Genomic DNA, 71,467 nt, shown 5'->3' with positions numbered 1-71,467 from the left:
AATAATACAGATCAATTGCTAAATTTGATTACTCCTAGACAGTAAGAATGAGATCAGAGAGAACAATGAAACCGTGCTTGATGGTTAATTGCTTGCTGTTTGGTTTGAGATAGGAGAAATAATTCTTGTGATACAGGAAAGAAAGGAGCTATGTGCCAGAGAGGTTTTTGTTGGTTCCAAGATGAATGCCCAATGCTTAGAGGTTTTTGTGTGGAATGATCAAAGAGATATCCCTCTTCTTGAGAGTTGCGAGATCTTTGAGCTATTCATTTCCGTTAGGCATATTATCTTTTGCTTAGTAGCAAAGTTGGAGACAGAGACAGACAGTTTTTGGAGTTTGGAGCATGGGAGTAGTTTAGCAGAAACTTAGTCTTATAGGAATGAAATTTGCCGATTGAGCAGTCATGTGTATTCGCCTGAGCTATTGATTACCACCTAAGATTCACTTCGTACCTGAGGTTTTGAATGGCAACCTTAGCTTTACTTCTTAGAAGCCTGGGTTATTAAATAGCCACCTTAGATTTCACTTCTTAGTAATTTGAAGATTTTACATGGAGATTATCATCTTTATTGCCTACCATACCATACCATACCATATCCTAGGTATTAAATAGCCACCTATGGATTACCATGACATTCCAATGTTTTTAAGGAGGTTTCTTTCCTTAACCATGCAGCTGCAAAGAGGCTCTTTTAGCCTTAACCTTGCAATCAAAAAAAGGTTTCTCCATCAGACCCTTTATTTTAGAGGCAATTGACTGACTTACTACTTTACAATAATAAGAGAAGTCAAGGATATTTTAGGGGAACATTTGCTGTAAAGAAAGGAGAGGCATTACCTTTCTTTATAAAGCTCCTTTGTTATTGTTTTGCCTACTTAAATTAATATTGAATTGTTTTTATCCTGCCCTCAATCACTAGCAATTCCAAATTCATGTTAGCTAGTTGCAGGAACTATCCAAACTAACTTAATCTTTCCAGATTCACAAACTGACCACATTAGTAATTCTAATTCTAACTTTTATTTTATTATGGAGGAACTGAAACCTTCCATCAGGATTTCTGACTAATGCGTAGCAACTTCCTACTCCAGCTGGAAAATGGGAATTGTTTATTAAGAGCTGATCTTTATTGCTATATTGAAAACTTAGTTAATATTTGTCACTAGTGCTTGACTACAAAGTTGTCCTCAAGCAGGTATTCTTATACACCAGATTATGGTATTAAGAAGAGGGGGATATATATGTAAGTAGATATGTTTGCAGCAATTTTGAAATGTTAGCTTTTGTTGTGGACATTTGTTCTCTAGATCTTTGTTTCTATGGTGTATTAGCAAAGTGATTTTTTTTTAAAAAAGTTCTTTTCTAAATCTGATTTTAAATTAACTTAGACGATCATTGGAGTTGTTTCCATTATACTACAGCTGAAAAATATATTTATGCTCAAGGTTTTGGTTTGTTATTGATGTTACTTTAAGCTGAGGGTTCTCAGTTTTCTTTTCTGAAAATTGAAGTTACTCTTAGGAGTTAGATGTGAAAATATAATGCTCTGATCCTATGGAAAATATTCAACTTAGAGGCCAATCAACTATTGGATCTGTTTAAGCTTATCATAATTGTACTTCATATAGTTAGAGACTTAGAGTGACTTTAGGTGAAGCCATGATGGTGTGCCTTTGTCATACAATACTTAATCTCTGTTGTCCAGACTAGAAGGTTGTTAGATTATTGTTTGAGTTCTTGTAAGTAGCTGCATTAAAGTAGTATTTGGGTTCTGTTAGGATAATGAATGGACAAATGTTGCCCTCAATTTTGTCTCACTTGTCTTTTATTTGGATTTTCAGCACACTACTATGGCTGGTGAGTTTGATTATGCTTTCAGGGCTTTGGAGGGGTTTTTTGCCTTTCAAGTCAACAGCATGGTGGCCGTATGCAATTCTTGTCTTTACATCTGTTTGCTTTCAGGAAGGACTTCGTATTCTTCTATGGAAAGCTTACCTGTATGTAACTATGTTTCCTTGTATATTGTGTCTCATATACATTTACTGATTCTAATGTATTTTTGAGTTATTTATCTCTTTTGTAACGGGAGAGTACTCTCATAGAGCCATAGTACATCTTACCTTTTTCTTTGCTATATCTTTCAAATTTCATCCATTATAATTTTTTTTCGTTTCTATTTTCTATAAGAAAATAAATATCAGATGAAATCCACTAAGAAGTGGTGGGCGTAATCGAGTAAATGTTTTGCGTTATATGTTAAGAAAAGGATAAAAAGAGCAATAATTTAGTGTATTAGTTGCCTCTGGAGTGAGGAACCTATAAGTATACTTTTGAAGCTTTTGTAGGTTGTTTCAGTTGAATGTTCTTTAGTGTTATTTTTGAAAATTTTGGTCTGATCATTTAAGAACAGCTGGTTCAGTATAGCTTAGCCTCTAAAAAGACACTTTCCTTTCATGCTGGGGTCCATGTGGAAGATGAAATTTAATAAAATGATAACTGATACTTCTTTCTTTCTTTCTTTTTTTTTTTTTTTGGGTCATCACTCATCTTCTTACATGTAAACCTTGCGCAGGAGGTTGGAGGACATGTTGGATGCATTTGCTGATAGGCTTTCGAAACCTCGCCTGTTTCTGACTGATAAGATGCAAATTGCTTTAGGTAATCAGGAAATATTTTGTTATATGGATAAGTGCCAATGAAGCCGTTGCTATGTTAATCTGACATACTCTTTGGACTTTGGAATTTTTTTTCCCTTGTGAATTATTATTGTTTCCAATTTTGTTGGTTTCTGTGATGTACATTGTTTTTTTTTTTTTTTTTTTTTCTTGACCTCAATATATTGTTTAAGCTATGAGCTAAGTTGCTAAATTGTTCGCCTATATATCTCTGTGGGGAAAGGGGGGAAGCTGCGAAGTAGGTAGTAGATTTGTCCTTGAATTTAACTTTTGCAGATGCTGCTTTAGGAATAATGGCCAGTGAAGAAAATCTGACTTTTGGTTGTCAGAACTAGCAAGGAGGGTGTCTTGGGGATTTTAAACTATAGAACCTAGATTCTATCCACTGAGTTTTGGGCAGCAGCCAGTCTGTTTCTGATTGTCTGGATTCATATCTTCTTCATGGAGTCTTAAATGCATGTTATTATCCTGCTAAATTATGCTAAAATATGGCCAGTAGTGACAATACTTAATCTCCAGCAGCTGATTTTAAATTTTGTGCCCTTGGTGGCTTTGTATTTCTGAGACAATAACAGTAGTGCATTAAGGAAACAAGTGTGTTGCTATTTCTATGTATAGATATTAATTATTCCTATTTTGGGGTTCTTTTTCATGATGTAAATATGATGTAGTATATCTTGTGCTTTTGTTGAACAGACTAATAGTTCTAATCCAGTTCATGTGCTTTTTCTTCAAATCAATTGCAAGCAGCTGGTGGCTTAGGTCATGGTGTGGCTCATGCTGTTTTTTTCTGCCTTAGCCTCTTGACACCTTCATTTGGACCTGCAACTTACTATGCTGACAGATGCACATGGATGCCTTTCTTTCTTATTTCGGGTTAGTCAGCTTTCAATAGATTTTCCTTTCAGTTTGTACATACGTATGAATGGGTAAAGTTGCCGCAGGCCCTTTAATCTCTCTTTTGGTGCTTTTCGGAAGCACTGAGGGCTGTATGGGAGGGAGGGGAAGGAGTTTCTTGTAGGTGACCTAAAATACAGTGGCTCTCCCAACATTTAGAAAAAGTACACAGTTTTTTCACATCCTAAAGAAATGATAGATTCAACTGATAGATTCCATCAAAAAGAACTATATTGTTTAAAATTATATCTATACATAGTATTGGTGGTAGGGGAGTGTAAAACTATGAATATGTTGCTACAGAAACTCAACCTCTGTAAGATCTTTTTTCTGTTGCATTTAAACAAAATTTTATTAAAAATTCATGAGACTCATGACTGTTCTTTCCTCTATAATCATATTTCAAATGCTTCTAAATTGTCAAAATAAATTCTTATTGACCATATCTTATTAACTTGAAAACATGGATAAATTTTGTATGATAACCTTCAAGGTGAAATATACCTTTTTATCTAGTCAAACATCAAGGTACACCCTGTAATTTCTTTAGTTTTTAAGGTTGTTTATGTGAGTGTCTGTATTGATGGGGTAGGGATAAACAGCTATGAGGTTTATTTTACTTCTGTTTATTTACTTTGGTTATCATCTGAAACACTCATATTGTTGATTTGTACATGGCAGCTATTATTGCTCTTGCATTTGTTACCATTCATACATTCTCAATGGTGATTGCCTTCAACGGATATGCTGAATCGAAGAGAGTTGATCAGTATTTTGTTCCTATAGTTCATCTGATTGCCGGAATGCTGGTATACTTGCACACCCTGCTATTTAGTTCAGCGTATATACTTACATTTATTGTGGTATAACGAATAATGTGCGCATTATTCTGCATGAAATGTGTGACTATTCCTATTAGCATAACATGATCATTTTGTTGTTATGTGGTCTCTGTTATGGCTGTTCATAATAACTTAAGCATTATGTAGTATTGCTGAGAAAGTGAAATTGTGCTAGTTGTGAAAGGGATTACTTGTACTGGGATCCAAATCATTTGGTCATGGATTTATCTAACCAGAACAATAAATAGGTGGGAAGTGTGTTGTTTGTTGGCCAGGGTTTAGGATAGAGTTGTCGGAGATGAGAGAGAAGGTCAGAAGAGGATTTTTGTACCTTCATAAACTTCATTATGAGGGAGGGAAGAGGGATGATGGACATTTTTCAAAGAGCGGACATATATCCACTCGAATAAATACTTCTGTAAAATCATTCCTCATATGCTAAAAGTTGTATAAAATTACTCAGTTCTAATACGAGTATATGAGATGTCTATACTTTTGTTGGTATAGATTTTAACAATTTTTTTTTAAAAAATTGTGGTCTTTGGAGCAATAATCATTAGCTTGTCAACGTAGACACAGATAGGGGCAACTTTCTATTTAGTAATGTGATTATTGTTGAGAACTGGGTGATTTTATATTGGAGTGTTTTGCAATTTTATAAATTTAATTCAGTATTTTGTCTGCCTTGACATTAGATCTTGTTGTGTTTCAAGCTATTGTAATATATTGCGGTTTATCTGCTGACATAAATAAAAAACTCTGCTCTCTGTATTTTTTTTTTCCAGACACTCATTAATTTTGCTCCTGGTGGGTGCATCATTTCCATTCCTTTGCTGTATTTTATGGCTGCGTTGACACTGATTCATTGTGGGAAGATGGCGTGGAGAAGATTAGTTGATGAACAGCGTAGAGGGATTACTTTGCAGTAGTCGGTCATCTTTCTTACAAACTCAGTTACTTTGCCAGTCCCACAATACTTCCTTAATTAACCCATACTCTTCAAGTACGCTATAGAATCTTCCTCCAACAAATTTGCGAATCTATATCGTTTAGATTTTTCTCTTTTGAGCAATCCAATATCCAATTATAGTCGAGATAAATGGTCAGATTCATTGAGGTTCAGACAAAAGGCTGAACGAGTGCAGTCTTTTAAAAAAATTTACTGTAGGATATATGCTTTAACAATTACTGTTGACTTGTAAATTTCATATTTAGCCTAATTCATATGCTGCTTACTATTACCTTGTAAAATACGTAGTATATCATTGTAACCTCAATCATTCAACATGCTCTTTTATTTCCCCCTTTTGGTGTGATTGTATGAGTTTCCTTCTGTAGTAAGGAGCTAAAAGATTGAGGGAATGAGCAAATGCACCAAGGGAATCGTCAAACACACAACAAAAAATAACTATTGAAGAACCTTCACCTTATCTAGACGGGATTTCTTCGGGGAAACAATAGGGAGGGTTATTGGGTTCGAGGAATGGGTCGTGCCAATTTTATGCCTTCTACCTTTCCTGTATACATCAGCTGTGAGATTTTGTGCAAAGGTTAAGGTTACAATTCACAAACAATGTGTCTCAAGTCTCATGAAGTACACAACTCGTAACATTTTCTCTACCAACTTGTACTTTTTTGCAATCTTTTGGAGCAAAAGCGCATAAAACTTTTTCTGGAACCATTGGAAATTTAGAATTGTAAGTTTCATATGTATAAACATACTTGGACAGATGACTTTATTATCACTTTATTTACAGCACTGAAGACTAGAAGAGCATGGTATAAAGGCGAAAGAAAACTAATACTTCGTACATCAGTTATGGAGTTTGTGGAAAACTGCTAGAATTTTTCTTGCGCAGCCAAAACCTATTTACACCTGTTACCGATATCTAAATGGAGGGAATTACAACGAAGATCAGCTCAGCTAACCTTGAAATTCATACTTGTATTTCTTTATCACTATCACTAAGCAAAATAATGAAGGAACGATATCTGCAGCACATATTATACGGATACAAACGCCTAAAGGGAAGGGGGGAAATTTTTGTATCTCAAATCTCTAATCAATAATATACTCGTTCATGTTAGCATGAGTATTTATTTGTGAAAGACCTTCCAAATCTCTCTATCAGTCATCTCTTTAACTAAATGAACTCCAAAAATGTTCTCATCGACTATATTTCTCAAATGCCGAGCTCCACTGTTGAAGCCAACGTAATTCCTCTTTGTTGCTAGATATAGAACTCCATAAGGAGGCCTAAGACACTGGTAAAACAAAACACAGTAAAAGCGTTTCAGTAAACAACATAATTTAAGAGAGTTGCATAATGAACCAGGCAAACTAATAAGAAACATTAATAGTGAACGAATGGACCTAACCTTTTTAATCAGTGCATAGAGTTTCTTCAGAGAGGTTACTGAGCAAGGAATCTCAGTCATCAAAACAACATCGTAGCCACAATCCCCATGGTCTGATTCACTAGCCCTTTCCCAAGCCCGACTTCCAGAAAGTTTCCGAGAACGCCTAGGTTTTGTTGAGGACTCTTGCCCAGTAACGCTGCCATCTTGGCTACTACATCCATCATTAAAATCATCCTCTGAAAAGCACATACTCATTCCAGGAGTAGCTTCAAAAGCATCATTTCTCACAACAGATAAGACAGAGGGTAGCTCTTCCCAGTCCCCAGCATAAAAATGCACAGCGGGAGCCAAAGGTTGCCTAGATGGAGTCACAGGCCCCTCAGGTTGGCGACTTTGTCGGTCTCTAGCATGCTCCAAATTAGCCAGGACATTGGGAATGGTTGCACATCTAATAGTTTCTGCATTTATGTCTTGAAAATGCACAGTACATGCACCCTGCATTTGGTGACAAGACAGTTGATAAGTTATAGACACTACTGCGATCGTTCTGTCCATATATTTGATCTCAGGGAAGGAAAAAAAAAAAAACAAACATGAGGTTATTATCTCTCAATCATATTTGCTTAAAATAGTGCCACTATGAAAATTCAACAATGTTTTTGGGAATTTCAAAGAAACCAAGTGGACAAAGTATTAAACAATCGAATGAAGTCCCCCCAACTTCCCCTCGCCCCCCCTCCCCCCACTCAGTCCCATGGTTTTATTCCTGGCACTCTTATTCAATACAAGAGGATTGATAGTCTGCAGATTTCTGCACAGGCTCAAGATCCAATGGGTAAAACAACAGTGACTTGGTGATCACTGAAACAGGGCTGAGAATCTAATATTTTACTCTCATGACATCCTCACCCCCAAACGTGGCCCTCCAAAACGGCCAAAAGTAGGAGCAGAGAAGAATATACAACTTTATTGGTGACAGAATCCAATAATATGGAAACAAAATAGCTTTCCCAGTACTGAAAGTCAGGTTCAGGGCCATTGGATTGTCCAGAAGGGCAACAAAGGGAATGTAATTATGCAATGAGTGGAATAGAACACAGCAGAAAGCAGGAAATTGATCAGTTTTATAAATGTCTATCATCTTATTGTTGATCAAATGTCATATCACTAAAAGGCTTCCCATATATCATCATGGAAAAAACAAAGAGCACAAATCTCCCCGATCAAAGTACATCACAGACAAGGATAAAATATTCACAAGGTTTCTCAAAATTCATCCCGATACAGAGATCTAAAATTTTCAGATTATGTAGTTGAAGTGTGGTGGAACATCATTCCAGCAGCAAAAAAATGGAGAAATATAAATTTTGCTAAAGCTCATCAAATAGAATACATATATACCTTCAAGCATGAAAATATACCAGGAAGCCCATAGCTGCAGGAAAGCTGTCACAAGAAAAATAAAAATTAATCAACTTTTGAAGTGAAACTTATAGAGAGATCGATTCAATAGGAGTGAAAATGAAAAAAATAGACCCCAAGAAATCAGCCAAAGATTTGGACTGAAATTCTTTGTACAAAACCTCAAATGGAAAAAATAATATTACTTCTAATAAAGCAAAGATTTCTGCCCATTATGTACACACCTCAAGCACTCTTTTGCCCCTGAAGCTTAATTGCCCATCACGGATCTCATGTTTAAGGACATTTACAAGATCAAACGAACTATCCCAGGGTTTGAGTGATGCTGCACATAAGATAAACTCATTTATTTATAATAAATGTTTATATTGACCTTTTTTTTAAAAAAAAAAAATTATATCAATCAACAAAAAAAGAAACTAAAAGAAGCATAAGTACAGGCTACAGAGGACATTAGAACTTTATAACAAGCATCAATTCACTAACCATCCATTTTTGAGCATATTGTTTCAAGCCCGCTGAAACCAACTATATCTGCAACATTAATCTTTCCCTGCAATACACAAGCAACTCATTAGTTTCATTGATCTAGGACACACAGTCTTGGGCATACATGTTTATAGCCAAGATGAGGCACACTGGAGCTTTAAAACTAAAATCATTCTTAAAGAGGTTATTTAATTACTTTTCCAAAACCTCAACTTGGAAAAGCTCAACAGAAAGAAAACACAGATTATATTGTATAGATACGGAGAAATGCTAATTTTCAGGCCACTGTAAGCTGGTTTGACAAATTACCATAGTATGCAAAAACGAAAGCCATACTGTCTACAGTCAACAGAAAGAATGAAGAACCGTAGTCCAGCTCACTTAGAAATTAGAAAGGCTGCTAAAATACCCCTTTTCAAATCGAAGTAAGGAATGTTCTGAGGCCATGCAATTCATTTTCTGTAGTCTAATGCTCAATGAGCTTCTCAACTGACAAGCTTGTGCCAAGGTATGTCTAAGTATCAATTAATCATTTGCATAAAAAACAAAGCCCTAAGGCCCTAACCAACTGTAGTCTTCAAATTTTTAAGAGCCCTATGCCATCAGCAAGGACAGCAACTGACTTATCAAAATTTCAATTACCCAATCCTCCAACATATGTTTAATGTAGCTCTCTTGTGAACAAATTCAAACCCAACATACCAATGTAAATCATATAAGATCCTCATTATCTTGGAAAGCAGATACACAATATCCATAGAAGAAAGAAGTTGGGGACAGAGGACAGACACATGAGAAACATGTCAATGAAGACACATTGGTGTTATCTGAAACATTTAGATGACTGCAAATGACATCAAAACAATCGAGCAAATGGTGGTAATAGAGAAGGTTGGTTTTATCACCAATGCATATTACTGATTTATTTAAGACATTATCAGGAGCTAGGACAGACCTGGATAAGATAGTAATAATTTAAAAACCCTCCTTCAACACTGGTCAGTTAGAAAGTGAAAAATCAGAAGAGGCAAGGTTGCTGGATGCCTGGATGCATACAGTCATTCAGATGAAATTACATGTTAGTAACTTAGTACTACTACGTTAAAGTTTTTTCGACCACAATAAAGCACTCCAACTTACAAATTTAAAATATCCAAGTATCAAAGTTTGGATTTATTCAAATTGCACGGCAACACCAACCAATCACTTCGAAGCAAATCTGATAAACAATCTGTTGGTCAAGACCAACACACTAAAAATTGGCACAACTCCAATCCATCACCAGGGCAGAAAAATCTATCCTCTCACCCAACTATGTGGATACTAAGTGACTTTGACATTTGCATAAATACTCTTTAATATTTCTATCAAATACTGCACTGAAATAACCACTAGTTGATTTATGAATTCTATAGGGCCTAAGCAGAAGTTTTATATTCCAAATACAACCAGTATGGTATACCAAATAACCTTAACTTTTGTACTTGCCCAATGTAAATTTAACAGAACAAAAAAATTTGATAACAAGTCCCAATGAAAAACCTTGAATGTATGGAGTCCTTGTCCATCAGCATTGTCTCCATCACCCTTGGAAGTTTGTACCACCTGAGATAAGATAACAAGCGAGTGAAGATGCTGCCGGATGGCCAAATCATTTCAAAAGTGATGCATCCTAGTATCTATCTACACTTCCATCATCGGTTAAAACAGGCAACAAAAAGAATTATAAAGTAACAGACTTCAACCAAGTTTTCAAAAGGTATTGAACAGTTCTTACCTTTGATGGGAGAATTTCAACAGCGGGTGGAGTAAATTGAGCATCTCTGTCTGAAACAGCAGAGATGCTGGGATTTCCTCGATCATGGGGCAACAAACCTGGTAAGCACTGTGCTAACAATGACGTGGCACGCATAATGCTTGATCCTCACACTCAAACAATTCTGTAAACACAAGAAACAACCAGCCCTACATATTCAAATCCTAAATAACATGAATAAGAAGATACTCCCTAATCACAAGTACAATGAATACACTTATTTTATAGCTCAAATAAAATTAGAGACTCATTTGTGTGATAAAACACACTTAAATTTGACATGAAATTGAACAAGTCTCCATATAACACAAATTAATTAATTTTTTTTTTTTTTATTTTTTTATTTTTTTTTATTTTTTTCTTTTTTGTTACACAAAAAATCCAACACTGAAAATTAGGCAAAATTTGAGATTACACGAGGAAAATCAGTAATTAAGAAAACCTTAATTAAAATCCAACAACCACATAAATCTCCATCAAATCTAATTTCCCCCATTTCTCTTAAGATCATGATAAAGAAAATCAATAATACAAACAACAATCAAGAAAAACCCCAGTAGAATTCGATGCACAAAACTAACAATTATGCCAAATCAATAACTACCCAACAACAAATTCACAAACCCCACTTCAGCAATCACATTTTCAAAGCACACCCAGAAAAAATCACATCAAAAACAAGCAAAATTGAAGCAGAAACAAATAAAATAAGAGTTGGGAAACTCACCAAAGAGCTGAAATTGACAAAGATGAACAAGAAATGAGAGTTGAAATCTGAAAATAATAGTGCTTAGAAATCAAACGAAGAATGGGGTAAGTAGGAGGAAAGGAGATCGCGTGGGATACCAGAAAAATGGGAAATAAAAATGGAAAGTCAAAAAGGGAGGAGGAGAAAAAAAGGAAAAGAAAAGAAGGTAAGCTGCTTACAGAGTGGAGAAAGAGAGGAGGACAGAGAGAAGCTTCGATTCAGAGTTCCTAGATAGTTTGGCAAACCCCATTGGCTCGTAAATTACTCCCTTTTAATTTGGTCATTATGTCGAGGTTGGTCGTGTGCTCTCGTGCTCTCTTGCTCATTCATCATTAGGTGTTAATATTCCCTCCGTTTAAAATTAAAAATTAGTTGTCAATGTAAGTTAGTGTGTCGAGAGTTATAGCCTAAATTACATCCAAGACATAAGATCAAATTTTGTGCACATTATTGGATGTAATACAAAGCAAAGTTGGTAGAAAATTTTACTAGGTATTTTCTAACTACTCCCCCATCCCTTAATTAAATGCCTACTTTCTTTATCATGTGAGTAATAAAATACTAGAAATAAGCATCTAATAAAGAGACGGAGGGAGTATTCTATTTTAAAGAAAGTGTTTTGTCCCACATTGGTGGGTATGAAAATTTTATCATATTGGATAAAGGGAATAAAAAACTTCAAATACTCTTTGCGTCTCTTTTTTTTTTTTTTTTTTTTTGGTAATTTGGTTGGAAAGAGTTCATGAGAGAAAAGAGTGATGGGACCAATTGTAGTTGGTGTAAGAGTATTTATGTATGGGGCAAACTTAAAGGAACGAATTAAAATTAAAAGTGGGACAAACTTAAAAGGATGGACTAAAAAGAAAAGTGGGGCAAATAAATAGGAACGTAAGAAGTAATTTAAGCTCTCTCGAGGTCCAAAGAATGGTGTCAAGACTATCAACCATGCAAAACCTAAGTCGACTTTTGTGCATATTAGTACCTTTTATTGACCCTTAAGTCCACTAAACGAAAAGAGATGGATAATCTTATAATAATATTGTTAAATTTAGTTTGAGTTTTATTATTCAAGATATATATTTTTTTATTTTTTTATTTTTGAATAGAGATATACTTTTTTATATACTAAAGTTGTTTTTGTCCCTAAAAGTTCTTAACAATCTAAATTTTAACATTATTATAAAATTTCAATTTAATCTTAATTCGTAATTTACACATAAGAAAATATTTATTCATGTGTGAATTTATTATATTCATTGCCTAACTATTTCAACACATGAATCATGAAATTGAAAGTTCCGACAAATTGGACTTAAATGGAGAAGATGGGTACACCAAATACTACTCAGTAACACCAATCATTGTGTACGTGTTATGTAGATAAAGATTAAATATAAGGTAGATACATAATCATCATTCAATACCATAATATAACTTCCTTCTATATTATATTCATTGAACCCATACTTATATTTATATAGTTTTGTTGTTAACTATGTATTGACGTATATAATATGGTTAGTGGGAGTAATATAGACGTATAGTACAGTAGTTTAATTAATTTCTTGATTAAATATAAATATGATTTGATTAATTAGAGAGAAAGTGGGAGTAAAATCTGGAAGAGGAGCAGCGGCAGGTTGTTGGGGGATGAGGCTGTCACTTTGTCATTAGGGGGGTGGGCAGGTTGGACTTTGGAGGTGCAATTTTATCATTTTCATACTAAGTACTAAACTTTGTGTTTTGTTACTTTTATAGTTTTCCTTTATTATATCACCAATGTGGGGAAAATGGTGCATATTATTGTTACACATGACCACAAATGAGGGAGTAAAAACGTAATTACTTTCGACTTATCGTGTACTCGAAAAACTTTAGATCTCATATTGGTATAATTAATTTGTTGTCTAAAAGTACTAATAAGTACAATAGTACTAATCATCATAATGACAGTGACTTTCTCACAAGATCACACGTTAGATTATTAAACTTTGTGATTTGGTGTGTTAAACCTATAAATTTAGAATGGTTCAAAAAAGTTACTCAATAATCTATATGTCGGATTTGAATCAAGTTGATCTTCTACAAACAAGTCAAACCCAACACAATTGCACAACCAATATATTATGTTGTGCCTAGCCATATCATACCAATTGGTCCTTATTAATACGGTTTAGATTTTTTTTTATCAATGGGTTTAATATAAACTACTCAACACATGAGATTCTAATACGGAGTATTCATGCACGATTCATTGCTGAGTAACTATAGCCCACTACCAGGTATGGGCTCATAGTTGTCCATACCACAATATACTACCTCCGTTAACGAATATCTGTAACATTTACCAAAAACGGGTGCTAACTATTATTTGCAACAAGTTGTTTTGTTTCCTTTTTTAGTAACTTTTTTACCTACAAAATTACCATACTGCCCTTGTTAAAAACGGATTAGATACTAACCTAATTTATAAAACTAATTACATATCCCTATTAGTATACTGATTTCATGAAACCTAATGAATCCCACCCACATTTACCCTCACTTACCCCCTTATCCATCAATCTGTCAAAAAAAATCTTCATCTTCTCACCCACCCTCTTCAATGCGTCCTCAACCACCGCCATTAATGAAGCCCCTTTACTTCTGGAAACCCTTCCAGATTCCAACATTCTTCTCTTGTGTTGTTTCGATCTGGCCTACCTCATTCTCTCTGTTCTTCCAAAAAGCGATCTTTTGCTGTAGCTGTTCTTCAACTCTCTTCTTCCAAAACCCTAAAAATGAGTTCCTCAAACGACAAAAACCCAGATCTGGAAGTCGTTGCCACTTACAAGTGCCAGCGACGTACTGGGAAGATGAGGTTGATTGGAACGCGTACGGCTACTTACCTGGATATGAGGCGTATGGGTCGTGTGGGTGCAAAGCTTGCTCCATACGACTCTGATAAACACCCTGGTGGGTCTAACAGTGCAGATCTAGGCAACAACGGTGAGGGTGCGAACAAAAAGGGTCCTTATGTTGATGTACTGAAGGGCGATGATGCGCAACCCCTTTCTGCAGCCCTTTCGCCGGTGAAAACCGTCCAGGAGGCGGTAGATCTGGGTAGATCTAGGTCTACCCAAGTTCTCTCTGGCAAAAAAAGGGAGAGATCTGAGTCCCCTGTCAACGAGGGTGTTGAAAGTGGTGGGGATTACAACCCTTCCAACTATGGCTCCAACTAATCATGCAGTGTAACTCTTTTCTGACCCTTACATTTATTGATTCGTTTAGATCATTTGCTCTCAGTGTCTGATTTATTTGGTGGTTGTGGATATTAGCCTGATTTGCTTGGTAGTTGTGATAATTACACTCTGTTTGCATTTTTTTTTACTTATTGGTAGTAATTGTTGACTGTTGTTGGTAATATGGGGCTTCTTTTTTCTGATTTTTGGGTTACTGTTGACAAATGCTGGGATTGATGTTAGATGCTGTCGTATTTTTACTTGCTAGCAAATTGGTTGCCTGTGGTTGGGAATGTTGGTGCTGTGGTTGTTGGATATTGTTGTGTTGTTGTTGGCTTTTCCTGGTTTGTGTTATGTAGGGCTTGAGGTTGCTGATCTCCGGATACTGTTGTGTTGTTGTTGGCTTTTCCTGGTTTGTGTTATGTAGGGCTTGAGGTTGCTGATCTCTGGATACTGTTGTGTTGTTGTTGGCTTTTCCTGGTCATTTATGAGTTCTGTCAATTTGTTGGCTGTTTCTGGTTTCTGTTGTGTATGGCTTGAGCTTGAGGTTGTACAAAATAGGCACCAAAAGCACTGGGGTTTGTGATATGATGAATGATGATGAACTTGTGGCCTACATGTCTGTCCCTGTATGAGTCCCCTTATGTGATGTTTGTCCCTAGGTGAACTAAGAGTCCCTGACTGTTTTGTGTGTGGGTGGAAAATCCAAGTGATGAAGGGACTCATTTGATCCATAAAATTCATAAGTTGGAATTGCTCCAACAACTTCATATGTGAGTTGTTGTTGAGGGAACCACTTATGCAATTTCTGTGATAAAATAACACCCTCTGATGGATTGGGGTATGGGTCTGTGTGTCACAGTTACTCTAATTTAGTAATCTGTTGTTGAAAATAAACCAACCACAGTTGATGCCAAAAACTTTATCAAAAGCTTGTACATGTTCAAAATAAGCTAGTCAAGACTGCCTTACAATAATAGTAACCATGATTGGACAAAATACACCTAACCAATGAAAGTCATACAATTATCCAAAAAAAAACACAAAACAGTACCTACTAGGTTTCCAGCTGCTTCCTTCCTATTCATTGGTTATGTGTGGCAGTCTCACTGTGCTTCAGTTTTGTTCAGTCTGCATCAACTTGCATGCCTTCATCTTCTTCATTGCCTTCACCTGTTGATATGAACAGAGTGTTGAGGTAATCAACACTTTGTTGAACCACATTCTTGTCCACCTGTAGTTGCTCTGACAGCATGCCAAGTCTGTCCTGCCTTTTCTTCCCTTTGTGTGGTGGGGTAAAGTTATTGCCTCCTAGGTTCTTCAGTATTTCTTCCATGCAACATTGCAGTGTTATCCAATAGTGCTTGTTCAACACTGGATCGAACAATTCATAAGCCTCCTTGACCTTGTCTATGAGTTCCCCCAAGTTCTTAGGAAATGACTGGTATTGTATGGGTTGTATGACATTGAACAACCCAAGATCTAGCACATTTAAGTCTGGTGACTGAGCTGGCTGGTAAATGAACTGAATTTTGAACCCATGTGACTGACAGGCAGCAATAAATTCCTCATCCTTAGGAATTTGATGAGGTCTGGCATTATCCCACTGAATCCATATGTCCTTGGACAGATGGGGTGGCCATTTACTTTTAATTGCTGGAATTACATTGTTCAGAAGCATTGCCCTGATTGCCTCCTTGTTGACATTCTGTATTGCCTTTATTTCCACAGTTCCAGCCTCCCTGTTTTTGCTTTTTTTCTTTGCTGTGCTGTCATACACAAATGGAAAGATTCCATACTTTCCATCATGTACCACTAGTCCATGAGTGTCAAATATTGGCTTCCCAATGACTGTCATGAACATGCCTTTTACCTTGAATCTTTTGGACTGTTGGCACCTATATGGATTTGGTTCATTTGGCAAGAGATAGAACCTCCTTGTTTCTGGGTTCAAATAGAACCATTTTTCATCAATGTGTACTACTTGCTGCATGTCCTCGAACTTAGGGTCCCCATTCTCTGCAGCAGGCAGTAGATGACTTAAAACCCATTTAAATCTTGCTATCTTGTGGTTGGATGTCAGTGCTGGGTGATTTGTGCTTGTATGTGTTCTGAGTCTCCCTTTTTTCTTTAATTTATGGATGGTGACATGTGAGATATTGAGGGCAGCTCCATAGCTTCTCTCAGTTGTCCTCTTGTACAGTGGGACTGATTGCAAAAACTCATCTGTGTACTCTGTTGGTTTGCGACCAACAATGCCAAGCTTTTTGCTTCTGACATCTATCACATTCCCCACTGCCATTTGGGATTTTATGTCTGTGAATAGCCTCTGAATTGTTGACCTGTGCACATTGAACTTCCTTGCTTGCTGTGATAAATACCCTCTTGGCAATGTCCCACCCTCTTGCTTCAAAAGAAAAGCATCAACAAGTTCCCTTTTCTGGGAAACAGTTAGCTGTTTTCTGCCTTTGGGTTGCTGCATTGCTTCTTCATGTACGACATTGTTGTCATTGTATTCAGTCCCTTCCATGGCGCTTGCCTGACTGTCCTCCATGTTGCTTTCATCAATTAGCATTTGATCAATGCTGAAAAATTCATCTTCTAAAAATTCTGCCATGTTGCCTATTCTAATAATGCTGAGTTCCCCAGATTTCAGGGCTGGTAATGAAGTGAGGTGGCTGTTTTTTTTTGCTGTGCTGTATCTGAACCAAAGGAAAGAGATGAAGATGCTGAATTGACCTAAGACTAATTAGTTGTAGGATGATAGTTTAGGTCTAACTTTTGTGAAGAAACAATGGTGTAATTTAATTTGGAACATTCTGTTAAATGGCTGTATGTTTCACAGCTTCTATATATACCCACCTTGAATGAAAAATTCAGAGGGAGGGAAAAATTTGGGTAAGTTGTCAATTTTTCAAAACAAAGGTAAAATTTTGGTGGTAAAAATTTGGCACCAAAAATTTTGGTGGGTCAAAATTTTTCAAAACAAAGGTAAAATTTTGGTGGGTAAAAATTTCAGATTCTCTCTCCTCCTAAAAAACTGGGTCTGTCAATTTCAGATTCTCTCTCCTTTTTTAATTGCCTAATCAAATGCCCCTCTTTTCAATTACCAACCACTAAATACCCACTAAAAGTTTTGCCTAGGCCTCCGTGAAAGGTACGAATGTTGCAAATATTCGTTAACGGAGGTAGTAATTTTTTTTTTTTCCTTTCCTCTTCATCTTCTTCCTCCCTTAAACCCTTTCCCCACCTCCATGGATAGCTCCCATTGCCCGCCAAACCTCCGCCCACCACCTCCACCTCCACCTCCGACAGCAAGGAACCCACCCCACCAGCCACCACCTTGGTCGAAACCCAGAAACACGCAACCAACTCCGTTAGAAATCACTGGAAACCACCCAAAAAACAAAACTCCAAAACAGAAGAGTGAGCAATGCTATGGAGTACCTTTGACTGATTTTTCATGGTCTAGCCATTAAAACGTGAGTTCTATGCTGGAAATTGTATGAGTTATAGTCGAAATTGACGAGGTTAATTGTTTGGCGGTGCTCAATTATTATTAATGTATATACTACTCTCTCACCAGCCCGATTAGACGATTAGCTGATAACTGGCTCAAGTTCGGCTAATTTCATGATGTGGCTGGCCCATGCCCAACTGTTGCTCTACCTAATTACGAGTACCATTGAAAAAAAATTAAAAATAGAAGTAATTTACAACTTCCTCAATAGTCCTGGTCAAAATAAAAAAAAATAAAAAAAACAAAAAAAAAAATTCACTGTTGCTCTACCTAATTACGAGTACCATTGAAAAAAAATTAAAAATAGAAGCATTTTCAACTTCCTCAATAGTCCTAGTCAAATCAAAAAAAAAAAAAAAAAAAAAAAAAAAAGAAATCCTGAATAGTCAATACAAAAAGTCAACTATAAGTTCTTCATCTCTTCCCAGGCTCTCAAGAGTCGAGAACATAAATTTTGGAGATAAATGTTTCCTATGCAATTTCGCCTTCTTTTTATCAATTGAAGAACAAATTCTCCACAATTAAGGTATTCTTTCGACGATCCTATCCAATTTTTTGGTTTAGGGTTTATAATTTTACCAATTCTGCGTTATTCATCCTTAATTTTGTTCAACAATCTAATATTCGAGATAAATTTATGAGCTTTGATTATGAACTTATTATTTCCATTTTTGAAATTCTGATTGGTCTGACAAAATTCCATTTTTCTTCAAGCTGCTTGAAACAATTGATTGAATTGTACATTGATAGTACAAGTATTTGAAATTCGTCTGGTGTGTGAATTAGGCTATTTTTTTTTTGGAATGTATATCAAAGTAGAGCAGTAGCCCTGTTCTGGAATGCTATAACTCTGGCAATAGAATTAAGAGTGAAAGTCCGGTTTTCGGTTTGGATTTGGCCCAAGTCTAGTCCATTGTAATCCGAAATAAGATTCGGGTTTTCAATTTTGAGTCGGTCCAATCCGAATTTCCACCAATTCCAATTTAATTTGATTAACCTTAGTTTATGGTGTGTGTTACCTAAGAGGGATTGAGTAGTCTATCATTTTGGTCAAAGGCTTGGTGTGCCTATTTTGCTTGATGAGTTCAGGATTTTTGAAAGATGATTTTACAGGATCAATTACGTGTATACGAGTAGTCGAATACAGAACTTTCAGTAAGTTACTTACAGTTATTGTTTTATGATAATTGTATATTTGTATTGTGTGTGGCACTAGTATGTTACGAGTTTATGGTCTTCATACCTTGGCAATTTTTCTGGTAATAAGTTATTTGAATGTGATAATGGCATTTGTTACTATTTCCATAAAACATGTTTTATAAAGTCTTTAGCATCTTCTTTTGTTCAAGTTTAAATGTCCTTCATGATTTATACTACATCCTGCTATTGTTTAGAAGTAATCTTCTGCTATTCTGTTTGATCTGTTACAGTAATAGCATGTTAAAAATTTTCTGGTAACTATGACCCCTTTTTTAGCCTGTTAGCTCAGCATGGCAGAGCGTTGTGTAGCGTTAAGCAGCACAATGATGTAGGTTCAACTCCTACATAGACTAATATAATCTTCGATGACAATAATCTACGTGTTCTGCTGAATGCAGTTACTTGAGGATAGACTATTTTTACTCATTTATGAGGAGGTTAAGGTGGGTTTGATAGAGGGCTGAGATAGACATTAACAAGCTCCATTTCTCAAACATTTTCTTCTCTTTTTTTTTTTTTCTCCAAATTTTATTGGTACTCCAGTTCAAGAAAACATCAGAGTCTTTACACCAGTACCTGAAATGTCACTCTTTTTTTATTCCTTTTTGTTCTTATCCTCACACTATATGTATGCTGAAGCCTGATTGTAACAAACAACATTGCAAAATTAAAAGGACAAAATGATAAATGTGGCAGCAAGAACTCAAGCCATTTCATGAACTAACCAAAGCTCCACTTCCATCTGCGAAAACAATGCGTTTTCAACCTTTTGTGCATTCCTCAAGTGAGAATTCATCATCTTCAAACTCCATATCAACACCCTCGTGCCCGTCAAATTCGCCAAGGCCTACAAGGGTTTCAATGGGAAGATTTTCTGCGGCTAGTTCATTACCAGGGAACATCTTGTTCATACCAATAATAGATACCAATCTTATGAACTCTTCTACTGATTTACCAACTTTCAGAGGCATATCCCTTTTCTTTTTACCATGACTTCCATGCTTAAAAAACATATTTGAAGATTTAAACATGGATATTCGTTTCCCAGGGACGATAACCACCAAGCTTCTACCCGCAGCAGCAACATTAGTCTTCTGGGAGATGGATTTAAACTTGAAACTCTTTGATGTGCCTAAACTAGATTTTGTGCTGGGCACTGTCTTAGATTTCACCTTCTTAGGACAGAATTTCAGTCTGACAGAACTCGAAATTGCAAAACCACCTTTTGGAGAGCTTAGATCAGTTGTCAATTGTGTATTTTTTCGAGGTGATATGTTGAAAGAATCCCATGTCACATCCCAGTCGGCAGTTTTCTGATCAGTTGGCCAAAAAAGTGGACCATCATTGTCCATCTCATCACCCCAATCATCAGTACACTCTGAGAGATCCATGTCAGAAGAATTGCTACCCTTCTTTAAGGATTCTTTTGGTGTTTCTTTTGGAGACATGCCTTCAAGATCATCCTCAAGGATTGGCGGGACCCTTCTCTTGAAACGGTTAGCTCGTTTACCAATCTTCGAGCATATTTTCCCCCTTGTGGCACCAGCAGCAGTAGTAGCATTCTTTCGACATCCCTTCTTAAAAGCAATCATCTTCGATGCACTTAAACCTGACATGAAAACAATCCGCTTTCCATTCCTACCTTGAAGCCGGAACCTGATAGAATCAGGAGTAACAGAGCTGTCTTCTCCTGATTTGAACCTTATCTTGTATACCCCTTTGCGAGGTGAAACTGAAAATGAATCCAAATCTTTCTGATCCCAGTCACAATCCACCCCATAAGGCCAAAATATCGGATCATCAGATTCCATTTCCCAATCCATGGAGTCAGACAGGAGGTCTGAAGACCACTCACTCTGGGAAGCACTCTCCTGTGTTGTAGATTTGGCAGATGAAGAAACTCCAACATCAGAAAAATAAGAATCCCAGTTGGACTCATAATTTGGACTAGGAAAGTTAGACTCCAATTCATCCACCTGTGAGTCCATATCTGAAATGAACTTGGTATCTTCCCCATCAAGATTGATCAAAGATACCCAAACGCCGGTCCTGTCCATATTCCAGAATGAGGAGTTGTTGCTGGTGCTCAAAGCAAGCAAAGAAGAACAAGAAGAGTCGATGCTTTGTGAACGTTCTAGAGCTGATCCATTTGCCTCATATGTCACCTCTTCTTTCTCTACTCCCCCCAATAAATTAGCTTGACATACAGGATTTATCACCTTTGACCCATCAAAAGCCTTAGGTGTCCTTGATGATCTAGGAAGAAAAGAGAGCACCCATTCGTCAAGACATGGATCAAGAGCGCTCATGAAGAGACCGAACTCTTGAGGGGACATGCTTCCTGAGGATAACCACAAGCAATCATCAGGGTTGGCCTTCCCTTCATCCTCGATCTGTTTATCGAGATACACATCAATATCCTCTTCCAATTTAATGGAACTCAGAATTTCCTTTCGCCTTTTGCAGATAGGGCCTAACTCCTTGATTCTTGACTTGATCAATGCAGTGCTCCTTCTGTTTTTCTCAGGAGTACTAGTACTCAGGCTCCTCTGCTCCCTCGTTGAAGAATTGGAAGAGGAAGATAACGAGCTAGCCTTTCGAACAAGTTTCTCCTTGGGGGGCTCATTGTTAATATCCTTTTGGCTACTCATATTTAGTATTCCCTTTCTTTTAGAAGGAGACAAAGGGGAAGAAAATGAGTTTGCTCTTGGAGCAAGTTTCCCCTTCAGAAGTTCAGGAGTGTCCTTCAAACAACTCCCTCTTTTTTTCTCCTTCTTAGAGGGAGTAGAAGGGGAAGATATTGAGCTTGTTTTTCGTACTAGTTTTCTCTTAGGAAGTTCATGACTCTCTTTTTCACAACTTCGACCTTGCTTCTCCTTCCTCGAAGAAGTACTCGAGGAAGTGGATGAGCGTGCTCTTTCAGTAACTACCATAATAATTTTATCTTACTTTTTGTATTTTCCCTTATAATCTATGTTCTGTTAACCTTTTTTTTTTTTTTTTATATATATTTTTATTTTTCAGACTGTGATGAATAAAACTAGTAATAAAAGATTTTAAGTTCAGAACAAAGGAATTTAAACCAACAAAGAACTTCTACAAATAAAGAACCTGACCTTTTTTTTTTTTTTTTTTTTTTTTGGTATCAGCAAATTTCACCACCAAACAGCAGCAGCATTAGCATCCCTTCAAATCCACCATCGATCGAATTCATACCAATATTAAACATATCTGCCAAGACTATTTTTTTGTTTGATTACTGCATCATACCGGATGCTCAACATCAGCTTGGATATTGTATTGCATACAGATAATCAACAGTAAAGTTTCAGAAAAAAATTTCACAGTTTTTTATTTTATGTTTTTAAGTGGTAGGTAAACTTTTTCATCTTTTTGGAGCCACAATGAAGGGGCGCTCAAATCTGAACAAGTGCTACATTATGCATATATATACACTAAAAATAAATTTCGAGCTCGAAAAAGTTTATTGACTTGTTAATAATAATAATAATAATAATAATAATAATAATATTATTATGATGATGATATAAAATTAGAAATGATCAAAGTATAATAAGTGTCACTTTTGCCTCTAAAGTCCAAAAGAAAGAACTTTCAACAAGATCAAAAGATAACAATTTCCAGAATAATTGAGTGGGTCAACAATGAGAATTTTCAGCAATGATGAACAATTTCCAGGAGACAAATGACAAATTTGTTAGTGGGAAAGGCCAAACTATATATTCAAAAGAATGGGTTAATATATATAAATAAAATTATTAAGTACTTTATGTTATATCAAATTAATAATTAATAATATGATGATAATGATCTAACTTTATACTTTAATTATATGTCATTATCTAAAATAACTATCACTTTTTAACAAAAGTTATTCAGTTTGTCTTCAGATCATCTAATTGCATATGTATTGTTTTCCTGAATCCCCTGCCGTCCTTCTCCTCATCTCAAATTAAATAAATATATAAATTTAGTGTATATTTTATTTCATTTTATATTAAGGAAGTTGATGTATCATGTTTGCCCTATAAAATTTACTGAGCTTAGAACATGGAGTCCATGATATATGAACACAAGCAAATTTTCTCTCACAAATGAAAAACAAAGATAACAAAAACATGGAGTCCATGATATATGAATGACAAGTGTATCTTAATAAATCCGTATACTTCGTATATTACGTCTGTTTCATATTACTTGCTATGTAACAAGCTGACACCCTTTTAATAACCGTTCACAATTTGAGAATAAAATAAAAGATCATCAACAAAAAGAAGAAATTATTGCCACATTGGTAGTCCCCAACCTTCCTTCCCATATGATGTAGGGATATTTTTTATTTAACAGTAAAAATAATTAATTAATACTCGTATAATTAAAAGTCATATAACATCTACAACCAAATTTCATGTACAAAGTAAAATACAAAGTACAGATGATAAAAAATTGAGTTGACAAAATTTGAAACCGACTTACATTTCTCTTAGTGAGTTGTGCCCATTTTTGGATGTTAGTTCTACGATATGCCATATTAACATTAGGAGTTTAGGACCTCCTAAACCTCTATTCCCAAACTTCTATTTCTACATACCAAACGGCGATCGCCTGTCAATGTAAACATAAAGACACAAAGAGAGCATACTTTTTTTTTTTTTTTTTTTTTTTTTTTTTTTTTGTTAATGAAAGCTTCACAAGGCATCAATTTTCATTATTAGGGAGACCAGTGTTTAACAAAGAAACAATACTAGATGGAAAATCAGAAATCCAAACTCTCCTACCCGGCTCCCACGGCAAGCAATGAGCTAGCTCGTGAGCCACTTTATTACCCTCCCTATGAATGAACTTCCATACAATGCTCTTAAAAGAACTACAAATATGATAGATATCATCAAGAACTAGGTGAAGACTACTGCCACCCCTCTCCTTTGATCGAATTGCGTCCACCAAGGTCGAACAATTACTCTCAACCTCAATTGTGTGATACCCATAGTCAGCAGCAAGTTGGAGCCCAAAAAGAACCGCTTTGGCCTCAGCAATACGAGCTTCCCAACGATCCTCCACCATCCACGATCCTTCCAGAAAAGCACATCCATCCCCGTCTTTAATAACAGCTCCAGCAGACGACCCTATGCCCTCCACCGTGCCTTCATCCACCAGGAGGCTTCCATCGCTGTTTGCGATTTCCACCCACACACACAGGCTTACTTTCCCCTGTGTTCAGCTCCCCCATCAACTTATTAGCATACTCAATGGATTTATGCGGGTCACAAGGTTCCTTCTCAAACAACCACCAGTTTCTAGCCGTCCAAAGCACCCAAGAAATAGTCATAAACAAGCCATGATCAGCTCGTGGGAGTTGCTCAAACATTGCAAGGGCCAGCTCTCCAAAATCCTGGAAATGTACTCCGACCTTATCCCCCAAGCCGTTTTCATCCCAGATCAATCTTGCAATAACACAATGGCGAAGACAATGCAGCTCAGATTCCTCATCAATCTCGCACACACTACAAATCGGCCCCTTTTCTAGTACTCGCTTATGCAACCCTTTAAGAGTAGGGAGAGCACCACGACAAGCACGCCAAAAGAAATTCTTGATTCTTGGAAAAGTGTTGGCCTGCCAGATTTTCCCCCAAAACGTTGAATTCCAACAAGCCAACACAGCATCAAATCACTCTCCCCGTAGATGGCACGATAAGCAGATCGAACAGAATATTCCCCGCTCTTCTCTAAATCCCAGCACAAGGAATCATTCGAAAGTCTCAAACTAAGTGGAATACTCAAAATTCTATCTCTTTTGAAAGGAAGAAATACCTCATTAATCACCGAGACATTCCACGAAGTTGTAGGGAGATAAATCAAATCACACACTCGCAAATCACCTCAATTGCTGTTCTTAAGGCGAGATGACCATCTGGGTCTGCGTATTTGGTATCCAAGGGCAGCACCAAACAGGCATAGTGATGCCATCCCCCACCCTCCACCGCATCCCACGTTGAACTACCCATTTCACGCCCCCCCAAATCCCTCTCCAAGTATAGCTAGGACACCTCCCCAAATCTGCACTCAAGTAGTCACCCCCCTCATAATAACGAGCCCTTAGAACTCGTGCAATCAAACTGTCCGGGTATTTAAGAAGCCTCCATGCTTGCTTTCCCAAAAGTGCGGCATTAAATTGCTGGAAATCTCGGAATCTCAACCCTCCAACTGCTTTTGGGTCACACAATTTCTTCCATGTTATCCAATGAATTTTTCGCTCCCCTTTCCGTTGACCCCACCAAAAATTTGCCACTAAAGAACGCAATTCATCACAAATGGAGGAGGGGAATTTAAACACACTCATCGCATAGGCCGGGATAGATTGGGCAATTGCCTTAATCAACACTTCGCGACCCTCCTTTGATAACATCCCCTCCCCCTTCCACCCTTGAAGTCTCTTCCACAATTTCTCTCTAACACCCTTCGTAATCACCCTCTTCGATCTTCCAACAACCGTAGGTAACCCCAAATACTTATCATGAATATCAACTACCTTCACATTAAGCAAACCAGCTAGCTCCCCTCTTCTTAACTCTGATACTCCTCTACTAAAAGAGATCGTCGTCTTGTCAAAGTTCACTAACTGACCCGAGGCAACCTCATAAGTCTGCAAAATGTCACAAATAGCAGCCACCTCCGCTACATTTGCTCTAGCAAAAATCATACTATCATCCGCAAATAGCAAATGCAAAATAGAAGGAGTCGACGGGGCCACCCAAATATCATGTAGACTTCCCTGTATCACCGCTCTATTCAACAGTCCAAACAACGCTTCAACACATAAAATAAACAAATACGGGGATAGTGGATCACCTTGTCGTAAACCCCTAGACGGAGTAAACTCCCCTGAAGGTGCCCCATTTATAAAAACTGAAAACGAAATGGAAGACACACAGTGCATCACCCTATAAATCCAGAAATCTGTAAATCCAAGTTTCACCATCACCGCTCTCAAAAAATTCCATTCAACTCTATCATATGCCTTTGCCATATCAAGTTTTAGGGCCAAAGCGCCCCTCTCACTAGCGGAATTTTTCCATATGATGGAAGACTTCAAATGCCACAAGGATATTATCCGTAATGAGTCTATGAATGCACTCTGATTAATAGAAGTGATGTCCGACAGAATAGACTTCAAACGATTAGCTAGAACTTTAGTGATCAATTTGTACACCACGCTACACAAACTAAAATTATTGGCCGAAGATCTACCATTTTATCCGAGGCTTTCTTTTACGGAATCAAGACAAGGTAAAATTGGCCTCAACACCCTAAATTATAGCTTGGGTGTAGCCAAAACTCTGAACTATGATTAGCAGATATTACACCACCAACTATTGATTTGGGTGCAACGCGTGCCATCAATTACTCTTAATTTACCAAAATATCTCAGTTTAAGTGCCCAAAAATACCCATTGATGTCACGCATTGCACCCGAATCAATAGTTGATGGTGTTTTAGCCACTAGTCAAAGTTCAGAGTGTTGGATGCACTCAAACTATAGTTCAGGGTGTTGAGGCCAATTTGCCTAAAAGTTTATTAATATCCTCCGGAATAACATCACCATGAAGCACAGCTAGAACCAAAGAAGTGAGAGAGGGGCCAACAATATGCCAATAAGTTTGAAAGAAAAGAGGACACATACCATCCGGCCCCGGGGCTTTCAATGGGTGCATTTGTTTTAGAGCTTATAGAACCTCCTCCGGCCTAAACTCCGCTCCAAGCTTGCTGTTCATCTCATTTGTAACTCTACGATCAATGCCAACTAGGGCCTCATCAAAACCAGACGGGGAAGCAGACGTGAAGAGGTCTTTAAAATAAGTTACAGCCACCTTGCAAACTCCCTCCAAGTCTTCGTGCTTTACACCATCATCAGAAATTAAAGAAGTGATCGCATTTTTTAAGCGGCGTTGAGAAGCTTTATGATGGAAAAAGCTCGAATTTTTATCCCCAAAAGCAAGCCAAATTGCCCTTGAGCGTTGCTGCCAATAAACTTCTTCATAATGCAGTAAGTCCGTGATTTCTCGAACTACTCTTCTCTGTTCATTAACTTGTGATGCTGAACGCCCTCCTCTATTTAGAACATTGAGCTGCTATCTTTTCTTGCGACACTTTCCCAAATTCTCTGTCACTCCACCCTCGCAACTCCTCCGCACAAGCAGCCAGCTTGCCCTCCACCGAGTTACCCCTTACCAGCCAGGCGTGCTTAATAACTTCCTCACAATGATCATGCTCTGTCCATATTTTGTTCAAAGAGAAAAATCTTCTCCTTCTTCCTTGCCATAGTCTCCTCACCCATCATTAGCTTAATAGGTGCGTGGTCGGACCATTCCCGGTCTAAATTCACAACATTAGCATTAGGAAAAAGCAAAAGGCCCCCAGGATTTGATAAAGCTCTATCAAGCCTACATGGTATATTGTCATCTCCAATTTGCCTATTGTCATAGGTGTATTCATAATCTGTGAATGGCACATCTTTAAGGCAACAAGAATCAACCGCTTCTCTAAAATTATCCATCTACCAAAGAGCACGATCTCGACCACCCTTCTTCTCCGAATCCAAAAAAATCTCATCAAAATCTCCCAAGAAAAACCATGCTTCCCCACTCTCCTTTGCTAGCTCAGTTAAAATCTTCCAAGAGAGGTATCGATTTTGAACTTTCGGCCACCCATAAAAACCCGTTAGACTCCACTCCAATTCTCCTATGCCCTTCTTTATCTGTACATCCACATGATGAACAAACATCGATCTAAGCTCAACCTCAAAATCCCGTAACCACAGCATAGCTATACTCCCAGATCTCCCACAACTATCAACCGCGCACACCTTCGTACCCTATCAATTTAGACCTTATTTTCATCAATTTGCCACTACTCAACTTCGTCTCCATGAGAAATATAAGAGACGGGGCCTCCCTTCGTACTAAGTTTCGAAGGTTGTTAACTGCAGCGGTGTTGCCCAGCCCCCTGCAATTAATGCTCAATATACTCATTGAGCTCGGCGGGGCTGCTCGTTGACAGCCTCCTCCACTCACAATCCAAATAAGTCACCTTCCACATTCAATTTCTTATGCCTCACATCCCCACTCACTGCATTTTTATCAATCTCTCCCTCCCTCTTCCCAAGCACATGCTCACCTTCCAAACTTATATGAATATCAAAAGTGTCAACACTCTTACCCAACCTCCTGTACTTCTTCCTACCCCCTTTATGACTTTCATTTTCAGCAGAAAAAAACAAAAAGTTTGTCTTTCCCTTTTTCAAGGGCAGAGTTAGTCACGCACTCCACCAACTTGCCATCCCCTTCCCCTTACCCCACATTATTAATAGCAACCACTAACTGCTCTCCAGAATCTTTCCCCAAAGAGATTCCCAAAGTAAGCCCCTCTTCTTCCCCCCCCGTCGCACTACCCTCCTCTTTCACAGAATCTTTGGTCACAAACAACTGCTTACAAGTCGCCATCACTACCTCCTCTTCCTCAACCTCCTTCAGCCTCCCCTTTCTAGGTGAAGCCCTCAACCAGGGTCCCCAACCAAGCTTCTGTTTCTTGCTTTCTTCATAAACAACACAACAATCTTTCTCAGCGTGCTCTATGACACCACACGCAAAGCAGAAAAAGGGAAGTCTTTCGTAGACAAACTCCACATAAATAATGTTCCCAGCCTTGTCAAGGATTCTCTTAGAACGTCGCAATGGTTTGGTAACATTAATCAGAATTTTGGCATGTCTACATCGATCAAGACCCAATACATCTTCCTCCAATTCCAGCAATTCGCCCCAATTTGCCACTAATTCTTTCACATTTGCGTCGGACCGACAATTAAAAGGTAAATTTTTAATTCGATCTCACCCAAAACGGTGAGTGATAGAGGGAGATTTTGTCTGGTTGTTCATTGCCCTTTATCTCCTTAAGAGCAATTAATTTATTGTCGAAGCACCATGGACGCCCCTGAAGCACTCGTTCTCGATCTCTCTAATGGAAAAATTGGAAGGCATAAAGATTTGGTCCTAGGGCACGAATTAGCAATTTATTTGTTAAATTCCACACCTTCACCATCGTATTTCTTGAACGCCTCTACATTGTAAGGCTTATCAGACGCCAATCGCCCAATTCAATGAGCATTAAATGGAAATCTCAGTTAAGGGCAATGAATCAACAACCCCTAAATCCACTACTCCACCATCCTCATCGTCCAATTTCAAATTCGCATAACGATCAGCTATCTCGTCTGCCATACTCGCCACTAACTAGCACTGGAGAAAGTAAACAAGAGTCGTCGGAACGGCAGCCAAACCCTACGCTCTAGAGAGAACGACCCTTTCTTTCGAGGGAGTTCTTGCAAAGAGAGCATGCTTTAATCAAGTTTAAATAAACTAATTTACCAGGAAAAAAAAGGAGTTTTAAATAAGTTGATGTCATAAATAATTGAAGATAAAGTCTAAGATTCTCAAATGACAAAGTTGTAATTAAATGTACAAGTAACCTTTTTTTTTTACAAATTCTTAAATAGATCTGGTTCACACAAATTTATTGTGGACCACTAAAATTAGAGATATTATGATTGTTTTATTAATAAAAAAAAGATCACTTCATTAAAATAAAGGTTATTATGTTAAAATAAAAGCGATTGTGACATTATAAAAGCTATAAGAGGTAAATTTTTTGGGATGTAAAAAGAAATAACATTAAAGGTCACACAAATTTTAATAAAGGTTACTATGTTGAAAAATAAGGATATCATGTTAAAATTACGGTCACTATGTTCCAAATAACGTTAGTTCTGCGTGTATATAAATCTCAGATATTGTGGACCAGGTCCAAACAAGAATTTCTGCATTTTTTTTGATGTAACTACGATTTTACCCCTAAAACTGCTACTACAGTACTATATTGTTATTTCAAGTAACAATTTTACATGTAATATTACAAATTTAACCCTTTGATTAACGAATTTTGTTCCTTGATATGAGAAGCTGGGGATCTGGGTCTCTGGGGCGGCCTCATAATTGAACACCATCAGAGCAACTCACTCGTTACGTTGTCGTCGTCTCACTGGGCAACCTCCTGCTCTTCCCACCATCTGCAACTTCAACTTTTACAAGGTTCGTCTTTTTTCTCCCTTAATCCTGCTAATTCATTTTCTCCTTTCATTTAACACTAAAGTTGCTTAAAATTTCTTGAAATTCGGATTTTTAATTTTAATGGGCATCAATCATTAATTTAATCATTTTTTTGGGTCTCCAATAATATTTAGCTACGGAAATTATTGATTTAGACTTGTAATTTTGCTATTAATTGTCATTTTAGTGATTTAATTTTGAAATTGGGAAATACCCAAATTCAATTTTTACCCAAAAAGTTTAAAATTTTACCTGCAATTTAGCTATGAGATTTGGATATAGGTGTTTTAATCTTTTAGGGTGTGATCCTGTTTGATTTCTAGATTATTAAGCTTAATTAGAGGTGTTTGTGTAAGTAAATTTGTTTTCTTATATGTTTTGATCATTGCTATTAGTTAAATATGCTCGAGTAATTTCAATGAGGATAACAAATTTGATTAAAATGTTAATCAATTATGATATTTCTGATTTGGGGATGAATGAATCTTCTAAATGTTGTTATCTTGTCGTTCTAATATAGATTATCCATCATGTTCGGGTTTTTGAGGTCTGAGTTTGAAGATTTGGGGCTGACTAAATTTCCTAAATTACATAGCCAGTCCACATACCTTGGTACAGTACTATGGGTTTTGTAGCAGTTTGTCTTGTTGATTGTCACAGTTTTTATATTCTCTGAGGATCATGCATAATTGTGTCAATTTGTTTAGGAGCTAATTGAATTTTGATGATTTAAGTTTGAAAAAAAAGTATGATTTAGAATTGGCTTTCAACTTACCGTTCATAAGTGATTTAGAAAATGAGTCGCCTTCAACTTCACACAACAGTACTCTACGGGTTTGTTAGTGAGAATGTAAGGAGGGGGTACTTTGAATTGTGAGTTGGGACCAGTTTGATGAAGTCGTAGAATTTCCCATCATTTGGAATTTGGATCTTGTATGAAGTAAAAATTGCAATTTCTATTTGGATTATAAGGGCTAGACTTGGGGAATACGGGCTAATATGAATTGTATGAGTATTATGATGAGTTAATGCATCTCTTGGGTAATAAAAACGTGTCTTGTAAGTTGTAACTCGCTACAATGCTTCCAATCATTGAGGACCGAACAATGTTGTGATATACATTTTTCAAGGACAACACCAAAGTTTAGGCTAGGTTTCTGAGTGCTGCAATAGGTTTTGTGGGTCTCTTGCATTTAGTTTATCAGCTTTTAACTGGTGTCTAATCCTCCATTCATCAAGTACCCATCTTTTGAATAATTTTCTATAGGGTTGTTGTTGTTGTAGTTTTGTTGCTAGTTTAAAATTATTACTTTGAGAGCCTTGTTTTTCATCCATGTGCAAAGTTATTAAATTCTACAGAAACTCGTCTGCCAAATCTCTTTTTTCCAGTTTCAAGTTGAAGGTCTTAATGCTGATTCACTGATGGATAAATGGGAGCTGCTTCGATATCCTTGTTAGTTGTTACTCTAATAGGTGATCTTCTTGCTGGCCTATTGTCATTGTGACATGGTTCATCTCAAGGATCTAGGAATTCCATGGAAGAACACAAGATTTTCATTGGTCAGGAGTTTCCTGATGTCAAGGCTTTCCGAAATGCAATTAAAGAGGCTGCTATTGCACAGCACTTTGAGCTACGTGTAATCAAAAGTGATTTAATTCGTTATATTGCAAAATGTTCTATTGGAGATTGTCCATGGCGTATCCGTGCTGTAAAGATTTCGAATTCCTCCAAGTTCACTATACGAAGTTTGGAACCTACACATACATGTGGTTGCGATGCTCAGAATGGGCATCATCAGGCTTCTATTGATTGGATTGTGCGTTTCATAGAGGAGCGCCTGCGGGATAATATAAATTACAAGCCAAAAGATATATCACATGACATTGAAAAACAATATGGGATAACAATACCTTACAAGCAAGCTTGGCGTGCTAAGGAACGGGGACTTGAAGCAATTTATGGCTCTTCTGAAGAGGGATATTGCCTTCTTCCTTCCTTCTGCGATCAGATAAAGAAATCAAATCCTGGAACTGTTGCTGAGGTTTATACTGCTTGTGCAGATAATCAGTTTCAACGTCTCTTTGTTTCTTTTTATGCATCCATTTTTGGGTTCCTGAATGGTTGCTTACCCATAGTAGGGCTTGGTGGGTTACAGCTTAAGAGCAAATATCTTGGGACCCTATTGGCAGCCACTTCTTTTGACGCTGATGGCGGGCTGTTCCCCCTTGCTTTTGCTGTTGTTGATATGGATAATGATGAGAGCTGGATGTGGTTCTTGTCAGAGTTACATAAAGCGCTAGAGATGAATACTCAGAGTATGCCACAATTTACGTTTTTGTCAGATGGATCAAAGGGTATAGTAGATGCTTTAAATCGAAAGTTCCCTAGCTCATTTCATGCTGTTTGCATGCGTCACTTGACTGAAAGTATTGGCAAGGAGTTCAAAAATTCCAGACTTGTCCATCTTCTCTGGCAAGCTGCTTATGCAACTAGTATACTTACTTTTAAAGACAAGTTGGCAGAAATTGAGGACATGTCTACTGAAGCAGCCAAATGGTTGCAAAAGTATCCTCCTCATAGTTGGGCACTTTTGTATTTTGATGGGAAAAGATATGGACATTTTTCCTCAAATGTTGAGGAATTCAATAAATGGATTACAGAAGCATGCGAACTGCCTGTTATCCAGGTGATTGAGAAGATTTACAGCAAACTGACAACCATGTTTGAAGAGCGATGTTCTAAGAGTAAGTCATGGACATCAGTTTTAGCCCCCTCTGCTGAAAAACAGTTGGAAGAAGCCGTTAACTTGGCGTCCTCTTACCAAGCCCTTCAGTCTGATGAATTTGAATTTGAAATCATATCAGCTGACCGATCAGATATTGTAAATATTGGAACTCATTGTTGTTCATGTCGGTATTGGCAGCTATATGGAATCCCATGTTCCCATGCAGTTGCAGCGCTTCTTTCTTGCAAAAAAGATCCATATGCTTTCGTAGTAAAATATTATACTGTTGAGAACTTTCGGGAGACATATATGCCCAAATTGCACCCTATCCCCAGGAAAATTGAATTGAAGAGACCTGGCCAGATTCTGGTAAATGAAGAGATGCAAGTTGTCCGACCACCCAAGTTCCGTCGCCCTCCGGGAAGGCCCGAGAAAAAGAGAATTTGTACCTATGATATAAACCGGGAGAAGCATGCTGTTCGCTGTAGTAAGTGTAACCAAACAGGGCATTACAAGACTACTTGCAAAGTAGAGTTTGCAGAAAGGTTGTAATATTATATCTCTCTGTATATTACTAGAAAGCTTGGCTATAGCAAGGATATAACATAATTGGCCTCTTTATTGGCTATGGTGACACTATCGATCTGTAAAAATCTGCACATAATTAATGATTAGGATGTTCATACGATAGTGGTAGTTATTTTTATCTTTCTCGGTCTCTCCTCTGTCAGTGTGTAGCTCAAGCTATAAGCAGTTGCTGGATTATATTAATTCTGTTGAGGATGTGCATATTTATGAGAAACCTAACTGGCTAATTTGATGCATTCACTCATCAGTTGTTGAGGTGTTTGCCCCTACATTTGCACCAGAATTTGTATACTGCAATTTCTGACTCATAACCAGGTATTTCTTATTCGTCTTCTTGATTATTGATGTTGCTTAACAACTTGATACCCATTTTGTTATTTTATTTTAGTCGATTTATGCCATTGCTCTTATGCATTCATCATTAACAATTTCTACTCAAGTAATGATTTTTATATTTTTGGAGAAAATGTTGGTCAATACAACAATGAAATTACTTTCAAATTGATGTATGCAGTTTTACCAACTCCCTGAACCCTGATCATGCAAAGTACTACAGTTACATAGAGCAGAACATGGGACTGGCCTGCTTGTCCTGGTCCAATCCTTCTGTGGTCCTGGTCATGCTCAGTTTGGGATGAAATGTCACCTGTCCTAACTCCTGAATATGCTTTTTTTTTTTTTTTTTTTTTATGAGAAGGCATGGGTTATCTAACTTATCTTTATCTGTCAACAATAACATAGGTTTGAATAGCAGTGTCTAATGAAGACGGTTGGTCAGCAGTCTGCAGAAAAACTTCATGATTCCCATTTTATTCCCTGCATTTCATTTAAACTGCTTAGTTGGATGGCTACTGCAATTTGCATGCTTCATTAGTTTCAGACTTGCTAGAGCTTGTGTTCAAGAAGGTGCAGGGCCGTGCAGCCAACAATGCAACAAGGGATTCACAGGAGGGACACTTATAATCCGATCCTCCTCCCTACGCTTAATAGTTGATTTGATTCAGAGCAGAGCAGCAATAGCTGAGGGCAAACATCTTGATGTGTTGGTAGCACTCTTCAAAACGAACTCTTGCTAATAGAATTAGTAACAGCTTTATGACACATACACGTTTTTTTGGTAAATATCACACTATATATACTTTTATATGCACCATCGTTTTAATGTGTAGAACGATTGTGAATTTTCTGCAAAACATCTATTTAAATAACTGCTGAAACTCTGGCTCAGCTCAAGATCCTATCTCAGGTGGGTTATAGCCTACTACCATAGAACCTTGTTTGATGAACGTAGCGTATTATTATGTCTAATGTATTGATCTTTATATCTTTATCATGTTAGAGTTCGTAAATTGCTATCCCCCTTGTTTTGGATTATGTTTTTATTCATTTTGCGTCATTAAGAGTTTGAGCAATTTATACCAAGGTCTGGAGCAGCTATTGAATGACCGTCTTCTGAACCTTGATTAGATAAGTACAAGCATCACGAAATCCATAATGCGTGATTAATTATCTCTAATTTCTTACTACATAAATCTATTCCTCTTTGTTATGTACCTGTATGGTGGAAGAGCAGGCCAAAAATACAATGTGGGATCATCAAAAATTAACAAACAAGCTACAAGATCTGAAAGTCATTTTAATAGCCCAGAATGATTGAACAACTTGGTGCTCAATTTGTTAAACATGGCCTTTGAGTATTGACGAGAACACATCTTCCAATCCATTCCACTGTGCATCATAGCTTTAAACTCGTTGTAGTCTATTCGACCATCCTGCATTTCGTACACAGGTATTTAGTCTTTGCCACTAGGCCAATGCCTCGTTGGTTACTATTTTAGGTGTATATGAGGAGGAAGATTACCTTATTCAAGTCTGCATCGAAAAGAATATCTCGTATGACTTGCTCATTTTTGGTACCTTCATTGGCATCATCTGAAAGCAACTCTTCTTTTAACTCTTCAAACTCAATGTAGCCGCTATGATCCTTGTCAAAGTACTTGAAAGCGCGTTGAAGATGTTCGTCATCACCCATCTTTTGGAGGTGGATTGATAGTGTTAAGAATTCTCCACAATCTAAGGTTCCATTCCCATCCAAATCCGCCTATACGAATTAGAAGAGAATACAATAAGGTTTTACGACTTGTTTGATAAGCGGTATTAAATGATAGTAATACTAACGGAACTCCATCAATCATAGTCTCGTACACTTGAATTATAAGGTGATTATTTACGGATTAACATCTATATAACGAAAAACTTACAGCATCTAGGATCATTTGAACATCGGAATCAGGAAGAACATGTCCAAGCTTAAGAAGGCCTTGTTTGAGCTCTTCAAAGCTCAAGCTCCCGTTCTTATCGGTGTCCATCATATTAAAAGTTCTTCTTAGCTTTTCTACTTGTTCATCTGGTAAAGTATCTGCTACAACCTACATTCAACAAAAATAAACTCAATTTTTTTTTTCTTTTTTCGCGCTATTCAAAGTATCTTAAGCCTGAGGTGATTATTTACGGATTAGCATTTTTATGATTAGGTTTACACACTAATTATATGGGATCGTGAGTCAATTAGTGTAGGAACTTTTTATCATCTAAACCTTTATCACCTCGGGAGTTTTATTGTAATTGATTATCTTTGTACAAAGTGATAGCATAAACACGTAGGAGTACAAACTAGGTTTTTAGTACTTACTCTCAAAACTTTCTTCTTGAATTTGTTCATTAAGGAGAATTGCTTGATCCTTGTTCTCACATTATGGCCTAATGGAACATCGGCATTGTTGTTGGCATTTTTCATCCAAGGGTGTTCTTCATTTCACGTGTAGAAAAAACCATCAAAAGATTTAGTAAACATTATTGAAGTTATTCAATTCGATGGATGACTATCTCAACACACTTACTACATCCATCTGGATTTAATTGTTACATTACTAGTTGAAATCATTTTCAATGTTTGAACAAGACTATTAAAAAGCCTTACCTAGGACTTCATCGACAGTCATTCGACTGTAAGGATTTTGATCAAGCATATGCTTTACAAGATCCTTTGCTAGTGGAGATACTCTTGGCCATGGATCTCTATCAAAATCAATCACTCCTTTTACAATTGCTTGTGCTATTCCTTCTTCGGTCTCTACATGTGTAGAAAAGTTGAACCATGTTAGTCTACATATGCTTGTGATCATTTAAAATTAAATTACATCTGTCTAGACTTAGTAGTCACATCACCAATTCCAAATGTACTATCTACGTGATTATTGATAGATAATGTCATCGATTTAAACGAGGCTAAGAAAATCACCTGCCCAAAAGGGGGGAACTCCACAAAGTAATATGTAAAGGATAACGCCTGCACTCCATACATCGATCTCGGGTCCATAATTCCTTCTTAGAACTTCAGGTGCCATGTAATATGGACTTCCCACAATCTCGTTGAATCGCTGACCTAAAACCATTTACATTTATACCTTAGTAATTCATAAAAAATTAGAAATACAAAATACTCCGTATATAATAAGAAAATTTAATTTGAAAACAAAATGAAGATAGTTTTAACAATATTCGAATAAGGCCAATTTTTCCTAAATTATATGCAGATGTTTGTAATTCATGCTTATAAAAATACCCGGCTCGAAAAAAATGGAGAGCCCAAAATCAATTGCTTTAAGGGCAGCGTTTTCATTTTTGTTCGCAAACAAGAAATTTTCAGGCTTGAGATCCCGGTGTATGACTCCATGTGCATGGCAAACCTACATGTAACAATACAAACAATTCATTACAATTCGGAATTTTCAAAATCAAATACGCGCATATTTTACAAACATGCATTATCATACGTGCATTTTAAAAATGATGCGACTATTTCTAAACAGATCAGAGGTAGTATTTCATCACACACGAATTACCTTAACGACTTGCAAAATTGTCCTAACAACTTGAGAAGCAGCCCTCTCACAATAATGTCCCCTAGAAACAATCCTATCAAAAAGCTCACCACCTTCACATAATTCCATGACCAAATAAACAGCCTCTTTATCTTCATAAGCCTCTTGAAATGCAACAATATTAGGGTGCTTAGGAAAATGTCTCATTATCTCAACCTCCCTTCGAACATCCTCGATGTCAACCTCCGTCCTAAGCTTGCTCTTCGATATCGTTTTGCAAGCGTAGTTCTCCCCGGTATCAAGCTCCGTGCATAGGTAGGTCACCCCAAACTCCCCCCTTCCTAACTCCTTCCCAAACGCGTACTTTTGTTTTATGTTGTTCCCTATGCATGAGTCTCCTAACACGGTGATCAACCTCGAGTTGGTGGTTGATGACCTTGATTTCCTCCCTGGCACGTTGTTGTGATCCTCCGGTAAGCCCCGGGATCTCTTCGAGCCATTCTTGACATCGCCTTTTCTTCTTAGGTGTCTTGATCCATTAGGGGGGAATGTTGAAATGCAACCTCCCATTTTTAGGGAAGGTTGTCTATAAGTTTAAAGACCTTTTTTCTTTTGTTTTTGAAGGAGGAAATAGATTTAGGTTAAAAGGAAGACAAAGAGGAAGAGAAAATGGAGAAAATTTGTGATGGTATAAAAATGAAAAAGAGGAAATTAAAGAAAAAGAGGAGGAAAAAAAAAAAAAAAGAAAAAGAAAAAAAACGGATGAGAAAATGAGAGGATATATTTTTATGTAAATGGTTGGTGACATCTATATGAAGTTGGAAGCCTTCCTTTTTCCTAGGGAAATTGTTTGAATTTAGACATTTTTGTGTTATTAACAATAATTTGGTTACAATGTTGTTAGGTGTTTTTGATTAGGTTTTCTTGTTTTACATTGTTTTTTGAAAGCTGTTACATACTCATCTTTTTGTGACTTTGTCTCACAATAGTTGTCCATTTTAAATTCAATTTGTTAAGTTTGACTTGTTTTAATACTCCTTTTAGTGACTCTTTTGTTAAAAATAAGTTTTCTTCAATCCGCCTTGCTTTCACCATTTTGTTATTCCAATCATATTATCAAATGGTTTACATTATTTGAATTTTTGTACACATACAAAATCCACTTTGATCAATTTTTTTTTTACTAATATAGGAAAACGAAGATGATCGGTTTATTTTAATGTGTAGTTTCAAAATATTAATTCTTTTTAATTTTTATCACTTTGAAGTAAATAATTAAAGATATTAATTATTATAGTTGTGTATTTGTAACAATAAGCATGTGATGCATGTTATACGGGACATAAATAGTTTATATTTTAACATGATTTATTACTACAAATATGTTATGCCAATTCAATTATAACAATTTTTAATAGTTGTACGTGTATAGTATCAATACGACAATCATACAATGTACTAATATCATAATCACCAACATACAATTACATAGTTGTAATGTAGCAAAATCTACTAAAATTTGATTCCTTCATAAGATCCAATTAGTCACATGCATTACCTTATGACCAATATCTATTGTACAACAACAAGACTAATACTACCAATCACCCGTAAGTAGACTTAATACACATAACAACGGGAATATATTCTACGAAGTACATATCAATTCAAAAGAACCTCTCTTCACGAGACGAAATTTTTAAATATCTCGACTATTTCAAACCCTAGCTATCTCATAGCCAGATTCGCGATGTATTGTTGTTGTTGTCGTCGTCCTAGTCGCTCATCCTTACGACTACATAACTTGTTATTAACATCTTTTCACGATCGATTGTTGTGAAATTGACGGGAACGAAAAAGTGAGCCCATGTAGGAGGACAAAAAATAGGTGGGAAACTACAAGAATCATGAAGCAAGAAAGCAACAGAGTAACTCCATTGATACTCCAACATTTGCAACATCAAATAAATAAAACCCATTATTGATATTGCAATACACAAACATATTTCTTCTGATCCCATTATATTGCTAACTTAACTTTTCTTTTAATTTTCTAGAGAGAGAAAGGGGTAGAGAGAGAAAGATGATTATAATTTAGTTAGAGAAAGATGATTATAATTTAGTTAGAGAAAAATGTCACCATAATTATAGTAAAATGATAGAAAGGTGAATTCAATGTACCTTGAAAATGCATGAATTAATTCTAGAAAATTGTAAATTTGTTGTATTTTATCAAGTTCAATGGATTTGATAAATTAGAAGATAGGGAAGCACATGTGGTGTAGGGGTGGACCAAGTGGGATGCAATTATTTTTAATTTTTATAGTCTAAAATATGGTATTCGTGTGCACATCAAATAATATTTGTTAATCATATGATACAAATAATTATACTAAATTTGGACCGCACACAAATTTTGGTTATCATAGATTCAAATGAATGATTATATATTACTACATAGTATTTTATCAAATGAATGATTATTAAGTAGCGAAATTGCCTATTCAAATTGAGAATATGATGATTCTTTAGTAATATATAAGTGGCAACGAAGAGAAGTGGCATTAAAGAAGGACCTAGAGGTAAAAGGGTGCATATATCATATATGTGAAGCATATCATGCGCATGGTGCCTCCCTAGAGCCATCATTGGACAAAAATTACTCGTTCCCTACTCAGTGTTGCCTCTTGCTTTTATGTTTATGTGTTGTTGTGGGTAGATATTTCGAAAGTGTGTCGCTGCGTGTATTAAATCATCTTATCTTTTTAGACATTACAAGAAACTCGGTGATTCAAACCCGCTTGTGTTCGCTTTGACTAGCTCGACCGTCACTGACCCCAAAAACCTACATGTCCCGTTTCTATCGCCAATAGGAAAGAGTTTTATCTCATAAGTCATATGTCATCTGTGTTGCTATGTGCTCCCAATCACGTTCCCAACTAACGCTTGCATCGTTGTCGATAAATAGGCAAGTGTGCGCCACACGATTTAGTCCTTTAAGCTTACAAAGCACGGACACACCATTCAATTGTAATGGATATACGGTTTTCAACTCTGACACACATAGCACACATTAACCTATGTAGTGCCATGTTGGACACATATATAATCAATCAACATCAATATATATATTAAAATTATTAAAACTCATGACAAGACATGTTATTTTGCCATGTGTCAACAATTTTGCCATTTGGCATATGATGTGACGCCACATCATATTAGTCCATTAATGATTGAAAAATTCCATGCATTAACCTCCATGTATTAATGTTTAGTTTAATTGGAAATCTCTTCATATGCATAACACCCTATTGAAATTTCCCTTGGAATGTAACTCCTTAATAATTGCACATTAATAAAATTTATAAGAAATTAAACATTACTCCATTTTTTTGTGAATTAATTCATTAAATTGTAATTATAGAGTCAAAGATTTGATTTATATATATTTTACAATTGTTATTATAGTGTAATTTTTTTTGTTCATTATGGAGTAGTATATATATTGACATCAAATTTATACAGATTTGATTTATCAAATATTTTTTTCCACAACGGATTGATTTATCATTTACCCTACATTTATTAATTCAAAAAATTATTCTTATAGTCAAAACAGCTCATACAAACAACAAACTACTTAAGCTATCATTTTTAATAAAAAATAAAAAAAATAAAAATAAAAAAAAACCACCTTTTAAGCTCTCAGTGACAAAAAACCCTAAATATATATAGTTCGATTAAAGTAATAAATTTATAAAGACCCGGAGCATCGCTCAGGCCAATAACTAGTTATGTCTAATTTTTATTTATATATTTGGACACTTGGACTCTTACCATATCCTTTTTTTTATTTGGTGAAAGAGAGGGAACCAAGCCCGAAACAAAGCAAAAGCACAAACAAAAAACTAAAAACAAAAGAAAAGCAAACAAAAACGAAAAAACAAAATAAAACACTTGAACTGAGCCTTGTCCAAGGGAACAAGTCTAGCTCTAGCAACTCCGCTCAAATCCTCCAATAAAACGGCCCGTAGATCCTCTGGGATCTCCTCAAAGATGACCATCTTCTGCATCGAGTTGACGCCAAAATTAGCTAGTCAGTCCGTAGCCCGGTTAGCCTCTCTATAGCAGTGACTTATCTTCACTTTCCAACCTTCTCGTGCAATCATGGATTTGCATTTGCGAATGATGTTAATGAAAGGAGAGTTAGTTGGGGCAAGGCTCAACTAACATTTGGATAGCAAACTCCGAATCTAAGGACACTTGAACAAGTCTATGGCCAGCATTCTAAGTTATTGCTAATCCACGAAGCACACCAAGAAACTCAGCCTTGTTGTTCGAACATATGCCACAGTTGGTACCAAACACCTCGAAAATTTCCCCATTGCAGCCTCTAATTAAACCTCCAGCACCTGTTGGCCTGGGTTTCCTTTCGAAGCTCCGTTAGTGTTAAGGCACACCTACCCCACACAAGGCAACTCCCAACGAATATACTTCTCTACCCTTCTCCCTGAGCCACCTGGATTATACAAAAGAGGGATGTCCATCGCACGATTGATGTCCAAAATTCTAGCCATGATAAAAGCACCTTGATCTGGAGGAATGCTAGGTGATTGAGAAAATATTTTCTCATTTCTCCAGCGCCATAACCACCAACAAGTAACCATAAATGTTACCTTTCGAGCTTCTCCTTCAAGGGACTGCCTAGTTTCAATGTTGAACATGATCCATTCTCCACACAGCATAGAATTGTAGATCATATTATCATCCTACCCAAGCCTTCTCCACACCATCATCGTAGCGGGGCATACCCGTAGAATGTGATTAACACTCTCTTCATTTGCTCTACACACTCCACATCTCGGGTCATTAGTCATCTTGCGAGTAAACCGAATAGCATTACTCATGAGCCTATCTCTAACTGCTATCCAAGTAAACATTCTTATTTTTTGCGGCACACGAGCTCTCCAAATAGCCTTCCAGCCTTGGCTTTCACGATTAGGCACCTCCTCCTTGTTCCTAATAATCTTGATAGCAGATGAGATAGTAAAACCACCGGAAGGGTTGCCATTCCAATGAAGGCCATCAATCAGATCTTCATCATTTAAGACCTCAAGAGAAGCTACCATTTCCAGCACCTCAGCATTCAAAAAATTCCCAAATAATTCATATCTCCACCCCGAATTAAAGTCCCAGTAATTGCAAACTGGATCTTCAATCATCTCCAAAGGTGGCTTTGGGTTGGCCAATTCATACAAGGTCTCAGAGGAAGCCTAGCGATGCGTCCAAAATGCAATTTTATCACCACTACCCACCGCCATGCTTATTCCCTACTTGAGAGCATCAACATTCTCTACAATGCCCTTCCAAACATTAGATGCATCCGCCTTCACCTTGAACATTTTGAGATCACACCTTCCACCACAATATTTATTGCGCAAAATACGAGACCAAAGCGAATTAGGTTCAGTGAGAACCCTCCATCCTAACTTAGCTAAAAATAGCCGTGTTAGCTTGTCTCAGCGATCTAAGGCCCAAAGCCCCTTCACTTTTTGATTTAGTGACGGTTTCCCAGGCCACAAGATGAGCTTTTCTGTGCTCTTCATCATTACCCCACAAGAATACTCCTAGTCTTCTTATCGATCTCGTCACAAGTAGCCTTAGGAAGCTTTGTAGTTTGCATAGTAAAATACGGCACTAAAGAGAGGCAGGCCTGTGCCAATGTACTCCTACCTGCTAGCGAAAGAATTTTCAATTTCCAGCTGGCTAATTTCGAATTTATCTTCTCAATCAAGTACCGGTAGTCTTGCTTGGTAGTCCTTCCATTAATAGTTGGTACTCCCAAGTAACGTACCATATCTTCTGTGTAAGTCATTCCCAAAGTATCACAAATAGCCTGTCGAACATCTCCATCTGTGTTGCTCGAGGAAAAAGCACATGACTTTTCATAGCTCACTTTTCTTCTGGAAGCTCTACAAAATCTATCTAGGCAATTTTTCATACAAAAAGCTTGATCAATCGATGCATCACAAAAAAGAATTAGATCATCCGCAAAAGCAAGATGGGAGACCTGCGACCCTTTCCTACAAGCTCTAATTGCCTTCCAACCTCCAACCTTAACCTCATGTTCAATTAAATGCGCTAATCTCTCCATACAAATCACATAGAGATAAGGAGAGAGGGGATCACCTTGCCTAATGCTACAACTCGGGGTGAAACTAGAAATCGGCTCGCCATTCCAAAGAATTTGTAACTTTGTCGATGTTATACAATTCATAACAATGTCAACCATTGACTGCGGAAGTCTAAGCTCTAACAATGACTCTCTAATGAACGACCACCGGAGCCTATCGTAAGCCTTCTCAAAATCAATTTTCACCGCCATTAACCCTTGCTTTCCTTGCTTCTTCCTCATCAAATGCAGCATCTCTTGCACTATAATGATATTATCAGTGATTTGTCGCTTGGGAACGAAACTACACTATTTCGGGGAAATAAGAGTCGACAAAAGTGGCTTTAAACGATTGACAATCACTTTGCTAACGATCTTGTAAGTGATGCTACAAAGACCAATTGGTCTAAAATGGTTCGGCTTTCGAGGTGAGTCCATCTTTGGAATTAGCACCAAAAATGCATCATTGAGTCCCTTTGGGAACGATTTCCCATCTAAAACATCCTTGACTAGCTTGATAACACTTGGAGCCACAAGTTGCCAATAATGTTGGAAAAAGAGGGGTTGCAAACCATCGGGGCCAGGTGCCTTAAACGGTTTCATCCCAAATAATGCACGCTTCACTTCGTTTCCAGTAAAAGGTCGAGAAATTAAATCTCGATCTTCCTGACTAATGAAGGGAAACTGATCTAGCAGAAGTCTCTCGCCTGTGAAGGACTCGGTTCTTCTTGAAACAGATTATTCCAATAATTCAAAACCATTTCCTTGACATGCGTAGGGCAAGTAATCCACACATCATCCGCATCTTTAAGAGATTCAATTCGATTTTGTCTGCAACGAATGATTGTGGACAGATGGTAATACTTAGTATTGCGGTCCCCATCTCGAAGACTATCAACTCTCGACTTTTGAAACCATAAAATCTCCTCCTGATTTAAAATCTCATCCATCTCCCTTCTCAGTTTCATTTCGAGTTTGATGAGATGTCTATCTTTACCGGCTACTAGTCGTTTTTGTACTCCTTCAAGCCTCGTCCATAGCTTCGATTTTTTCCTAAAAATATTATGGAAAATTTCTTTATTCCAGGTAGCCAAAAATTCTGCAAAAGTACGGAGGAAAAGAATGATGGGAGAACTGATATCCCATTTTGAATGAATAAACTCATCAAATTTCGCATGATTCATCCACGCAGCTTGAAAGCAAAAAGGCTTTAAAGACAAGGGTATAGGAGCGAAGCCATTTGTGCTAATTAGAATAGGGTAATGATTACTCTTTGATTTAGGGAGATTTCGCAGGGCTCCTTCATCAAATCGAACTCTCCATGCTTCATTTACCAAACCCCTATCTAATCTAGCCAATTTAAAAGACTCAAGAAAATTGTTTGAAACCAAGTGTGAACAGGACTTGAACACCTCAAATCGAACAATTCATTTTTATCAATCCATTCCGCAAAAGCTCTACATCTTCGAACCATCTCAGACCCACCTGCACCATTTCTCTCGCTCATACTCGTAGTCTCATTGAAGTCACCTGCAATTAGCCACAGACCCGAGTAATTATGCTTGATGTGCTCCAAATCTTCCCACAAATTCTTTCGAAGTATAATATCCGGGCTTGCATACACCGCCGAAAACAGCCACGGTGCTTCACCATGCTTCTTGATTTCCACTGTAAGATGCTGCGTATGGCTGCCAAATTCTAAGATCGTCACTAACTAACTCGGTTCTCTAAAATAACCATATACCTCCTACGAAGCCCTGAGCTTCTACACGCATTTGACCAGAAAATCCAATGCTATCACAAATTCATTTTGCTTGCTCCCCACTTAGATGAGTCTCAACCAACGCTAAGACCGTTGGATTATTAATGCGGACTATTTCTCTAATCAGAGTGACTTTGTTCCCTGCTCCCTGAACATTCCAAATCATTATTTTAAAGGACATATTAAATTCTGAAAAGATAGGAAAGTGGTCGTAAACGTTCAAAGGAATGTTAGGCAAAGTGAAAGATACGCTTCCCTCAGCGCTCTTATCGGACCGTTCGTCACGTACAGAATCTGAAACGTAGCCATCATATCCGGAGGATTGTGTTCCAGTGGCAAGTACGTGTTCACTTCGAACACAAATTTGTTCGCTAGAGGATGACATGACACCATCGATGGACCCTCTGTTTGATAATCGATGAACAGGTCGAACGTTAGGGGGATCCGGGTCTCCAGGCATGTTGGAATGCTTTGCCAATTCATGAGGGACTTCCAATCTACCAGCACTCTCTGAACCAAATTGATTGCGCAAGGCTGAAGGGGTTGACGAAGCTATCTCCACAAAATTCTCCTTACCCGAATTCGATTTTGAAAGTGAATAAGGTCTGGAAAATTTGGAAGAGGAATTATTATTATTCTTCTTAATTACGCAAGTAGTACTAGGAAACGAATCATTATTTTTCATTGAGAGGGGGATTCTTTGCCTAATATCTTTATCTTTATTAAGCTGTAAAGATAATTTTTCCTTAGATAACAATCTACTGCCCATAACCAAATCATTATTGTTTCCAACATTATCTTTTTTCAGTTGGGAAATATTGCCAAGATCAACTGCTGATTGGTCCATAATATTCTGTTCCTCTCCATTAAAGGAGTTAAGATTTTCAATTGCCATATCTTGACCCTCCCCCAAATTTATCATATCCTCCTTCATTGCTTCTATATCTTCCTCCTTGTCCAAAATAGGACTTTCCTTAGTTTGATTCCTAGGCAAGGACTCTGAAATCGGCTCCATATCTTCCTCAATATGTAACACACCAAATCTAGACCCTTTGCTGCTCTGGTGAGTCACCTGGGTTTGGCCTAGGCACCCACTGCCCACCCTTCTTGGCCTGACTAGACTTTTGCTAGTCGTTCTTATGTTGATCATGAGAATTTTGCCTACTTCTTGCCCCAACTCCATCCTTGTGGCCGAATTTCCGCAAAGACCTTTGCACAATCATCCAAGCTCCATAAGTGTCATGGATTTCTGGACGACAATCTTTGCCTGGTTGATTACCCATATTCACCACTGAGTTTACATCCGACACCTTCGAGTTCCCTGTAATTCCAGCAGCAAAATTGCCACATTGATCATATTTATGGCCTAGCTTGCCACACTGAAAGCATATATATAAGCCTCAAACCATCGAATTGTATCTTCCAAATCCTTCCACTCATTCGAAACTTAGCCAACAAAGGTTTGGTTAAATCTACTTCAATACTAAATCGAACAAATTGGCCACGATTTTTGGACTCTGTATGTTTATCAATGCGGATTACCTTTCCAATTTTCAAACCAATCTTGCGCAAAAAATCATTGTCGAAATATTCGACCAAGAGATTAGGAGTTCTAACCCACGCCATCAGCTTCTTGATAGGTTCCTCATCTGGGATGAAGTTTGGAACCCATTTTTGAATATTCAAATAACTATCTCTAATAATCCACGGTCCTTGAGTCATAACATAATCATAATATTCCAAATTGTTGAATCTCACAATATAATAAGCACAACCTACATCTGTTAAGGCACTATCACCATTTAAGCTCCATTTTAATCTCAATCTTCAAACAAGGACTTCATACCCCAATTTTCTGTCAAAGAGTCTGATAATTAGGGCACTCTCCCATGGCTTGAATTGTCTATGCTTCTCCTCTTTTGTCAATAGGATGGTTGGGCAACGCTCATCGTCACCATCATCAAATTCATTAGGAACATCATCATCCGATACATCTTCATCATCAACGCTGTTATTGAACAGAGGGTTCACTGTAGCCGCCATTCCTCTCGTAGCTTGCAGGTAGGACCCTTGCTTCTAAACTACAGAATTAGGAACCCCTTCCGCCCTCACCATTTCAATTTCCATCGAATTTCCATTGTCAGATTCTTCGAAATGCCGTTTAAATTTCTTATTTGATCTCTGAAGAATGTCATTTTCCTCACTCGTTAACCCTAGGTTTTCTCTCGTTGTTTCATTCGCTCGCCATTTTCCATTTATGAATTGTTACATTAATATCATTTTTTTCTAAATGCTAAAATACTCTTACCATATCCTACTTTAACACGATTGTCCTTAGGGTTGGACACTTTTTTTTTTTTTTTTAATTTTTAGGAAAAATTGACTTTAATTAATAATCCCAACTATTGCCGATTTACTTCTAATAATCCCAACTAAAGTTTATTATCTAATAATCCCAACTTTGCTGAAAGAGTGTTTTTTTTTTATTATTTAATAGTCACGTATCAACATGTGATTGGTCCAAAATTAAAAAAAAAAAAAAAAAACCAAAATTTACCAGCCTCCCTTTCCCCCACCGTCGCACCCTAATCCCCACTCCTGACCTCACCAAAAATCGGTCGGCCACTCCACTCCCCTCCCCCCCTCCCCTTCGAAAAAGGTTGATCGACCCTCTACCACCCATCTGGCCCACCCCCTGACCCTCGAAACCACCCACCCTGACCTCAAAAACCACCAACCCAACCCACCCGAACCTCAAAACAAGCCCTCTCCTATCCTTTGCCGCCAAAACCGCCCCCTCCTCCCTTTCCCCAACCTCAAAATCAGTCGTTTCGACGGTGGGGGAAGGGATGGAAGGAGCGGTATTGGCAGCGGAGGAAGGAAGAGTGCTTGGTTTCGATGGTCGAGGGGTGGGTTGGGTCGGCAGTTTTGGGGGTTAGGGTGGGCTGGGTGGATGGTTTTGGGGGTCGAGGGTAGGTCCGATGGGTGGTAAAGGGCCGGTCGACCGGTTTCGGTGGTTAGGGGGGGTCTAGCCGGTTCCCACTTAGGTCAGGGGTGGGGTTAGGGTTTGACGGTGGGGGAAAGGGTGGCTGGGAAATTTTGAGTTTTTTTTTTTTTAAATTTTGGACCAATTACGTGTTGACACGTGTCGTAGTTACCTGTTATAACAAGTCGTTGACAGATTGGGCCTACTGGAGGCAAACTCAGAGCAAAGTTGGGATTACTAGATGATAAACCTTAGTTGGGATTATTAAAAATAAATCGTCAATAGTTGAGATTATTAAAGTGTATTTTTCCTATATTTTATTATAAAAGCTTTTTTTCTTTCTATCACTGGTATCTTGTTCTCCTCCTTGCATCTCCTCCTGTTAAATGATCACATCAATGATGTTGGGCATACATTGTTGTATTTAACAATATTACGCAACTTAATAATTACAGAATCAGATTTTGGTTTTTAAAATTCTCTCTCTTTCATTTCTGCTAATTGACTTGAAAAAAGGATACACCTTAGTTGGAAAACAAAAATCACAAGGACATAACATAGAAAATTCTTGGCATTAGAAGGGTATTATATGGGTATGGTGTGGAACTTTCAAAAGAAGGGGTACAACATAGAATAGTGAAAAAACACGGGGTTGCTACGTAGCAAAAAAACCCATTATTTATTTATTATATCGTCTAACCAAGACCACAATGTGCATGGTTGCTAATCTCGTGCAAGTGTGCAACCATATACATTCTCTTATTGTAGTAGTAATTCTTTATTGGGTGCTTGGGCTTTGCAATTTAAACCAGTAGGATTAGACAATGAATACAATTCTTCATCAATGAAACAGAGTTATAAATCATAATGTAGCAGCAATTGCAGCTCTGCTTTCAGCCGATAAGTATTGCATAAAATCTTCATACGCTTGCAGAACCAAGTCTTCATCATCCCATTCGTCACGATAAGTCTCTATTTGTTTAATAACGCGGACGAATGTCCCAAAAAACATACCCTTCCTCCATTCCTCAGCGGGTGGGCAGCCACATTCTGCAGCAAGCCAATCCTCGTATTCAAATGACCCAAAGAACCGCTGCGTAAAATTCCATCATCGAAGTCAATTTCAACAAAAATTCAGTGTGGAATAATCCATTCCTAGACTCCTAGAGATTTTCATATCATTCCTCCATTTTAACTCACTCCCAAGGTAACGATATTATGCAAATTACACATCAAAATCTAGCTGGTCAGTAAGTAATATATATACTACCTCTGTTACATATTACGTGCAACTTTGGAATTTTTTCTCTCACAAATATTACCCAAAAGTTGCACATAATATGTAACAAAGGGAGTAGCTGCTTATCAACAATCTAACAAAGTATTCTGTACCAACTTCTTTTAACACAAAATTAGCACAGTAGCAAGAGTTCTGGAATTTAAAATTCATAATCAAGGCCGATGCAGCCATTAATAAAGATACTGTCCCAATTTTTTACAGGTCAAATCTAGACCCCTGTAAAAATGTTTCTAGCATGAAGCTGATAGCGTGATGCACAATTGTGTGCTAAGCTCTCAAGTTAGTTACATAACTCACATGAGCTAATCCAGGCTAAACATACACCAAGGAGCAAAGAGTTTAGAAGTAAATCATTCTTCTAAAGTTACCTTAATATCATGGATCCTATGTGTGTAACGCTTTGGAACTTCCTTAGCTTCCAGTTCTGAGTAGAAGGCTTCCACATCTTTCATCATCTTTTCTTTGGATGGAAGTGATATCCGCCCAGATAAAATGCCTGCTACCCACTTACTTTGAAGTTCGAAAAGGAAGAACGGGATAACCTAGCATGGAATTTGAGAAGACTTGGTCAATTTCTTTGGCTATCTAATGATGAAAATTACTCCTCTAGATAGAAGAAAGTGTAACACCAAAATATTTTACCAATGATGGCACACCAATGAAAGAGATTCCTGGATCTAATGCAGGAGGAAACACATGCTTGTACAGCGGCCCCACACGATTATCATCAACATTTACGGCACCACTGGTGTGAAGAAAAGGGAAATGTTGCTTGTACCTGAAAAATGACGCATCAGTCCATCAGTAATAATGATTCTATTCTTTTTACAGCATTTTGTTCATATAAAATGGAAGCGTGCAGATGTCATTCATCTGCATCTATTCATAGTCGACTCTCTTTCAGTCTCTATAGCAAAACCAAACAAAAAGGCTCAAGGATAGATATTTTAATCAAAATACCCGGTGCAATGGAGGAAAACATCTGCAAGAACCACACTCCCATCCTGAAACGATACTCTACCATCTTCATGGGCTTTTTCTATCTGCATTATTTAGCGAAGAAGAATGCCATTTTAACTCATCCTAACAAAAGGCAAACAAATGAACGATAATTTTAATTAAATTCTCATAAAGGCTATCAGTTTCTTCCTCTAGTTGAGTAATTTTACCATTGGATGGAACCACAAGTTGTCATAAACAGGTTGCTTTCCAAATTTGTGAAATTTTCCTGCTGCTTCAGACCTAGTTGCTACATGGACTTGTTTGGCTGATACAGCGATATCCCTACAGATATCAATAGCACTAGCAGAAAACCCAATCAAAACAACAACCTGATGGAAGCAACAAGACATTGAAAAAAGGAGAACAGTTATATCTAGACAAACATAACAGAGAAAAATAAGGAAAGGAGATAATGCAATTCGAAGAAAGCCAAAAAAACTTCCCTTGGGGAGTTCATAGAATTGACTGCAATTACACATAAACACTGCATTCTGTGCATCTATAATTCTTAGTATGATCAAGTCATATGAAACACAGAATAACCAAATATAGAATAAAAAAACACACCTGGTCTTGATAGGGTTCTGGAATACGATAATTGTGGCTATGAATTTGCCTCCCCGGCCAAAGGTCAATGCCTGTAGGAGGCATCAAAGAAAAATCTATCAAGAACTAACATGCATCATCACCCAACATAGGACCATGTAAAAAAAATTTAATATTCACGAACGTGTAAAATTGTGTAAAAATTGGTTCTATCTTGTGAAACAACAAGAAGAAAGCTTAGCTTGTATGTTATTCATAATTTTCAAAATTTGTCAGCATAAGACATATCAATGGCAGATAATTATATAATCAATCTCTAAAAATACTACTCATCTCCATGCAATGTTTCAAAAGAGATGTTTTCACTTGTCAGTCATTTTATTAATGGCTAATGAAATACTTATTTGATATTCATATTGTTCACCACCTTGCCTAATTATGAAGTAGCATTAAAGTAGCCATGGAATTGAAGCCACCAGTTGCCTCTTTTCAATGTGCTTCAATTGAAGATGCATATTTCCTCACATTAGTAACATGACAGATTGACACCTTAATGGCCAACATTTTACTTAGAATACACAAAGTATGTAGTTATATCAAGTGTATGTGACCGAGCTCTGCACAAAACCAAGAAGTTCCGCCCATGTTCAGAATGGAATCAGCAACTTTTAAAAAGATGGGGCACTTAACGATACTAGTGAAAAAAATTTCATAACCCATTCTGTTTTCAGGTGGTTTCAAGACTCCATGCTTATAATATGTTACACATCAAGTGATATAACACTATTAACAATAGAGTTATGTGATTTTTTTCAAAGACCAGAGTTTAGTGATTATCATCTCCCATCCCTCATAAACAACACAGCAATAAAGAGCTGAACTTGTAATCCAATACCTTTCTTTCAAAGATTTAAAACGAAACAGTTATAAAAATACAAATTAATTACCAGGAATATTATCAGCAACTCGTGGTTCAGTGTAATGTCCGTTGCAAACAACCACAGCATCGTAAGTTTTGGCCACATCACTGCTCTCATCTCCACCACCTCTCCTATATTTCACCATCCACTTTCCATCTGTCTCCAACCCAACATGCCTCACCTCTGTTTGGTAACTTATTAATTCATTCAGTCCAAACTCAAAAGCAAAATCTTCCAAATATCTCAACACCTCCTGATGACCTGGAAACCTTCGTGAATCTCTGTCAACTTTGCCTATAAACAAAAAGGTATGCACCATTACCAGTAATTCTAGTCCAGAAAATCAATCACAGAACCTCAAAACTACTAATCGAAATGCATGTCATAAAGGTTGTGTTCAAACTTTCCATCATGTAATACATTAGTTTCCTTCCAGAACTCTAAAGTTCCTGCAGAATTCACATAAGTTTTGCACCTAAAGTCAACAGCAACAAGAAGCGTCATCTCCTAAGGGTCGGCCCGTACAAATAATACACAATGCAAGTTTCATGTCCCAAATTCAAAAATCATATTCTAAACTATAAAAGGTAGCAATTTTTCCCATAAAGGTTGATAAACTAATATTTTATAGTTAAATGATTAGTTAACAGCACTTGCACTTTAAATAGCAAGATTTAAGGGAAAGAGAAGAAACGAGAGGGGAGGGGAAGGTCCGAAGGCGGGATGGTGTTTATTAAAGATTAGGAAACTCTCCTTCTCCCTCCCCTTCCTTCCCCCAACCCCTTACCCAATTTTTGGAGTGACAATGTTTATTAAAGACTAACACTTTATTTGGATAGAAGGAAATGAAAGGAAGAGAAAGGGAGGGGGACAAACTCTCTTGTTTGAGTAAAGGATTGGGGGAAGGAAAGGAAAGGAGGGGGAGGGATCCATTTTCCCTCTCTCTTTAATAAGCATAATTTCTCCAAAATTGGAAAGATTTGGAGGGAAAATGGAGCTCACCTCCCCTTCCCTTTCTTCTCTCTTCCCATCCTCTTCTATCCCTCCCCTTCCTTTCCTTCCTTGTTTCCTATCCAAACAAAACGTAAGGGAAAATATCCAGGAAAACTCACCCCACCCCCTCTTTATTTTCTCTAATCCGAACAAAGTATAAATGTCTACAAAGCATAGGGATCAATGACAATTACTGAAACTTCAAGGGGTAGGAGTTTTTTCATTTCATTCTTTTCTTCTATAATAACTCAAAATAATTAATCAAACAAAACAATAGAAATGCTACCCATACCTCCCATCTGTCTTTTCATAACTTCTATCCCCTTTCAACTTTTGGAATTGGGCAAATGATCACCTTTCAATGAACATGAATAGAGGTAGCACATATGGTAACAATATCTTATTTCGTATATACCTTTGCATTCATTCACAGTTAAAGACTTATAGTGTGTTTGGATAAAGAAAGGGGAAGGAAAAGAAGCGGAGGGAGGAGAAGAGGAGGGGAGGGAAGAAGGGTGAGTTTTCCTTCTGAATCTCTCCATTAATGGAGGGATCAATTTCCTACAATTTAATCCCTCCATTTATCTCCCCTCCAATTCCCTTTCTTACTCATTTGTTATCCAAATGAAAGATATTCCATCCCTTCATTTCTCTTCCCTTCCTTTCCCTCCATTTCCTTCAATCCAATTATACCAAAACTAGAACATCCTAATTTATTTCTTTAGAACATAGATTTAAAAATGCTACAAGAAACCAACAAAATCTTGTTCCTTACTCCACCAAAACCATTGCTACTTTCAAATTCCATTGTAAAAACTCGATAAAAGACAAGCTAAACTTCCTAATTTACAAAACTCACATTTCAAGTAATCAAGTGGCGTTTACGTTATTATATTGAAACATACATATGGTCGAAGTGTTAGAATATCCGATCAACAAGACTACATTTTGAGAAAATACAAGATTATCTAATCTTCTTGACGCTAAAAACTAATTTCATGGCATAATTTTGCACTTGCGGTTATAATTTTACTCAATTTTGCATGGTTCACACATATTATGAATAGTGTCAAAAGTCAAAACGCGTAAATTAATTTGTAACGAACGAAGTATGTACAAATATACCATCACATACTCCAAATTTGCTTTGCAAGTAAATTAAAGAGATCAACTGACAGGAGCCCGTATTTTCCAGCACCAAAACTAATTAAATACTGAATAAAAACAACCTAAACATAACAGTCTACAATAATTCATTCCACCCAAACCAAATTAGATTATACTCTAATGTAATTATACTATTAATTTAAAAAAAAAAAAAAAAAAAACACATGAGGAATCAAAAATTGATGATTACCAGTAGGAAAAAAGGGAAAATCACGAAAACCCATAGCTTCTCTAGGAATATTAGTGCGGAGAGAAGCGTACAAGCTTGACCCAACGACTTTTCGGGTCGGGTCGAGTCCAAGCGGGTCAGACTCAACCTCGGGTGAGTAAACCCAGCACCCACCCAACTGAGCACTACGCTCGAACACCTCCACATTGTGACCTTCCTTTTTAAGCTCACGCGCCGCCACTAAGCCGGCTGCTCCGGCGCCGATCACGGCCACTTTCTTCGATGTTGACGGGAGGGGCATTTTGGGAAATTGTGCACTGATAATGTCAACGTGGTTTGTGAAAACTGAGGCATTTTTAATAGTAACGTGATATTGAGCACGGAGTAGTTGTTTTTCTTTAATGTCATGATTTGAATTTTGAGTTGGGTGAATTCTGAACCATGGGTCAATAAACTCGCTAAAATTTGACTTGACTTTTGTGCTTGAGTGCACCACATTTTTAAATCGGTCGTTTTATATGTATTGGATAGGACTGTCAAAAGCTGACACGACACGATATAAAAATTTTGAGTGGGTCAATTCTGAACCATCGGTCAATAAGCTGACACGACACGTTAACTCGACACAAACTTGACCTGAAATAAGCGGGTTTGGGTCAAGAATCCTTAACCTGTTTACATAATTAGGTCGACACGAATCGACACGAAATTAAACGGGTTAGGTTTGGGTTGAAATTTTCAAACCGAATTGAAACCGACACGCATAACCCAATTATATAAATGGGTTGGACAACAACCCATTAATCCGGACCCGACACACTTAAACTAGTAATTAAGTAGTATAAAAAACTGAATTTTTTATTCAAAACTTGTAATTTTAAATTGCCTTGGCACTATTTATATATTTTGGTAATTTTTTGGCGGTTAATTTGACAGATAAATTATAATTTTCAACTTTTGTAAGTTAAAACTTGGCGGTTAATTTAGGATAATTCTTATGTATGGTTGTAGCTAAACTTCGGTAGTATCTTTTGCTAAAACTACTAGTTTTAAACTCATGTAGTATCTTAAATGATTTTATGATGTATGTCTTTTTAATTTTTAAATTGAATATTAATTAGTTTATTACATACTACAATATGTGGGTAAAAGGTTACCCGGGTAACCCGTTTAATAAGCGGGTTGGGTTTGGGTCAAGGGTTTTCAACCCGTTTAATATAAACGGGTTAGGTTTGGGTCAAGGATTTTTCAACTCATTTAACATCGACACGAACATGAACCCAATACGACACGACCCATTTGACAGCCCTAGTACCGGGTACATATTTTTTTACTTTGTACTTTGTATCTCTTTTTACATGTACCTTACTTGTGTGAGCTTGAGGTGATGGAGTAGTGACATCGCTCTTACCTCGTATTTCTGAGGTCTAGGGATCAAACTCATGAGACTCATTTGAGGGATTTCCCTTATCTCCCCCCCCCCCTCAAATGAGCCCCTTCTTCTTACCATTAAAAAAAATGTACCTCACTTGTGTTTTTTTTATTTTAACTCTTAGAATAAGGGTCGGGGTGAGCAACTGAGCATAATAGGGTACCCTGTTAAAATTCCTAGAACTGGAACCTATTGTAACAAGTTTCTCAAATTGGAAACCGGTATCAAAACCTGTTGAACAGGTTCCTAAAAATTGGGAACCGGCCGGAATTGGAACCTACAAGTTCCGGTTCCGATTCAGGGTACCCTGTCTTGTAATATACTTAATAATTTTTTGCAGAATTTTTTATAAAAAAACTAGATGATCACTAATTTATAATGTTTAAAACAAACTAATAGTAATTGTTGAGCAAATTTAATACATGTATTTATAATTGTAATTTTGATATTTATTATTTTAAAAAATAGATTAGAATTGGTGTATAATTTAAACTTAAGTGATACATTTTAGGCTACAGGGTACCTTATAGGTTTCGGTTCCAAAAAATTGATAACCTGAATCGAAACCTGTTGCAACAGGTTCTCCATTTTGCTACCTGGAACCGGAACCTCTTATACAAGTTTCGGTTCCTGCGGTTCCTAACAGGCCACGGTTCTGATTCAGAGTACCCTAATTTTTTGCTCACCCCTACTTAGAACATATTCTTTATGGTAATTTTTAATAAAATAATACTCAATATACTTTATGGGTTTTGAAAATTATTCTTATTGATTCAATACTCAAATGCAATTGAAGAAAAAGGTATGTATTGTTGTGTAATGCTTTCAGCAACTTAATTTAAGATTTTAAAATGAAATTAGGGTTTTGAAATCAAATTGGGGATTTAATTATGGTGAAGCATTCGGGAAATTGAACTCGATCAAAATTTGTCAATTTCACATTGTGATGAACATTATTATGATTATAATTGATGTTCAACTTAGCACAGTCAAATAAAAAAAAATAATAAAAAAAAACCTAATTTACCTAGCTTTTTGTCCAATTTGCGTCAATTTGAGTGCCACAAGTCTCCTTTTGGTCGCCTCTCCAATGTTGTCTTTGTTATTCACTTTTGGCCCCCCTATGTGTTTCTTATGCAGTCAAAGTACAGATTCAAACAATAATTTTGAAAAGAAAAGAGGAGAAAGAGAGAAGCAGTGAGAATCAGAAAATTTTGGAAAAACTCCCAAAGTGACATCATGTAAGAGATTTTGGGCAAAGAGGTATTAAAATTTGATGTTTTAGAAAATTATTGATGGTATATTTTTTTTAAAAATAAAATAAAATATTATAGGCGAGAATTACTAAAATGAGAAGCTTATACAGGCCTTCGTTTTGTCTTACAATACCAAGCACTTTCTCACTAGAAAAGTTCTCAAACACAAACGACAAAACTCCCAATTAAAAAATCTTTCATCAATGAAATAGAGTTTAAATTCTTGGTGTCGAGGCGCATGCAGCAAGTGCAGCCCTGCCTTCAGCATTCAGGTATTGCATAAAATCTTCATAAGCTTGGAAGACCAAGTCTTGATCATCCCATTCATCACGATAAGTCTCTGGTTCTTTATGCGCATGGACTAATCTCCCAAAAAATATAGCCTTCCTCCATTCCTCGGCAAGAGGGCAACCACACTGTGCAGCAAGCCAATCCTCATATTCTAATGACCAAGAGAGTTGCTGCATGAAAATCCAAACATCTTATTGAAGTCAATTGATCCACATATCATTCCTTCATTTCATCAAGAGGGAACGACAACAATTATGCAAACTAGACATGAAAGGTTATCTTTAACTATTTTATAACAACTTGTTTTAACACAAAGTTATCACAATAAATTAATCTAAAAGAATTCATGAATTATAAATTCATAATCATTGTCAATCAATCCATTATATTTTAGAGTCTTGCACAATGTTACTATTATGATGTTGATAGCCTAATACAAAACCGTTTCCTAAGCTCTCAATTTAGTTACATTGGCTATCCATGTTAAATGCCAAGGAGTAAATTAAAGAGTTGAGAGGATCCGAAGCCTTTCTCAATTTCTTAGTTGTTGAGTACATGAAATTAAGTACCAAAGGACAAAGGTAATCAATTTAACTCGAGTAATAAACGAACTTAATTACGTACCTTAACATCATGGATCTTATGAGTGTAGCGCTTTGGAACTCCCTTAGCTTCCAATTTTGAATAGAAGGCTTCAACATCCTCCATCATCTTTTCTTCCGAGGGAAGTGATATACGCCCAGATAAAACGCCTGCTACCCACTTACTTTGAAGTTCATAAACGAAGAACGAGAGAATCTAGCATAGCATTATGTTTGAAAAGACTCGGTCATTTTTTTTAGGTATCTAGTGATGACAACATATGAAATATAAGTATAATACCAAAAGAAATCTTACCAATGATGGCACACCAATGAAGGATATCCCAGGGGCTAATGAAGGAGGAAACACATGCTTGTAAAGCGGCCCAACACGATTATCATCAACATTAACAACACCATTGGTGTGAAGAAAAGGGAAATGTTGCTTATACCTAATGAAAGTCCATTAGTATTTTTGGATTCAATTTTATACGATATTTGATCAAATAAAATTTAGTTGTGCAGACTTCATCTAGTGTTCGTAGCTAGTAAAATCTCAAGGGGTACATGGCTTTGATCGAATGCATTTGCAAGTATCTAAATTCGACCATCCTCTAGTTTAACTATTGGCAAAACTATAAATAAATTAACAACTTTTTAGTATATATGGAACCCATATATACTTGATATAATTACGAATGTCATGCTGATTAGACATTTTTGTTGATTTATTTATGATTTTGCCACTTGATAAACCCACCTAGTTTATAGTTTAACCAACAAAATAGTTTTAGGGAAGAAAATTCCTAGCAAATTACCCGGTGCAATGGAGAATGACGTCTGCAAGGACCGAGCTCCCATCTTGAAACGACACTCTACCATCTTCATGGGCTCTTTCTATCTGCATCATTAAGGCAAGATGGGAAATTCTTTAGCTCATTCTTGAATTAGGAACAAACAAATAAACAGTGCGTTAAATGAACTTTTCGAGAAGGCTATTAGTCTCTCCCACTATTTGAGTAGTTTTTACCATAGGATGGAGCCACAAGTTGTCAAAAATATGATGTTTTCCAAATTTGCCCAATTTTCCTGCTGCCTTAGATCTAGTTGTTACATGGACTTCTTTGGCTGATAAAGCTATTTCCCTAGAGATATCGACAGCACTAGAAGAAAGCCCTATCACAACGACAACCTGATGGAAGCAAGAAGACGTCATTTCTAGACAAAACAAAGCAGAGAAAGCAAGGAAAGAAGATTATACAATCAAAGAAAACCATAAAAAGTCCCTTGATAGAACTTATAGCAACATACATCTCTAATATACTCCCTCCGTGTTTTAATAAATGTTACACTTGATCGGCACGGCATTGTTTTAGGCAATTTAATTGACTTAAATAAAATAAGAAGTAAGTGGGGTAGTTGCACACAAACGTTGCACTATGTGCAAATTCTCTGAATATGAACAATTGAACTCCAAACACAATAATGACTAAATATAGAATAAAAAACATACCTGGTCTTTGTAGGGTTCTGGTATCCGATAGTTGTGGCTATGAATTTGCCTCCCGGGCCAAAGGTCAAACCCTGTAAAAGGTATTGATAAAAAACAATTTATCAAGAACTAGCAAGAACCATCACCTAACATAAGGTTATATATGTTGCAAATTTTAAAATTCATAGATGTGTCGAATTGTGTAAATAATGATTTAATCTTGGCGAACTTTAGAATCATGAATTAGCATGTATGATAAAAATGAAGAGTAGTTAAATAAATTAAAAATTTTGAAAGGTACGTAGTAATTTCAATAAAGTAATAAAAGAAAGATAGTTAAAACCAATTATTCCTAAATGAATTACCAGCAATGTTATCAGCAACTTGTGGTTGAGTGAAATGTCCGTTACAGACTACCACAGCATCATAAGTTTGAGCCACTTCGCTGCTCTCATCTCCACCAACACTTGTAGATTTCACCATCCACTTTCCATCCGTCTCTAACCCAACATATCGCACCTCTGTCTCATAACTGATTAATTCATTCAGACCAAACTCGCTTGCAAAATCTTCTAAATATTTGCGCACCTCATGATGGCTTGGAAACCTTCGTGAATCTCTGTCGGCTTTGCCTACAAAGAAAAGTGTAAGCACCATAAAGGTATTATTTATGAGATAAAAAGAAAAAAAATCGAAAGTATGTAACAGAGGTAATAATATCTTTAAAAAAAAAATTAAAAAAAATAAAAAAAAAAGAAGAAGAAGAGGTAGTAATCTAGTAAATAGACTAGTAGACTACTAGACATAAAGGTGGTATTGTTAAACACACGAGTGCGTGCGTGAGTTGGGAGGACATTGTTCTCATTAAAGGGATTGGATGGAGGGCGATCGAGTACATCTTTTACTCGCCACATAAATGAGAGTTGAGTGCGTGATTACTAGTCTTGAATTCCATATACACTTGTGGTTCACTCTACTTGACAATTGTTAGAGAGGATTAGTAATTGGATGGATTTGATTGGTTGACTTTAATTAATGCATATTTGTTGGATTTGCCTTGAATCGATTGTGCTTGATTTAAATTATTATTGGGGTGAAGTTTTGGTTTATTTATTCATTGCTTTGCTTAGGGACAAGCAAAGGTTTGGCTTGGGGAAGTTTGATGAGTCTATTTTATATATATATTTATTCCCCGTCCCAATGGTCATAATTGTGTTTATTTGAGCTCTACGGAGCTACTTTAGTTACTAATATGCGTTTTCTAGTGTTTTCGTAGATTTGGTATTGTTTAATAGGAAGTTGCAGATTTGGAACATTTTCCTGGATTTATTGGAGCTACTACGAGCATTGGAGTAAGATCGCATTTATATGACCACATTCCGAAGCCCAAGACCGGTTGGAGTAATCAAATCGGTGATTAAGGGTCCGGCGAAGAAGAATAGTCTAGGGCAATGGACCATGTATTCAGATTCCAAAGAGGAAATGCGAATTGGGCTAAGAAACAGCCCAATTGAATAAATCCAAGCTTGCCCGGGAGCTCGCCCGGCAGGGCGGGCCCTCGCCCGGAGGCGCGCCCGGCAAGGCAAGCCTTCACCCGGAGGTGTGCCTGACCGGGCAAGCCTTCACCCGGAGGTGCGCCCGACCGGGCAAGCCTTCACCCGGAGGTGCGCCCGACCGGGCAAGCCTTCACCCGGAGGTGCGCCCGACCGGGCAAGCCTTCGCCTGGAGGCGCGTTCGACCGGGCGTGATGCTGCCCGACCGGGCGTTTTAATCTGAATGGTTAATTGATATAATTTGTTTTATCTTTTTAGTTTAAGTATAAATACGTTTTATTTTAGGAAGTTAAGCACGTTTTTTCATATACTCTTTACTTAAATTTCGGATTATTAGTTTTAAGCTTTGGCGAATATTCTTACTTTCTCTCTCTACACTTTTTCTCTCTACACTCTTGAGTTTTATGCAATTCATTATTTCCATTAATTTTGGTAAAGATTTCTTCCCTCTTTACTTTTAGTAATTTAATTGTTTTGATTTAATTATGTCTTGCTTTATTGCTTTGATTAGTGGAGATTTAATTAGGTGTGAGTAGTTTAATTCCAGGGTTTGTGGGGATCCATAAATAATATGAAGGGGTAATTTATTATTGTTGATTGTTAATGCTTTGGTTAATTTCCTATTGATTGATTTACTGCTATGCAATTAGATTAGCGCTAGTTTAATTGTATGAGTTATGCAATATTGATTCGAGATTCGAGAGATGAGAATTGATGTTTAGGCTTAGTTTTAATAGGCAGGTTAATTTATAAATGGTTAAATCAAGATTCGAGAGATGCGATTTAATACCGGTAGATTAATTCTGTGATTGTAATACATAGCGAAAGCCCTTTACAGTCTGATTAATTTATGCATTGTTAAGTTTTACCATGGAATATTATTTATTGGTGAACCTATACCCTAGGCTCCTTTCAAAAAAAAAAAAAACCTATACCCTAGGCCTTTTATTATTGATTTCCTCCCTTATTCAATTTGCCTTAGTTTAATTATTTTCCTTTAGTTTAATTCTCATAAAACAAATTGGTTACTTGATAATTTAGATTATATTAATTAATTAGGAATAGAAAGACTTGTTTCCTGTGGATTCGACCCTACTTCCCTATCTATTTTAGTTAGCGGTTTTAGGAATTACTTTTGATTAGGTGATACGACTTTAGCCTGTCAATAAACAATCCAAGTTTCTCATGGATAGAAACTTGGATTTTCTCACAACGAACAATGACAACAACAATTATGTAATAAGAAAATAAAAGTTAATAAGGGAGAAAATATCATTACCGGTAGGAACAAAGGGAAAATCACGAAAACCCATAGCTTCTCTAGGAGTATTGGTGCGGAGAGAAGCATAGAGGCTTGAATCAACGATTTTCCGAGTTGGGTCGAATCCAAGCGGGTCACACTCAACCTCGTCCGAGTAAACCCAGTTACCACCCAGCTGAGCACCACGGTCGAACACCACTACATCATGACCTTCCTTTATAAGCTCACGCGCCGCTACCAACCCAGCCGCTCCAGCGCCGATCACGACAACTTTCTTTGTTGACAATGGGACAGTCATTTTTCGGAAAGAGTACACAAATATAGTAGTTTACAGTGATAGAGTTACGAGAAAAAGAATAATGTTGGAAAACTTAATTATATTAATGAAATAATTCAACTATTTAAAGTCTCACAAAAGAGCATTAAATGCTAGCAAAGATAGACATGAAAATAATAAGGATGTTAAAAAGATTCCAAACAATAATATCAAATCAAAGATATGACATAATATCCTAATATACCAAAGAAAACAAGTTATGATATTAACAATGAAATACTTAAAAAAAAAATCATGTAAGGTCTTATTAAATTCATCTCGCAATATACTTTCAAACTATCATCAACTTAATTACAAGTGAATACAACTTAAGATGTTAAAGTTATACAAAGTGCATTAACAAGCGGCGTGAAATTTTAAATGTTGTGATTAAAAAAAATAACAAAGGAAGTTTTTTTTTTTTTTTTTTTTGTGTGGCAAGCTAATTATCAAAGCACGGACATACTCCCTTGTTCCCTCCATTCCACAATAATTGATACAATTTGACTTTTAATATAGCTATGACCATATTTTTTTATTTTACAATATAAAATGTTACTTCCTCTCCTTACAAAAATGTTACACCCTCCGTCCCTTTACTATTGTTACACTTTGACTTTCACGATCTTCAATGCAAATTTTTTTGACTACATATACATATTATTTGTATATGATTTGAGTGAAAATTCTTAAAATAAAAATTGATAGTTAGTAAATTTAATTTAAAACAAATCCAACAACATCCCACATGATATTGTTTTAATCTTTATAATAGTGTATTTTTATAGTCAAAGTTTTTAACGTTAAATCGCAATTGTCATTGTCAAATTGTAACAATAGAATAGAAACGGAGGGATTAATATATACTTATGTATTGGAATATCAGCTTTTTATAAGTTTTACAACTAATACATAACAAATATATTAATAGTTAAAGTTTTGATAAAATTCAAAACACGTAAATTAATATAAAATAGAGGGGATGTCAAAAATCAGTTTTCGTTTCTAACATTGAGTTCCAAAATCACTTTTCATTTTGACCTAGGAGAATGGGAACAACTTGTGAACTAGCATAAACTCAATTCGGGAAGAATTGTGTGACATACTTTGACCAAAATTAATTTAATTAGGAAGACTATGTGGGACATATCTTGACCAAAAATAATTCAGGAAAAATATGTGTGACCCACTTTGACAAAAATTAATTCAGGAAGAATATGTGTGGCACACTTTGACCAAAATTATTTCAAGAAGACTATGTGGGACATATCTTGACCAAAAAATAATTCAAGAAGAATATGTGTGACCCACTTTGACCAAAATTAATTCAGGAAGAATATGTGTGGCACACTTTGACCAAAATTATTTCAGGAAGACTATGTGGGACATATCTTGACCAAAAATAATTCAGGAAATATGTATGACATACTTTGACCAAAATTAATTCAGGAAGACTATTTGAGACAAACCTTGACCAAATTTATTGAATCATGCATTCACACAATGGTCGCATTTGCAAAAGATTTAGTGGTCAATTGGTAGCATGCATGTATGACAGTTGTTCTATACTTCTATTGAACTGAAGTGTAGTTCTAAGGTAGTTACCATAGTAGCATACTCATGCAGCCATACTAGCCAAACAACTCAAACGTATATTTTTTAGAAATTTGTACGGAGTATTTCTCATGTATTGAAAATTCGATTAATCAATTAATTTAAGGAAAAATGGAAACTAATAATCCCACCTTTGCAACTTTAGCTCAAAAACAATCTTACCTTTTCGAATTCTAGAAATAATCTCATCTTTGACCCCCAATTTTACCCATAACCTGTTTAACAGGTTAATAGTTTTTTTTTTTTTTTATTTCTTAAGCTTTCCTCCTTAACCTCTTCAATGGCAGCTCCACCATTGTCATCACCCCCTCCATAACCACCACCTCATCAACACCACCACATACACCACCACCTAACCCAACCTCACTAGAAGAACCCCCACCCAACCCCGCCTGGTCCAGCATCCCCCTACCCAACCTCGAAACCTCAGAATTCCCACCCCAAAAACCCGACCACCCACCTCAGCAACCCGCCTAACCTCCACCACGTACTCCCAACCATACCATAGGCCACAAAATCAGCAAATCCCACCCACCCCACACAAAACCCTCATCCAACATCCCGTGAAACACAACGCAAATTGAACTCCCACCCTCACATCCCACCCCTAACCCAAAACGAACCATCGTTAAGCCTTAATTAAGCCACTTAAATGGGAAAGATTGAGAAAGCTCACTTGCCACTTTAATGGAGACTAACACAGAGTACGTTTAAGTGGGTTTAATTTGCTCCAGTAAAATGAGGGTGGTTGGGTCCGGCGGACGGCTGGTTCGGCAAAGGGACGAGGGCTGTGGCAGGGAAGGGAAGGGAAAAAGGGTATTTTTTTTATATTCCTTTATTTGTTTTTTAAATTATTAAAAAATCAATTAGAAGGTGACACGTGGCAAGTCACCTTCTGAAGCAGGCTACCAATTTCACAAACCGGTAAAAGGCTTGTTTTGAGTAGATGGGTGTTAAAGTTGGGATTGTTTCCAGATTTCGAAAAGGTGGGATTGTTTTGAGCAGAAACGGCAAAGGTGAGATTATTAGTTTCCATCAAAATCTCGTAGAATACACTACTAGAAATAGGCCGTTTTCCGACGGATTTGTTCGATGGACTTAAATTCCGTTGGAAAATTCGAATATTCTGACAGAATTTTGGTCTGTCAAAAAAATCCGTCGGAAAATATATATTGCGACGGAAAATCCCTCGAAAATATTCCGACGGATTTTTTATCCCTTGGAATTACTGCTTCCGTCGAAATATTCCCTCGGAAACTTTCTTCCAACAGAAGCTTTAAATTCCGAGGGAAAAAAATCCGTCGGAACATATTAATTTCCTCCCGTTTTAAATCCGTAGGAAAATTTCCGACAGATTTTAATTTCGTCGGAAAATTCCGATGGAATTTAGGCCTTTTCCGACGGAATTTTATTTTTAAATAAAAAAAAAAGAAAAAAAAAACCTAATTCTATATCTAAAAACATGGCACTCCCCCCACCTAACTCTCTTCCCTTTCCTATTTTCTCTCCACGCCCCTCTTCTTCTTCTCTCTCCTCTCTTCTTTCTCTTTCTTTCCCTCACCTCCTCGCTTGTTCTTCTTCTTCTTCTTTCCCTTTAATTTCCCTCTTCTTCTTCTTCTTCTCTTCTCATCCCTCCTTATCTTCTCATCCCTCCTAAATCTAAAAACACGGAAGTCACAAAACACCACCACCACTACAACGAACAACCACCGTACCGTCTGCAACAACCGCCAAGAACACCACCGTAACAACCACCGGCTACATCAAGGCTGCGCAAGAACACCACCACCGCAACAACCTCCGACAACACCAACACCAAAACAGATCTACATTTAATTTTGGTTAGAATTAGATCTAGTTTTATTTTTTTAATGTATAACATTTTGTTTTTGAAATAATTGATTTTAGATCTATTCATTTCATTTTTAATATCTATTTTTTTATTTTATGTTATGAATTTTGTTTTTTTTTTTCACGGGTTAGGGGTTTTTTTGGTGGGTGGTGATGTGGGTTCGGGTTGGTGCGTTATGGTGGGGTAAACCGGGTTAGGCGTGGGTGTTTAGGTTGTGGTTAGGCGGTGGTGGGTTACGGTGGTGGGGTGCGTTAGGGGGTGGCTAATGGGGTTACGGTGGTGTGGTGGGGTGGGTGATTGGTTACTGTTTAAGGTAAAAATTACCCTAGACACGTGGCCCAACAAGCCCTTGACACGTGTCAGACCCTCATTGGTCAGCCAAGGCCCAATCTCTTGGTGACACGTGTCCTTTGAACCCTAATTGGAAACAATGCTACATATCATCAAAGAACCAAATCATACTCATAAATTTTAGCTCTTGATAATGATGTCAAATATGTTTAAATTAAACAAATATTCATGTGATCAATAACATTATATCATCACCCAAATTCAAGTAATCTCACTCATAAAGTACCGGCATATTACGATCATCGTCAAAGTCTTCATTGCATTCCCATAAAAAAAAATTAGGCCACAAAGTTTAATTCATATTCATCAAATTCACTAATTTAATCAAAGTTAGGCTCCTTGAGCAGCTAGCTAGCTTAGATAGACTTATCACCCAACATGTACTTTCCATAACAAATCAAAATTTGTTCAACTTTCCTTAGGAGTGAGCTTCATATACCTATATACCAAATGCTTGTCATCTATAATATGGAGTATAAGATATAAACATAGCATGACAAGTAAAAAATAATAAATGCAGATTTAGAAATAGCTTAAATAGATATATTCAAAATAAGTCATATTACGAGTAATTGAAATCTTTTTAGATTATTATTAGTGAACAGATGACATACACATAACAAAATATAAAATCATACGATAAGACTAATCAATGATAGCTCTAAAAATAAGGGGGCGAAATCATTAAATTGATAAATTATAGTGGCATAATTATCCATTTAATCAATGAATGATTATTATTTAATTGAAATATCTACTAGTATAATATATAGCATTTTATAATTGTTATAAAATCCCTAGCATTTTCAAGATCCATAGCCTCTTCAAAACATATTGAAGGAAATTAATTCCGTGGAGATTGTATTATCAAAACTAGAATATATACATAATACAAGCTATGAAGTTAGGCAGAATATCCTAACTGAATCCCTTAACAAGTGGGATAAACTTTGACTAAGCAAACCTAACTAATTGTTAGCAGTATGATACGAATACAATGACTCAAGATAATTACAAGTAATATGATACACCATACATATAGAATATATGATAAGTATATTCTAACACATATTAAAATCTTTGCTAAATTATAACGTTTTTATAGCATGCAATTAGCAATACATTTATAAGGAACTATATAAGGCAGAAGACAATTGTTTTGATTTACCAAAAAAAAAAAAAAAACAATTGTTTTGGATACAGTTAGGAGACCCAACAACATAAAGGAATCATCACGTGATTGTTTAAGTAAAATCAAGAGTAGATAGTGCTCTAATGTAATCCATACCGGAATATTTTTCTCTCTCCTACTTCCTCTCTCCAAAACCCTAGCCTCCATTGTTGAATTTTGAAGGGGCTTTCATCGATTTTAATCGGTGAAAAGCCCCAATCCTTGTTTCTATAAAGTTTTTTAGGTTTATAATAATGCTTCCTCCTTTTGGGAGGAATTTTTCTCCCTCGAAAGAAAGGGTTTCCGATCTCCTTCGAAAGAAAAGGGTTTTTCGACCTCCTTCGAAAGACAAGGTTTATCTTCTCTTTTCGGAAGAGGAATTTCTTAGTTTTGAATCCATGATATTTGAACTAATGGATTGTCGTGAAATTATTTCGTTGATGAAAAAGTTATCAAGTTTTCATATACAGACATATGAATCAGAAGGAAAACATCCTCACAGCTACAAAGGATCGTTAGATTGTCTCTCCAACAAGGCTGTATTTTCCAGCGATATAAGCGGGAGATGTTCCAATGCAAGATCTACTCGACGATCGTAGTTTTTATAAAGGAAATTTTTATTTGATTCAATATCTTATGTATTTGTTAACGTCGAATCTCTATTGTAAATGTCGTATGACTTTTAATTAATGAAATATTTTTGCTATTCAAAAAAGTAAAATCAAGAATGGTCAAGGTTTGATCATTTTATTGTACCGGCTACTTTGATTTCTTGTATGCTAGACCGTAACTTAAGAGCATAATTTGATATTGAAAATATACAAAATAATTAATATACAGTGTATATAAGGAAATAATAACATGATGCTCAGGCATCAAGTCAAGAGATGCCATCCACAAAGATCTGTAAGAAACTTTAGTCCGTAAAGAAATTGTAAGATTTATATAGAGGTGTATAGCATACTAAAGAAATTAATCAACGATTAATTAATCACTCAAAGGTAGTAAGTTATAAAGAAATTAGAGAGGATCTAATAATACATACATCAAACTATTATATAAAATCGCAGACTTCGTAATTATACAATTACAAATTTACAATTATGGATCCTAAAACTTATAACCTGAAAAAGAATTTAATTCATTAAAACACCAAACTCATAAGTAATGGGTAATTGATATAACCATACAAATCATTAATCAAACAGTAAGGAAGTAAATTATTGTAAATTAAAGATTTAATTTGTAACATTATCGAGGCGGCGTAAAGAATTGACTCAAAATATAATTGATATTGATTAATAAAATCACAAAAAATTAAATCCTATGACGCAAGATTTTAGTGGGTAATTGGGTTAAACAAACCACCTAGTATCAATAAGGCCAATAATTATGTCATTTATTTAATCAATCACAGAAGTAAGCGACTATTGATTTAATTTTATTCAATTCAATTAACCGAATAAATAATAGAACTATGCAAAGAACGTGTAAATAATAGTGACTCTATTAATACAAACTATAAGAACTCAATTAATCAATACAAGTTAGGCAGATTTAATCATAGTGCATCAAAATTTCTCATACGAAATATCGGTTGTCGTGAACTAGGTTGCACAAGAACGGGTACTGACACGGATACAGATATGAAACGGATATGGGAAAACGTCTATATCAAAATAAGGGACACGGGTACGGGATGCTAAAATTCATATAATATATTTTTTTTTAACAAAATTGACCATATATTTGTCATTCCATCCTCTCATTAGATCATATTGTATCATATTAACAATGAACTATATATGAAGGCACCCATATTATTTAACAATTACCTTATTTATCTTACTTTACTTAAATTTTCTCATTACAAAAAAATTAAACAGTCCATGTCATGATAGGATACGATCCGAGACGTATCGTCATGTGTCCCACGAGTGTCGGTGTCTGACACGGTGTCCGACACGGACACAATAGTTGGATGAAGTGTCCATGTATCCTAGGTCGTGAAATGTAGCACATTCAACCCAGTTGAATACCTATTTATATATCTACACCGATTTAGAAAAACTAATTAATAACTAAGCATAATATGGAGTATATGCATACCTTTGTTTATCCTTGAGATATGACTATAATCAAACGTGCAAGGCTCTCGTATTGGCTTTTTTGGTTATAGTGTTAATCGTATTGTATGCTCAATTGGCTAGAGATTTGGTGCTGATAACGTATAGTGAAATAGGGAGAAACATGAGATATTGAGAGAGAATTAACGTGTATTCTACTTGTATTTTTCATATCATGGAGGTATATATATATATATATATATATATATATATATATATATATATATATATATATATATATATATATATATACGGGGAGGTTCCGCTAAAAACAGAGCTTATGGTGAAAACTAAAAACAAGCAATCTTAGCCATTGAATATTCACTAGATAATCCAATGGTGTGAAACAACCCAGATGTCACTATATACAAAAATAAGGTAATTATGTCAAGTTATATTATTTTTGATGACATTTACACCAAGGTCACTATATATAAAAATAAGGTAACTATATCAATTTTTAAAATATTTACTTAGAGGTCACTATATCCCAAAATAAGGTAATTATATCAATTTTGACCATATTTACATAAAGGTCACTATATACAAAAATAAGGTAACTATATCAATTTTGACCACATTTATACAGAGGCCACTATATATAAAAATAAGTTAATTATATCAATTTCGACAACATTGACCACATTTATATAGAAGTCACTATTTACAAATATAAGGTAACTATCATCAGATAACTTTTCCTTCTTCTCCTTGTCATCAAATAACTTCTCCTGCTCCTGCTTGTTATCAGATAATTTTGTAATAGCCAAATTGTGATTCTTCCAAGAACCATAAGCTATCCGATTCCAACGACCTTCCTTTGAGGATCCATTATTTCAGCCCTCCGGCGATGAATAAATAAGCCTGACAATATAAACCATAAATGAAGAGCGAATGAAATAAGAGTAGCTATTATTGTGTAAATTAAACTTACAATGTACTCACTACTAAATCCAAATAAAGCATATATTTCAAAAGGAATATTTTATTCAAAATAATTTCCCTTTGTTTTTCAGTCATTCATGATTTAATAACCAATTACTTGCATAAAATAGTAAATCCTACGCCCTTGAGGATCTTCATCATTAAAAGCTTGAACACTTATCTGTTAGATGCAACAGACTGAATGAGTTTAAAAATATCAATTCTGGAAAATGAGTAGGCTTTTTCTCCGGTATATGCTCTAATAATACACATTCAAGAACATACAGGAAAAGAAAATTGAAATCGTACTTTCCAAAATGCAAGTGCACAATATATTAATTTAACATTTACACATAGGTTAGGTTAATATATTAATTTTGACTACATTTTAAAAAGATCACACCATATAAGCCTACGTAGGATTCGAACCCACATCATGTGCACAATGCAAGTGCACAATGCTCGACCAATTGAGCTAATAGACTTTCAGCACACAAAAACAATAAAGCTAATAACTCATATTATTGCACAAAATTAAGAGTCACTATAACAAAATTATAAATGCTAAGCTTTGCTTTGTGTCAAAAAAAAAACCCCCAAGTATTACGAGGATATACATCCAACATAGTAAATCACTAACATACTTAATTATCATA

General features: G+C 36.5%; 7 protein-coding genes across 8 annotated transcripts in view; 2 read left to right on the top strand and 5 right to left on the bottom strand.

Annotated features, from left to right (window-relative positions):
* The window catches only part of LOC110718283 (gamma-secretase subunit APH1-like), a 6,348-nt gene extending 629 nt beyond the window's left edge, over window positions 1-5,719 (top strand). The window contains exons 2-6 of the mRNA XM_021897121.1: window positions 1,844-1,999; window positions 2,575-2,660; window positions 3,428-3,553; window positions 4,256-4,383; window positions 5,202-5,719. Coding sequence (XP_021752813.1) covers window positions 1,844-1,999; window positions 2,575-2,660; window positions 3,428-3,553; window positions 4,256-4,383; window positions 5,202-5,345 — 640 coding nt within the window. The 3' untranslated portion in view covers window positions 5,346-5,719. The remainder of the gene's footprint in view (window positions 1-1,843; window positions 2,000-2,574; window positions 2,661-3,427; window positions 3,554-4,255; window positions 4,384-5,201) is intronic.
* Window positions 5,720-6,198: 479 nt separating this feature from the next.
* Window positions 6,199-11,606, bottom strand: LOC110718282. Of its 2 annotated transcripts, none has more exons than XM_021897119.1 (9): window positions 11,432-11,606; window positions 11,232-11,293; window positions 10,466-10,628; window positions 10,231-10,293; window positions 8,686-8,752; window positions 8,424-8,524; window positions 8,179-8,223; window positions 6,796-7,272; window positions 6,199-6,681 (listed from the first exon to the last, which is right to left on the bottom strand). In XM_021897119.1, the coding sequence occupies exons 3-9, from the start codon at window positions 10,598-10,600 to the stop codon at window positions 6,514-6,516; spliced, it is 1,056 nt and encodes a 351-aa protein (XP_021752811.1). In that variant the 5' UTR covers window positions 10,601-10,628; window positions 11,232-11,293; window positions 11,432-11,606; the 3' UTR covers window positions 6,199-6,513. The 2 variants fall into 2 exon arrangements, with proteins under 2 accessions (XP_021752811.1, XP_021752812.1); XM_021897120.1 differs by having other exon boundaries at window positions 11,232-11,278.
* A 3,993-nt stretch (window positions 11,607-15,599) lies between these two features.
* LOC110717965 lies at window positions 15,600-17,090 on the bottom strand. Its single transcript, XM_021896767.1, has one exon. The coding sequence runs from the start codon at window positions 17,088-17,090 to the stop codon at window positions 15,600-15,602; it is 1,491 nt and encodes a 496-aa protein (XP_021752459.1).
* Window positions 17,091-30,206: 13,116 nt separating this feature from the next.
* On the top strand, window positions 30,207-33,809 carry LOC110717452. Its single transcript, XM_021896152.1, has 2 exons — window positions 30,207-30,355; window positions 31,763-33,809. Exon 2 carries the CDS (start codon window positions 31,909-31,911, stop codon window positions 33,649-33,651), a length of 1,743 nt encoding a protein of 580 aa, XP_021751844.1. The 5' UTR covers window positions 30,207-30,355; window positions 31,763-31,908; the 3' UTR covers window positions 33,652-33,809.
* A 1,335-nt stretch (window positions 33,810-35,144) lies between these two features.
* LOC110717453 (calcium-dependent protein kinase 24-like) lies at window positions 35,145-38,636 on the bottom strand. Its single transcript, XM_021896153.1, has 8 exons — window positions 37,593-38,636; window positions 37,313-37,436; window positions 36,989-37,132; window positions 36,668-36,820; window positions 36,380-36,495; window positions 35,949-36,116; window positions 35,549-35,788; window positions 35,145-35,459 (listed from the first exon to the last, which is right to left on the bottom strand). Exons 1-8 carry the CDS (start codon window positions 38,139-38,141, stop codon window positions 35,319-35,321), a joined length of 1,635 nt encoding a protein of 544 aa, XP_021751845.1. The 5' UTR covers window positions 38,142-38,636; the 3' UTR covers window positions 35,145-35,318.
* Window positions 38,637-49,082: 10,446 nt separating this feature from the next.
* LOC110718140 (flavin-containing monooxygenase FMO GS-OX-like 5) lies at window positions 49,083-54,999 on the bottom strand. The gene is made up of 8 exons (XM_021896939.1): window positions 54,613-54,999; window positions 52,290-52,556; window positions 51,364-51,434; window positions 50,964-51,125; window positions 50,755-50,837; window positions 50,437-50,572; window positions 50,163-50,336; window positions 49,083-49,587 (listed from the first exon to the last, which is right to left on the bottom strand). The coding sequence occupies exons 1-8, from the start codon at window positions 54,890-54,892 to the stop codon at window positions 49,357-49,359; spliced, it is 1,404 nt and encodes a 467-aa protein (XP_021752631.1). The 5' UTR covers window positions 54,893-54,999; the 3' UTR covers window positions 49,083-49,356.
* Window positions 55,000-57,363: 2,364 nt separating this feature from the next.
* Window positions 57,364-62,772, bottom strand: LOC110718149 (flavin-containing monooxygenase FMO GS-OX-like 5). The gene is made up of 8 exons (XM_021896948.1): window positions 62,476-62,772; window positions 60,009-60,275; window positions 59,665-59,735; window positions 59,182-59,343; window positions 58,970-59,052; window positions 58,468-58,603; window positions 58,195-58,368; window positions 57,364-57,740 (listed from the first exon to the last, which is right to left on the bottom strand). Exons 1-8 carry the CDS (start codon window positions 62,753-62,755, stop codon window positions 57,495-57,497), a joined length of 1,419 nt encoding a protein of 472 aa, XP_021752640.1. The 5' UTR covers window positions 62,756-62,772; the 3' UTR covers window positions 57,364-57,494.
* Between the last annotated feature and the right edge of the window lie 8,695 nt (window positions 62,773-71,467).

Source organism: Chenopodium quinoa, unplaced genomic scaffold (assembly GCF_001683475.1).
Source record: "Chenopodium quinoa cultivar QQ74 unplaced genomic scaffold, ASM168347v1, whole genome shotgun sequence".
Taxonomy (NCBI): domain Eukaryota; kingdom Viridiplantae; phylum Streptophyta; class Magnoliopsida; order Caryophyllales; family Amaranthaceae; genus Chenopodium; species Chenopodium quinoa.
This window is presented reverse-complemented; position numbering and strand designations above follow the sequence as displayed.

Bases quoted from the DNA above. Each gene is read 5' to 3' on its own strand.
- LOC110718282 (XM_021897119.1), bottom strand. From the start codon at position 10,600: ATGCGTGCCACGTCATTGTTAGCACAGTGCTTACCAGGTTTGTTGCCC. The intron at 8,525-8,685 runs GTTAGTGAATTG...TCTTATGTGCAG, and splicing joins AATATGCTCAAAAATGGATG to CATCACTCAAACCCTGGGAT. The intron at 7,273-8,178 runs GTATATATGTAT...CACCAAATGCAG, and splicing joins GTATATTTTCATGCTTGAAG to GGTGCATGTACTGTGCATTT.
- LOC110717965 (XM_021896767.1), bottom strand. From the start codon at position 17,090: ATGGCAGAATTTTTAGAAGATGAATTTTTCAGCATTGATCAAATGCTA.
- LOC110717453 (XM_021896153.1), bottom strand. From the start codon at position 38,141: ATGGGAGGTTGCATTTCAACATTCCCCCCTAATGGATCAAGACACCTA. The intron at 35,789-35,948 runs GTAAGTTTTTCG...TAATTCGTATAG, and splicing joins TTCAAATGATCCTAGATGCT to GCGGATTTGGATGGGAATGG. The intron at 35,460-35,548 runs GTAATCTTCCTC...TACGAAATGCAG, and splicing joins TCGATGCAGACTTGAATAAG to GATGGTCGAATAGACTACAA.
- LOC110718140 (XM_021896939.1), bottom strand. From the start codon at position 54,892: ATGCCCCTCCCGTCAACATCGAAGAAAGTGGCCGTGATCGGCGCCGGA. The intron at 52,557-54,612 runs GTAATCATCAAT...TTTTGTTTATAG, and splicing joins TTTTCCCTTTTTTCCTACTG to GCAAAGTTGACAGAGATTCA. The intron at 49,588-50,162 runs GTAACTTTAGAA...AATTTTACGCAG, and splicing joins ATAGGATCCATGATATTAAG to CGGTTCTTTGGGTCATTTGA.
- LOC110717452 (XM_021896152.1), top strand. From the start codon at position 31,909: ATGGAAGAACACAAGATTTTCATTGGTCAGGAGTTTCCTGATGTCAAG.
- LOC110718149 (XM_021896948.1), bottom strand. From the start codon at position 62,755: ATGACTGTCCCATTGTCAACAAAGAAAGTTGTCGTGATCGGCGCTGGA. The intron at 60,276-62,475 runs GTAATGATATTT...TTTTCTTTGTAG, and splicing joins TTTTCCCTTTGTTCCTACCG to GCAAAGCCGACAGAGATTCA. The intron at 59,344-59,664 runs GTATGTTTTTTA...TGCTTCCATCAG, and splicing joins CAGAACCCTACAAAGACCAG to GTTGTCGTTGTGATAGGGCT.